The sequence below is a fragment of the Malus sylvestris genome, chromosome 7, assembly GCF_916048215.2.
Source record: "Malus sylvestris chromosome 7, drMalSylv7.2, whole genome shotgun sequence".
NCBI lineage: Eukaryota > Viridiplantae > Streptophyta > Magnoliopsida > Rosales > Rosaceae > Malus > Malus sylvestris.
Genome location: NC_062266.1, coordinates 2176293 through 2247298, shown reverse-complemented (window position 1 = coordinate 2247298; position 71006 = coordinate 2176293). Strand labels below are relative to the sequence as shown.

The window sequence follows — 71006 nt, the reverse complement described above, 5'->3', positions numbered from 1 at the left end:
CCCCCCATACAAACCCTAAAAACAGGTCCTTTATTCTCACTAGGAAACTAAAAATAATAATCAAATAAAATAGGAAACATAACCCTAAATTAAATGGTAAAATTCGCCTAAAATCTGAATAGCCACATTTTGGACCCATAAGTTGCTCCAAAACTGGCCAAATATAGCTGGATTTAATGTTTGAAATATTCTGAACACTTCTTCAGAAGGCAACGAACCCATCCGAGGTCATCTTGGGCTTCAAAAATGCAATTTAAGCCCAAAAACGTCATTTTCCAGCCCTGCATATCGCTCCTTTATTTTATCGCCAGAAAATAACCGCTTGGTGGAAAAATCCCAGATTTTGGTACAATCAAGCTAAGTGACTCATGAACGTCTTCCAACTGAAATTACTCCAAAATTCGTCTATTTGATCCTGTTTTGCTCCAGAGGAAGTTGAAAGTCCTATATTGTAAATACAATTCAAAGTATCAAAATTCTTCCAAAATATATTAAGATTAGGGTAAAATATATAATATAAAATTTACTCATCATTTAGTTTAATTTCAAAATAACCTCACAAAAAGCCATAATATAGCTTTAGACACAAATAAGTGAAATTGTGCCAAATTTAAGCACAAACACAATGCAGATGCATAAAATTTTATTTGAAAACTACAAAATAACTTGAAGGAGGTCAAGTATGATTAAATAAAGTAGAAAGAGCTTATTTTCTTTAGACAAAAAAATGGGAGAAAGCTACGTGATTTCATTTGCGATGCGACGCTGCGGCTGTATATACTATATAGTAGAGACATGAGTGGTCCTCCTCATACAGGTTTAGATTATACTTTGTCTGTATGCGTATACAAAGTCCCCATCAGATTAAAGAAAGGAACTTTAATATATGTATTGAAACTATATATATCTATAAGGATATGCGAATGTGATGCACATGTGCTACTTGATGAGGAAAAAAAAGGACAAGGTTTACATGGGCGGAACCATGAAGATATCAGAATGGTCCCGAGACCATTCTACCATTTTTTCCGCACAGAAAAAATTAGAGTTATTCCTCTAATTTCCAAAGACTTATTAAGGTTTTAGAGTCTCAACCAGAACTTTTTCCTTATTTTCGTTATTGAGTTCCATTTGAGGCTGGTGGCCCTTATCTAGTTAACCAATGGTAAGTTTTGACAGACTTAGGTGATCAGAAGAAGGAGAGACAGGAATTAGCGAGGCCGTGAGAGAGTGTTGGTTTTTATTTTTTATTTTTGCTTGATTTTTTTTTTATTTTTTTCTTTGAAGTCTCTTGATAATATTACTTTTACTTTTCTTTGTTCTTATTTTTATTTTGAATCTGAGTCATGATATTGAGCATGAGGTTGAGTTGAGAAAGATGATAACAAGAATGACATTATACTAAACTCAAATGATGGTGGTCGGTAGTTAGGACACGACATATATTTATTTTCTTAAATCACAACAGCGTTTTAAGGTGAGACTTTTGACCCCTCATAAGCCAAAATCCTGGCTCCGCATAACAATTGGACAATAACTAAGAAAATAAATGTGATCGAAGTTGCTGCAAACTAGTTAGGGATATATTCAACGTTTATACGTATATCCTAATGTTATAAACATTCAAAAGCTGCAGGAGCAGTTCTCTTTGGCTATGTATACGTCAATTGTGTAAGCAGAAGCTACATGTCTTAAACAAGGCCTTAAGTTTATGGGCATTGATACTAGGCATCACTCGCGTTCAGGTAGAAGGAGATTTACGGGTTCTCATCGAAAAAAGATTTTTCAATGTGTTCGGAATATAGAGAGGTATGCCATAAGTTATCATATGAGTAGAGGGAAGGTTTTTTTTCTTTTTCTTTTTTAAGTGTCCCTCTACTTGTATAATAACATATGTGTATGTACATGTGTTCTGTACACATTGAAAAGTCTCTTCTCATCAACATCATCCAAGATTTTAAAAGATGCTAGGCGCTAGGTGGGCGAGAGGCTGAGGCCTAGAGCCTATGCAGCTAGGCGGATGCCTAGACGAATTTAAATAAATTTATTATATGTTATATAAATAAATGTCTGCTTATATTTAAAAAAATACATAATTTCACTAGAATACATAAACTGCAAAATAGAATGACATATGAATTATAAAGTAAAAACATAATGAAAACATGGGAAAAAGCATATAATGCGTGGTCATCTAAATATTCAATAAGTCTCTTGAAATTTATTGAAAAATAAATAAACTGTGAAATGAAAGTTATTTATTTTCAATCTAAATAAAAGTCGCGACTAGACGGGTGTCTAAGCAAGTCTAGATGGTCTAGGCGGACGCATAGGCGATCTAGGCAGACACCTAAGCAAGTCTAGGCACCCTTTCTTATTTTCAAACGTCTATGGGTTAATCGGTGTGGTGACCAACTGCCTAATGCCTAGGTAAGGCCTAGGTGGCGCTATATGGGATTTTTATAACAGTGACATCATCAGTGACAAGGCGCAACTTCCTTAGAGAATAAAGTCAACTATTGAAGACATCATTCAACTCAGAGAACTAATTTTCAAAACGGATACTTTGGATGTGATCCCTAATCCTTAACATTCTTTGACTAAAATCTTAATGGTATTCAAAGTTTGATCAAAGTCCCTTAACTTTATACACCTCATTATATTACAATTAATATTTTTATTTTTATAGTTTTGACATTAATTGTTTGATATTTTATGAGATTTATAATCCTATAAATTTTAAATCTCTCATTATAATACTATTAAAAACGGTTACAATAAAAAAAAATTTTGATGCACAAAATCAGTGAAGACTTTGGTACAATAGAAAGTGTCAAGTTTGTGACATTCGCTAGATTGCTCTGGTCATTAGTGTGGATAAATATGTAAATAGATAGAGACAGAGAAGCAAACACAAGATGTACGTGGTTCACCCAGATTGGCTACGTCCACGGAGTAGATGAGTTCTCATTAATTGTGAAGGGTTTACACAAGTACATACGTTTACGCTCTCCTTTAGTGAGTACTAGTAAATGATTTAGTACAAATGACATTAGCAAATATTGTGGGAGAATGATCTCCTTTTATAGAAGAGAGTTTCTAGCTTTGTTCTGATATTGACACATGTCGTGTTGTGATTGGCTTCTGATGTTGACACGTGTCGTGCTATGATTGGCTTCTGATGTCGGCACGTGTCGCGCTATGATTGGCCTCCTAGTTGGAGGGAAACTCTTTTGGGTCCTTGACGGTATAACGATGACCGATGCTTGGTAGTTTCGGGATTGGTCAAGTAGTTTCGGGAAACTCTTTTGTAGGTAAAGCTTTCCAACAGATGGTGCCAAATGTTGATGCACAAAATCCGGCGGATCTTGGACCAACGTAAATCCAACTGTGAATCACACAAATGCACAAGAACACAAAGATATATCGTGGTTCACCTCAAGTTGGGCTACGTCCACACTGATGTCGTTAAATGTTGATGAAGGTTACAGTATGCATGGAGGCTATAGAGGCTTAGTATTTGCTCTCTGTATTATTCTCTGCCTCTCTGTATCTTTTTCTCTCCCTCAGTGAAGGTGAGGAGGATCCCTTTTATAGAATAAGGGTTTCCTCCTCTTACATAAATCATGGGCTCAGTAATGAAGCCCAAATATCGAGGCCCAATATATGGTACAACAAAATTCAAACATTTTGATTGAATAAATGGATAAAAACTATGTCACATCCCGGCCCGGACCCCGACCACATCCCGGACTCGACTCCACTATAGCACGATATTGTCCGCTTTAGGCCCCAACCACACCCTCACGGTTTTGTTTCTGGGAACTCACACAAGAACTTCTCAGTGGATCACCCATCATGTGATTGCTCTCGCACGCTACTCGCTTAACTTTGGAGTTCCTACGGAACTCGAAGCCAGTGAGCTCCCCAAATGCCTCGTGCTAGGTAGAGATGAGAATATACATATAAGGATCATTCCCCTGGGCAATGTGGGATCTTACAATCCACCCCCCTTAGGGGCCCAACGTCCTCGTCGGCACACCACGACCAAGGTTAGGCTCTGATACCAAATTGTCACATCTCAGCCCCGGCCCCGACCACATCTCAGGCTCGACTCCACCGTAGCACGATGTTGTCCTCTTTGGGCTTCGACCACGCCCTCACTGTTTTGTTTCTGGGAACTCACACGAGAACTTCCCAGTGGGTTACCCATCATGAGACTGCTCTCACGCGTTACTCGCTTAACTTCGGAGTTCCTACGAAACCCGAAGCCAGTGAGCTCCCAAAAGGCCTCGTGCTAGGTAGAGATGAGAATATACATATAAAGATCACTCTCCTGGGCGATGTAGGATCTTACAAACTATGTAAAAATAAGAAATATTAAATGGCAGAAGAATGTATTCAGTGTTAAAAAATTGGTACATTTTACAAAAAAAATTGGTATATTTCACATATAATAAAGTGGTACATTAATAAAGAAGAATGGTTGCATTATAAATAAATTAGGGTACAGATAAAAGATTAAAAAATTATGAGTACAAATGAATTTTTAAAAAATATAGGCACTAAAAGAAATTAATACATGGGTACAAAATAAAACTAAAAAGAAAATACTACAAATTTAAAAAAATGTTGCAAATTAAAAGTGGGTACAAACTAAAAATATAAATATATGATACATAGTTTAGGCATAAAACATAAATATACCATATGTAATTTTTCTATCATTGATTAAATATACAATGTCACATGACGGTATACACATGGGTAAAAACACAAAAAAAACTTTAAAAAATATGGGCACAAAAAGGAACTAATATATGAGTACAAATTAAAAATGAAAAGAAAATATTTTAACACTAAAAATAAAAATATATGATAAAAAATTTAGCTATAAATATAAATATACTAATTGTAACATTTTTAACACTAAAGGAATATATTTAAAAATAAAAATATTTTATTATTCAAATAATTAATGATGTTATTAATACCAAGGACCTTGATAAAAAATTGAAAATGAATAGGATTTTAATCAATGAAGTAGCAAAAAAAAAAAAAAATGAACCTAATTTCTCCTTTTCAAAAACATAATTCATGCATATTTTCCGCAAAGCAAACATAACAGTCAGTTAGTCATTGAATTTGGACTTCAGTATAATCATAAGTGTATATTTGGTTTTCACAATTTTTTCATTCCATTACAAGGTATATGTATTGTGATTGTATGTCTGTAAAGATTCGTAAAGGATCATCGCTGTAATTCAAGCTTTGTTCAGAAAAGAAAAAAAAATAGATTGATTGAATTTTTGTTAGATTGATATTTGGCTGAAGCTTTAGAAGTAAAAAGCATGATTCGAATTTTTAAACTGCAATGCAAAGGAGGCTTTCACAAGCTATCTCAATTTCTTCCACCCCTTGAAATCCGAGTTGCACTATTGGATTTTTATGTGCTTCAAATTGTTAAATTTATTAAGGTTTTTTTTTTTTTTTACTCAAAAAGAAAATAGCTGGTAGCTTCACCATGATAGTCTATTTTTTTTAGGGGGGGGGTTGGGCTTGGAAGACTCATAGAAGCATTTCAACATTTCTTGACTACCATCGAACTCAGGACGTGCTGTATAGCATACGGACTTGTAATTCATCCCCAAATACTGAGCCGCCCGTGATGATTGTTTATTAGTTAAAAATATTCGCCTTTGTAAAACCATAAGAAGTAAGAAATATGTTATGTGTTTGTTTCAACTAAAATTGTTGATTTTCATCACAAGACTATTAGATTTATCGAATAAAAGACACTTTTTTACTCTAAATTACTTAAAAAAGAAGGGACATGTTTGAACTAGAAACATAGTGAATTGAAAAAGAAAACCTAATCATCATGGCAACACTTGCGCAAGACTATTGGATTTGAAAATTGTGCTGTGAAAAAAGAAGAAAAAAGATATAACTTTGCATATAAATGGGCTTAATCCGGAAAAAAATTGGGTGCATTTTTCTCACTACTCTCAAGTTTGGTAATGTACATCACCTTATTTATCATCGTTAGCTGAAATTAAATTTCAAGGTTTGAATGCTGAATATTTGTTAGGCCCAAACCAAAACCAAAACTGTACAAACAAAACCGAACCAAAACCAAATTGTTTGGTTTCATTTCGGTTCACACTATAAAATCGAAAACAAGTAAATTTCGGTTTTGATTTTACCCTAAAACCGTACCTACCCTTGTTTTTGTGGTGCGAAATTGGTGGTGTGGGTTGTTGGTTGCCTTTGCTTTTCGGGCAGCTGCGAACTTGTGACAGGCCATCCATCCCCTAATCTTCTATGTTTTCTCTACTAGCCATTATTGGGCCTCTATTTGTTAGGCCTACGAGGAGTATTTTTCTTTTTGGGTTGAAACCTGTTGATGCACAAAACCGGAGGTCTTGGAACAACGTAAATTCGACCGTGAATCTGCAAGAAATGTAAATAATACAAGATGTATCGTGGTTCACCCCAAGGTTTGGGCTACGTCCACACTGATTGTATTTCTCTGAGAGTATTTGTGAGGGAGAGAGTGTGAGAGCTTTGCTCTAGATAGGAGAGACCTAGGGTTTATGAGGGTGAGGAGGCCCTTTTATAGAATAATGGCTCCTCCTCTTTTTACACATTTGGCCCTTCCTTTATTACATAATTACATTTGAGTCCCCCGAGTATTTATATGAGGTCTAAATACGAAGGCCCTAAATATGGTATAAACAGTAGTCCATCAAGTCTTCAATCAAGAGAGTCTTTTGGCTAGAGATTTGAAATTCAGTCCATGTGTGGGCCGAAGTAACTAGATGTTGACTTGAACTGATGTTCGATATGAGGCGGTGCTCAATCTGAAATGATGCTCAACTAGAAGTAGCACATGCTGCGAGGCTGCTTGGCTTGTGGCTTATGTTGCCTTGGTTGGCTCGGCTTGTGACGTTTGAAGGTGAGGGAGTCCCTTTTATAGAATAAGGGCTCGATCTTCAATACATGAATGATGGGCTAGAGTTGATACTCGCGGCGAGGCGGTTGCTCAGTAGGCGGCGATGCTCTCTAATGATGGTAAGGGAGTCCATTTTATAGAGTAAGGGCTCGCTCCTCAATACATAAGTGATGGGTTAGGAGTGATGCTGGCGGCGAGGCGGTTGCTCAGCTGGCGGCGATGCTCTCTAATGATGGTGAGGGAGTCCCTTTTATAGAGTAAAGGTTCGCTCCTCAATATATAAGTGATGGGTTATGAGTGATGCTCGCGGCGAGGCGGTTGCTCAATTGGTGGTGTTGCTCTTTAATGAAGGTGAGGGAGTCCCTTTTATAAAATAAGGGATCGCTCATCAGTACAAGAATAATGGGTGCTTTCTAATAAAAGTGAGGGAGTCCCTTTTATAGAATAAGGGTTCACTCCTCAGTACATAGATAATGAGCTAAGTCCCTCAAGTATTTTCATGAAGCCTAGTTAAGGCTCAATATATGGTACATAATGTAGTCCCCCAAGTCTTCGGTCAATAGAGTCTGTTAGCTGGAGACTTCAAATTGAATCCATGTATGGGCTGAAGTGGCGGTTGTTCGGAGACGGTATTTGTATACCCTGCACTAAAGCTTTGTATGTGAAGCTTTGCAAGTGAAGCTTTTAAGCTAGAGCTCTGTAAATGACGTTTTTGAAGCTATAGCTCTGTAAATGAAGCTTTTGAAGCTGATTGACATGAGTGATGTTCATGAATGTTTATGTTGATTGACATGAGTGATGCTCATGGATGTTGTCATGAGTGATGCTCATGAATGTTCACATGAGTGATGCTCATGAATGTTGACATGAATGATGATCATGAATGTTTATGTATGATTGTCATGAGTGATGCTCATGAATGTTTATATATGAATGACATGAGTAATGCTCATGTATAATTTAAAGTACTGGTTGTACTTTTGATCACCTGGTTGGTGGCATGAAGGAGAGTACGGGTTGTACATTTCATCACCTGGTTGGTGGCATGAATTGCTAGTTGCCAAATGATATTAGAGTACGGGTTGTACATTTCATCACCTGGTTGGTGGCATGAATGGCTAGTTGCCAAATGATATTTAGAGTACGGGTTGTACACTTCATCACCTGGTTGGTGGTAATAGCGACGGGTTGCCGAATAATTTTGGAGTACTGGGCGTACTTTTGATCACCTGGTTGGTGCTAATAGCGGTAGGTTGCCGAATAATTGTGGAGTACTAGGCGTACTTTTGATCATCTGGTTGGTGGTGATAGCGGCGGGTTGCCGAATAATTGTGGAGTACTAGGCGTACTTCTGATGATCTGGTTGGTGGTGATAGCGGCGGGTTGTGGACAGATTCTGATGATGCGGTCCAAGTTGATTCTAAACTCCAGGACTGGTGGACAGAGCTTCGCAATGTAGGCCATGGTGACAAGAAGAAGCTTGGTTAATCGCCCAACTGTAAGCCGACGCTTCATGCCTGAGGCAGACTCGGCGGATGAGGTCCCCAACAGCCTCATCAACGCCCTCTCCAAGTCCTTACCTCTGGGGTCTTCGTCCAGCACGTGCACAGTAAGGTTGATACCCATGCCGCAGAAGAGGGGCTTGATGGCGTGGCACATGCAGCATCTGCTTATACTGAAACTACCGTTTCTTCTTGCAAGGCTGCCAAACCTAAAACTTCGTCATGCTCATTCCTCCTGACTTTAAATCCGAAAAAAGCACGAAACCTTTAATTCGCAGAGACAGCCGAATCCCGGAGACGCGATTTTAGAGTACGAGTTGTACATTTCATCACCTGGTTGGTGGTAATAACGGCAGGTTGCCGAATAATTATGGAGTACTGGGAGTACTTTTGATCATATGGTTGGTGGTGATAGCAGCGGGTTGCCGAATAATTGTGGAGTACTGGGCGTACTTCTGATGACCTGGTTGGTGCTATTTTAGGCTTATGGGTCTTCACTCTCCACACAACATTCCAGCCCATTTATTTTGGGCTTTGCCCTTTTTTTAATTTTTTTTAATTTTTTATTTTTTACCCTCTGATGAGGTTTATACAAATATCTCTGAAAGATACGAAAAATAAATTACATCATTCAAAAATAAGGAAAGTAAACCACATCATTCTGGTGGGGTGTTTATTCCTTGCTTTTGCTTGTGTTTTTCTGCTGCACTCTCTTTGTCTCTTCATATGGCAAACAGAAGGAATCATAATAATACGAAGATCTTTTGCTTTTCTTCTTTTCTCTCTATTGCGTCTCTATCTTTTGCTTTTGTGCCGTAGCTCACTTGATTGTTTTTCTTTCTGCTTTCTTCTTTTGCTTTTCTTTCTCTTTTCCATTTACTGCATGTACCACCCACTTGCTTTCTTTTGCTTTTCTCTAACGTGACAAATGCTTGACAACTGATATTTCCGTGGTAATAATTGCAGCCAAAGTGACAGCTGCATCCCCTTCTCCACCTGTTTCATGCTCTTCTCGCCGCTGATCTGCAGGACCCTCTCGTCCTCCACCTCCACTTTCAGCCCCTCCCTTTTAATCACGTACCATGACCATCTCCGTCAAATAGAGAATAGAAAACTTACGTGCCATGACCATCTCCGCCAAATGGAGAAGCGTAGTCCAGAGAAGCCAAAGAGATATAAGGGACGTTGGCGACGACGGAGCTAATGGTGTCGAGCTCGTCACGTGAGCTGCAGTAGACCACAATAGGCAACCCCAGACGCCGACCTGCCAGCCCAATAAGTCCATTAAGGTCTCCATCTTGAACTGGTGTCTGTCGATGGCGAGGTAGAAGTGGCGCTGCGGGCTGAAATGGGAAGAAGGGGAGTAAAACGGAGGAGACGGGGTTTCAAAAAGCTGCATCCACTGCCATGGCCGAGGCATCGTAAAATATGCAGAAGGACTTGGCGGCGGTGATATAGGCTACGTCCAAGGATATGAGATTGAAGAACATATTCTGATGCACAAAATCAAGCTTCGTCGATCCGACCCAAGAGAAAATGTAGGCCATGGTGGACAGATTCTGATGATGCGGTCCAAGTTGATTTTGAACTCCAAGACTGGTGAACAGAGCTTCGCAATGTAGGCTATGGTGACAAGAAGAATGAACCATGGTGGCTTGGTTAACTGCCCAACTGTAAGCCGATGCTTCATGCCTGAGGCAGACTCGGCGGAGGAGGTCCCCAGCAGCCTCATCAACGCCCTCTCCAAATCCTTACCTCTGGGGTCTTCGTCCAGCACATGCACAGTAGGGTTGATGCCCGTGTCGCAGAAGAGGGGCTTGATGGTGTGGCACATGCAACAACTGCTTATACTGAAACTACCGTTTCTTCTTGCAGGGCTGCCAAACCTGAGACTTTGTCATGCTCATTCCTCCTGACTTTGAATCCAAAAAAAGCATGGAACCTTTAATTTGCAGAGACAGCCGAATCCCGAAGACGCGATTTGGAGGTTCAAATCGGGAAAGAAGAAGAAGATTTGGAGGTAAAAGCGAAAGAAAAATGGACTAATGAATAAAAATGAGGCAGCATGACGGGATTGGATAGAGACCCAGCTTCTGAACGCCATGTGAGATTGAGCTGCCGAGGAGCTTCGAGTAGCAGGTTGAGCATTTTGGCAGAACGACCCAAATCGTTGCAGCAGCACAATGCGCCACATGTTGAAGATCCCATGACCCAGCTGTCTCTCTGAGCTACTTTTTTTTTACTGGTTTTCTCGGCTGCCAAACATTGACTGGAAATAATGTTTGATTTGTTGTTTTATGGGTTTTTTTTGGGGGGGGGGGGGGGAAAGCTTAGGTTGTTGGGTTTTTGCAGATTTTTACATATTTTGCAGATTCACGATGGAGGTGAAAAAATTGAAGAGAACCGACATAGTTTTTCGTGTCGTTTCCCACAGACGGCGCCAAATGTTGATGCACAAAACCGGAGGTCTTGGAACAACGTAAATCCGACCGTGAATCTGCAAGATATGTAAATAACACAAGACGTATCGTGGTTCACCCCAAGGTTTGGGCTACGTCCACACTGATTGTATTTCTCTGAGAGTATTTGTGAGGGAGAGAGTGTGAGAGCTTTGCTCTAGATAGGAGAGACCTAGGGTTTGTGAGGATGAGGAGGTCCTTTTATAGAATAAGGGCTCCTCCCCTTTTTACATATTTGGCACTTCCTTTATTACATAATTACATTTGAGTCCCCCGAGTATTTATATGAGGTCTAAATACGAAGGCCCTAAATATGGTATAAACAAAACCCTTTTATGTTTTTATCACAAATGGTATCTGAAATTGACCTATATTATTAAGATGGTCACTAAAATTGAAAATCAATCAATGTAGTCCTTGAAAATGAGTGTTGCAAATCAATGTGGTATTTCCTTCACAATACCATTAAAAATTTTGTTATGTGCTGATATGACACATAACTGGGTCCCATAAACAAATTAAATATTATCTATTTGGATTTAAAATATCTAAAAATTAAAAACATATTTTTTATAAAATTAAAAACTTAAAAAAGAAAAAAGAGAAAAGAAAAGTAACTAAAAAAGAAAAAAGAGAAAAGAAAAGTAACTTAAAAACTATGTATTTTATCTGCTCAGCTTCTTCCCTTCCAACCGTAGCCAAATACACCAACCGCTTTGCAAACCCTCAATCTCCATTTTTCTCAACAACGAGTTTCTGGTCATCACCTTCATTGACATCGTCGCCATGATTTCAGGGTCGTTGTACAACCAAAATTTTCAGTTCTCGGAAAGAAAAAAAAACAAAATTTGACATTTGAACCCAGAAAAATTCAAAGATTAAAACTGTTTGTACCATACTTAGGGCATCCGTATTTAGATCTCGTATAAATACTCGGTGGACTCAAATGTAATTATGTAATAAATGAAGGGGCAAACATGTAAAAAGGGGAGGAGCCCTTAGTCTATAAAAAGGTCTCCTCACCCTCACAATATAGGGGCTCACTCTTATATTCAGAGCTCTTATCCTCACATACAAAGCTCTATCTCCCTCACAATCCTTTCACAAACAGAGAAATACAATATCAGTGTGGACGTAGCCCAAACATTGGGGTGAACCACGATACATCTTATGTTCTTTACTTTCTTGCAGATTCACGATCTGATTTACGTTGTTCCAAGACCCCTCCGGTTTTGTGCATCAACATTTGGCGCTGTCTGTGGGAAACGACACGAAAAGCTATGTCGGTTCTCTTTCATTTTTTCACCTCCACCGTGAATCTGCAAAATCACAAAAACCCAAGAAACCAAATCTCTCTCTTTCTCCTCTCTCGGTTAGTCATACACAGAAACCTAAACAAAAAGAAATCCAAAAAAAAAGTCACAGTCTCTTTCTCCTCTCTCAATCAATCGAACACGGAAACCGACCCAAAATATATCCTCCCACAACCCTGAAAGCGCAGCAAATCTCGCTTCATTTCTAGAAACTTCATCACGACAATAAGAGAGATACTTCATATCCAGAAACAGCTCGCCGAAGCTTTCTCCCTCAGGAACGAGGACGTCCGCTCCATCCTCCACGTCACCGTCTCCTTAAGCCGCTCCGAGGTGGCGAAGTTGTTGATTGCTCGCCAAAGCTTTCTTTCTCTCTTCTCTCTCTCTGCGTCTCACTCTCAGATCTCCATTTCTGATGGGAAAAAAGGCAAGTTAGACGGGCTGGGTCAGGGTCAAGGACCCAGGAGTGGGTCAAATACGCACGGCGATGGGATGTGGATGACACCATCGTCTTCGATTCCTGGGCAGTACGGCATCCCAGGTGGAATTGGTTATTAGGGCCTTCGATTCCTGGACAGTACAGCATCCCTGACGCTCCTGGGTCCCACCATGAATGCCAAGGTGACACTTGAGCTCTCAGAGAAGATTCCCCACCTGCAATGGCCTCAAGACTGTGCTCGAAGCTGACGCTTCCTATCTTTGTGTGGCCTTCAAGAGCAATGCTCAACTCGGCGTCATTTTGAACGTTACCAAAGATACGTTTATCCTCCTCCACGCCAAGCCCCCGCAAGCTGTGGTCATGGCTCTAGACGGCACAGGTAAAAATGGGCAAGGATCCAGCCACTGTAAAAACGATTGCAATGACCATGTCTATGATTTTAATCTCGAGCTTCATCAGCATTGTGAAGATCCAGAATAAAGGTGTGAAGCTTGGGACTATGTCGCCGATGGATCAGGTTCTGTGGAGGACCCACCTGCTTAAAGCTTCATTGATGGGGTGGTAGCCATGTGAAATCATCTTCTGAAAAAGCCACAGAACAGAACAAAGCGGCAGCTGTCAATGCACCACTACATTGCACCAATCAAGTGAGCTACTGCAAGTGAGAGGCGCAGTGAACAGAGAGAAAGCAAAAGCAAAAAGAAAAAAGAAAAAGAAAAAAAAAGCAGAAATAAAAGCGAAAGCAAAGTAGAAAAAACCGAGAAAAAGCAGAAAGCAAAAGATAGGCTTTCCTCTGCTAGAGCACATGGGGACACTGCAAAAGCAAGGAATAAACACCCCACTAGAATGATGTGATTTACTTTTCTTATTTTTGAATGATGTGATTTATTTTTCTTATCTTTCGGAGACATCTGTATAACCCCATCAGAGGGTAATAAAAAAAATGGCAAGCCCAAAATAATGGGCTGGAATGTTATGTGGAGGGCGAAGGTCGATATGCCCAAAAGAGTCAGGCCATCTATTATTTATCACCAACCAAAATTATTCGGCAGTCTGCTGCTATTATCACCAACCAGGTGATCAAAATTATTCATGAGCATCACTCATGTCAATCATACATAAACATTCATGAACATCATTCATGTCAACATTCATGAGCATCACTCATGTCAACATTCATGAGCATCACTCATGTCAATCAGCTTCAAAAGCTTCATTTACAGAGCTCCAGCTTCAAAAGCTTCACTTGCAAAAACTTCACCTACAAAGCTTCAGTGCAGGGTATACAAATACCACCTCCGAACAACCGCCACTTCGGCCTATACATGGATTAAATTTGAAGTCTCCAGGCAATAGCCTCTATTAACTGAAGGCTTGGGGGACTACACTATGTACCATATATTGGGCCTCATAAAAATACTTGGGAGACTTAGCCCATTATTTATGTATTGAGGAGCGAACCCTTATTTTATAAAAGAGACTCCTTCACTTTCATTAGAAAACACCCATTATTCATGTATTGAGGAGCAAGCCCTTATTATATAAAAGGGACTCCCTCACCATCATTAGAGAGCATCGCCGCCTATTGAGTAACTGCCTCGCCGCGAGCATCAACTCTAGCCCATCATTTATGTATTGAGGAGTGAGCCCTTATTCTATAAAAGGGACTCCCTCACCTTCAACGCCACAAGCCGAGCCAACCAAGGCAATATAAGTCACAAGCCGAGCAGTCTCCCAACATGTGCTATTTCTAGTTGAGCATCATTTTAGATTGGGCACCGCCTCATATCGAGTATCAGTTATAGACGACATCTAGTTACTTCGGCCTACACATGGACTGAATTTCAAGTCTCCAGCCAAAAGACTCTCTTGACTGAAGACTTGGGGGACTACTGTTTGTACCATACTTAAGGCCTCTGTATTTAGATCTCGTATAAATACTCGGGGAACTCAAATGTAATTATGTAATAAATGAAGGGACAAATATGTAAAAATGGGAGAAGCCCTTAGTTTATAAAAGGGCCTCCTTACCCTCACAATAGCGGGGCTCACTCTCATATTCAGAGCTCTCATCCTTACATACAAAGCTCTCTCTCCCTCACAATCCTCTCACAAACAGAGAAATACAATATCAGTGTGGACGTAGCCCGAACATTGGGGTGAACCACGATACATCTTATGTTCTTTACTTTCTTGTAGATTCACGGTCGGATTTACGTTGTTCCAAGACCCCTCCGGTTTTGTGCATCAACAAAAACGATCCAAAAACTCAAAGGGTAAATTCCAAAATCCAAAGCTGTTATGACGACTCCAAACTAGATAGGCAAAGCCCCATTACTCAAAATCTTAATGCAATCGCACTCCCAATCACTTTTTGCATATCTGCCCCAATCAGCATTGCCAGCTCCACCATCACCCACAATACATCCTTGCCCTTAGGTACTCTTCCTTACATAACTCTGCGAAGTGTCGCCCAGTCGCCACCCCTAGTCGAGCCGACAGCAGCTGCGCCAACAGCCCTATCGTCGTTGCCCACTTTATCATTTTTTTTTCTAAGTTTTTTATTTTACAATATAAAAATCAATTTTCATTTTTTAAATTCACATGGACAATATTTAATTAGATTGTGGGACCAAGTTATGTGCCACTTAAGTACATAACAGATTTTTTTATGAAATTGGGAAGGAATGACCACATTGATTTGCGACACCTATTTTCAGGGACTATATTGATTGATTTTCAATTTCAGAGATCATCTTGATGGTATAGTCAATTTCAGGGACCATTTGTGATAAAATCACTTTCTTTCATGTTCTGTTTTGTTGTAGGATGATATAATTATTTATGCTTTGTTTGATAAGTGGCGCTCTTTTTGTTGCCAGTTCTTTCTAAGGATATGTAAGTTGTACTATGGGAGTCTCCATAGACTTCCCGTCACCTCATGTTTTTGGCATAATATTTTGTATTATTGGTAAGAGAATTAACATTAAACTGTAAGGTGACAAATAATGTATGGTGTGGATAGATTTGTCAGTGTACCGAGAAACACCAAGTGTCATAATACAAGTGGTTGGATACTTAGAAAAACAATTTCAACCACTTATATTATGACGCTTGTTATGGTATACATGACTGTGTTTCCAACACATTGAAAACTTCTTCACAAAGAATCCCACTTTGAAGGAGTTTCTTAGCATTTCTCAAAAAAAAAAAAAAAAATTGTCATTTCCGGCTGGATTGAATGATTATTCATTGAGCATTGAGCATTGATCGAGCAACGCTAGCTCAATCAAATATCTTAATGCATTTTGTGCCATAAATTTTAACAATATTAAAGATTAAAATAGTAATTTTAACAAGGAAAATAAAATCAATCAAAGTAGTACTACTTGTAACATTTATAATATTATGCATACATGAATAATGGTCCCCTTGTTGTGTTACCACAAGCTTTTGTTTTTGTTTTTGGTCTGTTTTGAGTGGTAAAAGTATAAAAATATAATAGGAAAATTTCATGAAAAGGGTTTGGACTAAATTTATTTTAACCAAAAACCATGTTATAACTTTATTTAATTGAAAAAACTTAAATTTTAATGAAAAACCCTTAAACTTTCATAAAAATGACAAAAAACTTAAATTTTAATGAAAAAGACATAATTTTAATATTAAAAAAAAAAAACTGATGTGCGAGACCCGCGCGTCATCACACATACTGTTTATGAAACTTGCTACACTATTTATAAAACTTAATGGTACTACACTGTTTATAAAACTTACTACATTGTTTATCAAACTTAATAGTACTACATTGTTTTTGAAACTTAATGGTACTATATTGTTTATGAAATTTACTATACTGTTTATGAAACTTACTACATTATTTATGAAACTACACTGTTTCTAAAACTTAACGGTACTGCATTGTTTATGAAACTTAACGGTACTACATTGTTTATGAAACTTAACACGCGCTGGGCACACATGTTTATATTTTTTGTTTTTTTTCCTTTTTATGCTTATCATTAAATTAATTTATTAGATGGTTTTTTATTAAAATGTAAAGTTTTGAATATGTTTTCATTAATTTTCCTTAAATAATATACTGAAAGAATGAAAAGAAAATGATAAATTAACCTTTTTAACCTTGTATTCATAATCTATAATTAATTTGTTTGTAAGTGAGATGTCTTAGAATTGAATTTCATAGATGATGGGTTTGAAATTAATTTATTTCATCCACCTTTTAGTATATCGTGATATTAGAACATTTAAGAAATGGTAATTGAAATGTTAATGGAATAAAATAAGATGAAAAGGAAAGGTCGGAAGATGAAGTTAAATTACAGAAAGGGGACAGAGTTAAGAAAACAAGAGGAATGGGACAATGTTAATGTCCCCTTCTGTTGTCCATGAAATGTCTCACTCGAGGTTTATGAGGCAAATAGTTGTTATCGCTAAGCTACAATATTATGTATGATATTATGGAGCAAATAGTTGCATGAATGATTCATATGGGTCCTTCGCATATCAACGAGATCTAGGAAGATAGTGAGATGTAGCACTTTCGTGGATGCACCTGAGTGACTAGGTGGTACTTTACTTTATACTAAATTTTTTTTATGAATTGTTTGATAATCCTTTTGTTTTTATTTTTTATTTTTTATTAAAAATTAAATACAGTTACTATATAAGATTTCAATTATCCAAAAAGCGAAAAGTAAAAACCAAGAAAAACAAGAAAAGCACCTTTGCGGCTTTGCCTCTTAACTAAGTAATGATTATGAATGGCTCCTCTCGGTTTTTTTTGGGTCAAAAACATGAAAACTCATTGAATGAGAAATGCCTAATACAATTACATCAAACTAATTCAATAAAGTGGCGATAGCCAAAGCCTATTCAGCAAAAAGACAGAAAATAGAAAAGAAATCCTAATCCTTAACCCGCAAAAGCTGACATTTGCTACCGCCACCATCTCACCATCGACCACAATGGTAGCCGTCCTAAGAAAACCAACTCTACATTGAGGAAGGTATCGCAGTGCAAAGCAATTCAACCCGCAATAAGGAAAAATTCCAAACCAAATTTCACCACAAAAAACTGCTACACGGAAAAGAATCAACAAATCTAAAACACCGGGAAACGGCAAAGATCGCTAAAAAAATTACAAAAAAAAGCTGAGAAATAAAGATGTGACTTCTCAAACGGATAACTAGGGACGTAGGAAGAGCAATACAAAGACGGACTTGGATTGTCTGCCATCCTCATCCCATACTCTTTTCATGCCCTCCTATGTTATGTGGTCATAGTTAAACCACGTCAATATTTTATATTGATTTTTTTATAGAAATAATAAGACAAAAAATAATAGAAATATAAAATGTTGACGTGACTTAACCGTGACCACAGAAATAGAAAAGCATAGAAAATATATAGGATGGGGAGGGCATACAATCCTCTTACAAAGACATGACTAGAAAGAACGGGAAAAAAGAGAGAAATCATTAAAAAAGGGAAGTTTCCTCGACCTAAACCAAAGGAAGGAGTCCCGCGATGCTGAAATGGGGCTTTAGATTTGGTGCTGTAAATGAAAGGCTCCTCCTAAGAGTGGACCACAATGATGGGCAACTCTACAATATTGAGTAAGATCATTTTTAGCAAGATTTATTTTTAAGAATCATCTCTTTAAAAAAAATAAGCAAAACGGAAAATGATTAGATCATTTTATTATCGTCTCAATATGATCACATAATGTTCGTCGGAATATTATTTTTTATTTTATTTTAAATTTAGTACTATTATTGTCATTTGGTACTACAGTCTGATGATATTTCTCTTCACTTGAAAGTGAGGGGTCTTAGGTTCGAATCTCGTGGATGATGAATTTGATATCAAATTAGGTTGTTCATTGTGTGATTTAACTGAACTCCCCCTCCCCATAGTGAAAAAATGTTGAAGTACTAAAAAAAGTACTATTATTAGGGGAGAGAGTTCGAAATTATAATAATTTAGAAAAGAATGGAGTTTCGAATCTAGGATGTATGGATAAAAACTCAACTCACTACGATACTAGACTACATGATACCGGAAACATTATGTTCATCAACTTTTTTGTTTAAAATTATATGATAAAATGTTTTCCTATTTGGTGGTTGTTTTCAAAAGGTATACGTTCTTTTCATCAAATTGAATTGATGATTGAGGTTACACGAATAGTTTTGAGTTTAATTTACATATCAAATCTAAATTAAATGCTATATTTTTTAGTTTAATACTAGTTGAACTAATTTGTTTGTAAAGACAGAAATACCCAACTCAACCATCAAAACCATATTAAGTCATCACATTCCGAATGGTAACATGCATCCGTAACATAATACTGGTTAAAAAACATAATACTAAAAAAAAGGGAACTTTAACGAAAAGCACCCGGTACTGTTCACTTTAACGAAAAACCACATTTTTACACTAAAAAGTCAATCATGGTACTATTCATTTGACCCTTTATTTTGTCCTTATCATTAAAACTCAAAGTTTTTAAGTCTTTTTCATTAGTTTTTCTAAAAAAAAAAACAAAAGAAATCACTACGTTTATCAATTAGGGCACATGATTTAGTTCACGAATTTTAGGCTCTGCCCAAAACTCGAGATCTACTTACTAGGCTCTTCTTCAGGACATTCTAATTTCCTAAACTCTAAAATACCTACTAAAACCATAAGGGTGCGTTTGTTGTACCGGACTATCTCGAACTGGACTAGCTTCATGAGCTAAACTGGACTGGCTTGGACTAGACTAAACTGGACTAACTTTGGGATTTGCAATTAGCAATTCGAATCTGGATTTCATGATTCTAAGATTGGTTTTGCACTTCCACCGAATCTGGAATTTTTTTTATTCCATCGAATTTGTGCAGATGTGCAGAAGACTAAGATGAAGATGTGGTTGCAGATGGAAGTGGGCGTCGACCATGGTTGTCCACCTGCCAAGTTCTCTATCTTTATCTACCGGCAAGGACCCAGGCGAGCTCGGAGGTGAACGGACGACGACGAGAGTAGAGAGAGCAGAAAGGAGAGAAAGCGCAACTTGATCTTGGGTTCTTCGAGATTCAAAACGGGAAGACGAAGAGTTGGAGATTCTGGGCTCTCTGCAATTTGAAACGAATGGACGAAGAGTTGGTGATTCTGGGTTCTGGGTTTTGGGTTTTGGGTTCTTCACGATTCGAAACAAGCAGATGAAGAGTTGGCAATTCTAGGTTCTCCACGATTCGAAATGAGTTGACTTGATTATGGATTCTAGGTTCTCCGCAGTTTTGGGTTGGTGGGTGTAGGCGATGTTGGCGAAGCAAGCAGACGAGGTCTTAGCAATCCCATGGTATTCAAGGGGTCTCGCTAAGACCTTCTAGTGAAGGAGATAGTCCACACGAGTTCCGCTTTATCCCATTAAACTCAGTCCCTGTAAGTAACAAACACGGAACTACACTAACGTATAGTCTAGTCCAATTCAGTAAGGGTTAACGAGCTCAAACAAACGCACGCTAAGAGTTAACCCAAGAACCCAACAATTTTTTTTTAAAATCTTAAAAGAAATAAGCTTGCGTTCGAGAAAATAATCTCATTTAGTAATAGTCTGTCATGCAATAAAGCTTCTATCTACCCTAAATATTTTGTTGAACTTACTATACTTTTCCTTAAACTAAGTGTTTATCCTTGAAAAATACAATTTATTTGGTATTGATCTGAATTCTCTAAAGAAAAAGTCCCTCCTTTTAAGTTTTCATGTAGTTAATAATTAATCAATACATAATGTAGAAAGCATTCACAATGTACTATTCAATCAGATAAAATGTTGAACCCTAATATTGTGTATTAATGATAAGTGGGATCGACAGGAGATATCTGATAAAGAGTGGAGTCCTTGCATCCTTTCCCTCTCCAATCAAAGTGGAAATCTGACAAAAATGGGCCCTTGTTAAAGATGTCATTTTCTCTCCATCATTATTTGACAAGAAAATTTTGAATACCTGTTGTATGCAAGTGATCGGGCGGTCGATGCACGTCCACATACACAACTGTTAATTTTCTGCACTACTGTTGAGCAGTTGCAGAGCTGATTTGGCTTCACGGGAAGAGAGGCCATGCACACACACCGAGGTTTGTTGTTACTTTTAAAAGGACTGTGTGGTCGGAAATTTTTGTCCAAGCGAATTGACCAGAAAAAATATATATAAAAAAAAAAAGGAGAATACCAAAAATCAACTAATTAACACCAGTGCTATGTTTGCTAAAGAATCTTCGATGCTTAAGACGACAAGAGGTTTAGGCAAAACTGAAAAGTTCATAGAGTTCTCAATTACCAGGTTTAGTGAGTGGCTATTTATATAGCAGAAGTTCAACAGTGTTTACTATGCAAGCCGACGTGTGGATGCGGTGTCCTCTGCCCGTGGAGAAATATTTTCTTGGTGGATGCCTAGGAGACATCCAAAGGTCTTTTACTTTATCCTGAACTATACATGTAGGAGGTAGTCTTTAAGATGGAGTTGTGTAGGGAAGAGTGAGACCATAAGGACACTATAAGGAGCCTTGCACTGGTTGTTTGGGTGCCCTACTGGTTGAGCTGAGATATGGTAGTTGGCCACTCCTCTCGGGAGAGGAGTGGTGTCTTGCTTGTGAGCCAAGTGTTCTGATAGAGTTCTTGGCAAGTGATGTCTTGGGCCTGATTATTGTTGTGGGCTTTCGACGTCTTCATTGCGCTGATCTGCTTAGCCCATTAGGGTTGAGATTGTGGTATGCTCATGTTATCGAGGGTCACTCCGTAATCTGAGACTTTTATATTGTTTAACAATTGAAGCGTGTGGGCATTTCGCTAACTGCCTATAAAGTAGTGTAAAACGATCTTATTTATTAACTACTTGAAAACAATTAGCCAAATTAGAAACTATTGAAGGTCTCGGGACTGACTAGGGTACATTACGTTAAGCACTTAATACGATCATCTATTGATGGTCAGATATAATTGTTTTTTTTAGTACAATGATATATTTTATATTAAGAGAAGATGGAGTTCGGTTGAGCTACATAATGGGTAACCTAATTTGGTATCGAATTCGCTATATACGAGATTCGAACCTAAAACCTCTCACTTACAAATGAAAAAGAATACCACCAGATCGTAATACTGAGTGACTTATTGATGGTCAGATATAACTGTTAGATATCATTCTTTTATATCTGTCAGTTAATCGGTAATTGTACTCAATACTTGGTTATATTATAACCAAGTCCCAAAGTCAGAGTGAACTTCACAATTTAGCCTCTTTGATCCACCCCGTTCTTTGAAATTCCTCAAACCTTCACCTCGCATATATTTGAAGGTCAATTGAAAAAACAGGAAAACTAATGAAAATAGCTTAAAATTTTTTAATTTTAACACAACAACAACAACAACAACAAAGCCTTTTCCCACTAAGTGGGGTCGGCTATATGAATCCTAGAACGCCATTGCGCTCGGTTTTGTGTCATGTCCTCTGTTAGATCCAAGTACTCTAAGTCTTTTCTTAGAGTCTCTTCCAAAGTTTTCCTAGGTCTTCCTCTACCCCTTCGGCCCTGAACCTCTGTCCCGTAGTCACATCTTCGAACCGGAGCGTCAGTAGGCCTTTTTTGCACATGTCCAAATCACCGGAACCGATTTTCTCTCATCTTTCCTTCAATTTCGGCTACTCCTACTTTACCTCGGATATCCTCATTCCCAATCTTATCATTTCTCGTGTGCCCACACATCCCACGAAGCATCCTCATCTCTGCTACACCCATTTTGTGTACGTGTTGATGCTTCACCGCCCAACATTCTGTGCCATACAACATCGCTGGCCTTATTGTCGTCCTATAAAATTTTCCCTTGAGCTTCAGTAGCCTACGACGGTCACACACCACGCCGGATGCACTCTTACACTTCATCCATCCAGCTTGTATTCTATGGTTGAGATCTCCATCTAATTCTCCGTTCTCTTGCAAGATAGATCCTAGGTAGCGAAAACGGTCGCTTTTTGTGATCTTCGCTAGATTGCTCCGGTCATTAGTGTGGATAAGTATATAAATGGATAGAGATAGGAAAGCAAACACAAGATGTACATGATAAAATAAAGGATAAAATAAAGGATAAAGTGGATAATACCATGATTGACTTTTTAGTGTAAAAATATGGTTTTTCGTTAAAGTAAACAGTACCATGAGTTTTTCGTTAAAGTTCCCTTAAAAAAATCGGAACAGGAGCAAAATAATAAACAGATGAAGAATCATGTGCGAAGGTTGACTGACAAAAATATCAACTCAACAAATGGTAGATACCCTTGGTGGTTATGGTCTTCTTGTTCAATCCACTGTATTTTGGATTCAAACCTCACATTTCTCCTTAGTGTAGATTAGTGTGAAATATCGTTTATGCTAAAAAAAGAATATTAACTGAGCAAATCAATACTATATATAATAGGGTTGTGATGAACCTTAACAAAAAAGAGAGAGTCTCTCATGTAACCGAAGACATTATGTAACAAACATTTATTCGACCGATGCTGCACTTTTTAAATACATGGCAAACATTTATTAGATGATTGATTTTATTAAAACCATGTCTTAATTGCAAGAGAATATTTCTACGGAATGGACACCATAAGATCAATTTTGATAACATCTTTCTTTTTTGGATTAAATCATAGGAAAACTAATGAAAAGGGCTTGAAAACTTTGAGTTTTAATGATAAGGACAAAATAAAGGGTAAAGTGAATAGTACCAGGATTGACTTTTTAGTGTAAAAATGTGGTTTTTCGTTAAAGTGAACAGTACCAGGTGCTTTTCGTTAAAGTTCCCTTAAATCATTGACAATGGGCTTTATACGCTACACACTGTAATAGTGTGCACCCTCAACGCCCTTTTTTGTGAAAACCTGGCTTTCTAAGATGGGGTCTGCTCATAGTTCAAAAGTTTAACAATTCCAGGGAAGCAAAATGAAATATTCAGACGACCAGAGACTGAAACGATGAAAACACAGTCGAGAAAAGTTGACAGAGAAAGGAAGCTAGGAAAAGAAAACTTAGCATCTTCATCATGTTGTCGAACATCATATAGATTGGTGGCAGAACAACAATCAAGTCCCAATATACGGTCTGAGAAAGGACTTCTCATTTCTAATTAAACTCCATCCACAAAAATTTTATAAGCATGCATCAAGAAACGAAGAGAAGTCATGATTTGAGTTATTCACAACAAATATTATGAACATAAACTCACATGTCTTCTACACAAAGTATTACACGCTAAAATATGATAGGACACGTTTACTTACATTTTCGGGAAATTATTCTGGTATAGGATAAAACCCTTGTTACGAGTCCCTTGTTAATGATATCTTGTTGAAATTGGGAATCAAACACATATTTACAACATGACACAATATTTTCATTCCTAATCTTTTAGATAATGAAGGATAGTATGTTAGGAATGAGAATGACATCTGTTGAAAATGAGTCACACATTAATGGGAGGAGGGACCTTGCATGGACTTATTAGAGGTTAGGCTACTCCCCATATTGCCAATTGGTTTTATGGTGAAACCTCAACTTTCTTTATGGTATCAGAGTAGGTTGTCCCACGTGTGAAGCCAAATTGCCACATGTGCTCCCGTCACCCCGTTGTGTTGTCCACATATTAGGCTCGAAAATTTGCCACACGTGAGGGGAACGAGTTATACATTGATAGGAGGAAGGCCTTGCATAGACTTATAAGAGGTTGTGCTACTTTATATATTGTCAATTGGTTTTATGGTGGAACCTCAATTTTCTTTATATACGGGCCATCTTTGTATTCCATACCTAATAAGCAAACATGCTCTTATCGTCATATGTAGTTTACGGATTTTTACTCTGGTATACAAGGAACTTACATGCTATAGTTGCTTCAGTAAATTACTCAGCTTATGTTGACGCCTCATTTGTATTTGCTCGGCAATCAATTACTGCAGGCTGACAATTTCTTCCTGATGACACCATCGTTTTTTCCCTTGCACCGATACCCGCCTGGACGGATGACCCAACAGGTGGACAGGAGCATGGTAAATCGGTTTGACAATGAAGTCCCATTGCCCCAACACTAGACTGCAGATTACACTGGCTTTCCTTGAAATAAGTATTACTGTTCAATTGTTTTTGGAAGGGGAAAGCACCCAACTCATTATCAATCATTCGTCTAAGTTCCAGCACAAGGCCTTTCAGCCTTAAAAACTCAGCTTCAAGAGTTGCCTGTGCCTGTATTTTCCCAACAAGTTGCTGGTTCAACACCTGCAATTTCCTGATTTCCTCTTCTAAATACGCTGCGTGCGCCTTCTTTTTGTCCCTGTACTTTCGAACGGCTTCTCTATTGCCCAGAGGCCTTCTTCTTCGTGGTTTCGGGATGGAACGCTCTTTATTCTTACTATCATCATCGTCATCTTCGGACGAAAGAACTTGAGTGTGTGTGTGGTAGCAAGTATGTGTATGGGCAGCATCAGGGCCAGGCGGGTTGCAAGTGTGAGTGTGAGTGCATGTCTGCGTGTTCAGAATTTCATCAAAAAATGTATCTACAGAAGTTGAACCTGGAAAATTGCTAAAGCAATTGGGATTTGGAAGAAAAGCATGGTCTGAAGCAACCACCTCCCCATCATCCATGTTTTCTTTGATTCCTTGAAATAAGAACTACTTCAAGCTAAACAACACAAGAAATATGTATCTGCAAAATAAACAATTGGGCCAATTCCCATTTTATTGGTATACAAATTATAATAACTTGAAGCATAATTAAACCAAACTTAGTTCTTACTCAAAAGTATGAGGTTTTGACTGCAGGTACGGATCCGGAATTCAAAATTGAAGTGAGATGAACTTTGAAGACAAATTTCATTAGCGAAAGGAATTTATCAAAATTTCGGCGGAGTCTCCTTTAGCTGCATCCAAATAAAATACAATTCAAGAATATATACAAGCAACAGATCCCTCTGAAAAATATTCAGTTAACTTATTTGAACATATAAGCATAAAATCAACCATGAGCTGAAACCAGAAGTAGAAAGTAATTGATAAATTCGATTCCACAGGTGGTGAGGAGAACAACTTCAAGTGGGGCAATAATATATGATGGAACAGAACAGAATATAAAAAGCAGACTTTCGTTGCAGAATATATGAAAAGCAAGAAGACGAGGCAGAAAACTGTGGAATTCTTTGTGAAAGCAGTATGATTTAGTTACCTGATTTTTGCCTAGGATTCTGTGAACATGATCGTTTAGAAGTCAAACACTCCAGCACTTTTGTTGGAGGATAAAATGTCAAACATCTACAGTACTAACTGGTGCAGTTTTATTCCCGGTCTTCAGATACTACACATGACATATTTTATATTTTTATATGTGCCAGTGTCACAGTGTATTACGTTTTTTTCAGATCGGGAGCTAATTTCCACACTCATTTTAAATTCTCACACATTTATCTTTATTTAGGTTTAAACAACATTTCCCTTTCAGTTTCTTCCTTTAAATTGGGTTTATTCTCGTACTTTGTGGCCATAAAATGGCCTGTTTTAAACTTCTTTGGTAACAGTTTTTAATTTACAAATAAAATGAAAACTGAAAGTTGTTTGGCAACTGATATAGATTTCCTTTATTTGTGGAACTTGTAAATAAAATTCTTTTTGCTGTCGACTTGTGAATTAGAGGTCATAAAATGAAAGGGAATGTGACAAAACGGTCGTCGTATTTTTTGGAGGAGAAGAATTTTGGGTTGGTAGGATGGTCCGAAGGTTCCAAGGCTCGGACGAGATCTGCAGCCGAGAGTAAGAGTAGAGTCGTCGAGTCCAAGTCGGGAGATTCAAACTGAATTGCCTCGGATGGTCCAAAGACTCGGCAGATTGGAGATGGACAGATAAGTGAGCTTGGCAGCCGCAGACGCTCTTCTGGAAATGAGTAATAATACTGTTGTTCTATATTGTTGTTGGAGTCGTCGAATTCATGATGGTATCATACCACATCATGAGTTTTCCAAAAAGAAAATTGGTGCTAATTACCGATGTCAATTTCAATCAATGTTTTAAAAGGCGAAGGCGCAGCTGAGATGTTTTATGGATAGTCCCGCCTAGACAAAAGCCTTGAGACTTGAGATGAAGCCTTCTGCGACCTAGATAATTAAGGACCTATATGAGTTATAAAAAATAGGGCACTGCTATGGTTTATAAAGAAAAGGGTTAAAGAAAAGGGAGACTGTTGTGGATTATATTAAAAAAAAAAAAAAGGACTTGTGGATTATTTAAAGTATAGAGCCGAAACGATGTCGTTTTGGACTAAATTATCCAAAAAAAAAAATTAAAAACTTGACCAAAACAACATTGTTTTAGCCCATGTCTTAAAAAAATGAAAATAAAAAAAACCTTTTTCGCAATCATCTTCAAAGATGCTGCTGCTGCAATTGAAGGGGGGGAAAAAGTGCAAAGCCTAGGGGCCCAACCTTTGACTTCGAGGGGTCCCAAAAAATTTCAAGGATTTTGACCGCCTCAGAACGCCCTAAGGTGCGCCTCAATAACATGTAGGCGAGTTTTCGCCTACTCCCATTGGGCAGACCTCACCCCGGCCCCCCATCCAAAGCCCTCTAGACGCGCCTTGGGGTGCGTTTTTTATAACAGTGATTTCAGTACAAATGAGAATACTGATTTGATGCCAACACCCATGCTAATCCCAATCTAGATTATCCGATACTCCTAAATACCATAAGAAAGTCCGTGATGACAAATGAGTCTTCCCTTCTAGTAGGAAAAGTATGTTTTGAAACGTTTGTAGAAGTTTTTCTTTTTGTACTCGTCATGAGGTTTTTCATAAGTTTGTCAAATAGTGATCGATTGTAAAGAAGAATGACTTCTTACATTTAATGAGTCTAAGTAGAGTTCGTATTTAAAAAATTGGAGCCAAATAACAAACAGTACTTGACCTGAATTCAATGAATGTGAGACGGGAGGTGCTTTGAGCAAGAAGATGCTTTGTATTTACATCTTGGCTGTAACAAGGTCACAGCTACGGGCAGCGAATGTAAGCCGCTCGTCCTTCGTCAGTCGTAGTGCTGCTGCAATTTTTTACAAAGCGGGGTGATTATATGAACTTGTAAGTGTGGAAATAGTGCTAAAATATGAACGTAAATTTGTCAGGAAATGAGAAGCATACCTGAGAAAACTTCTGTGTTTCTCATTATCTTAATGCCATTAACTCATATGCACATAGGGGATGTTTTCAATCTTGGACCAATCCTCTCCTTTGTCTCGTTCACACCGATGCAGCAGAAGAGGGCAGCGATGAATTGATAGGTGACAAAGCGTTGCTGGCAGCCCCTTCACTGGCAAATATTGGAGCTTATCACACTCCCTGATAACCAATTTGTGAAGCGAGGAGAGATTTTCAAGCACCTCCGATATGGATCCAAGATCTGGGAGTCTTTGGATGATGAGGGATGTTATATTGTTGGGAAGAAGGTACTCGTTTGAGAAGGATACAAGGCCAGGAAATCCACCGACGGTGAGATCATGAAGAGAGTGGAGTTTGTGAAGCTTCCATTCATGTATGGGATTGAGCTTTTCACAATCTGTAACTGTGAGTAATCTTAAACTGGTGGGCAGACCTTGCTTTGGCAAGGAGATGAGATTAGAACAACCAGATATCTCAAGTTTTTGCAAACGTTTAAGTTTGTAAATGAACTCCGGTAGGGACTTGAGCTCCTCACATTCAGAAATTATAACTGATTTTATGTTTGCTGGCAACCCGCCTTTCGGAAAACTCTCAAGAAAGGGGCATCCAGTTACTTGCAAGATTTCCAGATTCAGGAGGTTGAGAAGGCTGGATGGCAAGGTCCAGAGTTTAGAGCAGTCGCTGATCTCAAGGCGTTCAAGTGTTCTGGGTAGCTCACCCCTTGGGAATGACATGAGAGAGGGACAGTTGTCTATCTCCAAAAACTGAAGCGTCATGTTGTCTTTGCACGTCAAACCCTCCGGCAATGATTGCAGGCTTCTGCAATAGCAAACTTTTACATGTTTGAGGGTGGGAGGCAAGTTTCCTTCCTCAAGAAATGATGTCAAAGAAGAACATTTACGTATCTCCAAGTACTCAAGGCTATTGTTGTTGCTCATCACCTCCTTCTGAAGGCTCTTCAAACCAGCACAATCACTGATTACAAGACGCTTAAGCATGGACGGCAACCCTGTATCTGGAAATGATTCAAGCGTTGGACACCATTCAATTCTCAACTCTGTAAGACACTTCAGTTTGTAGAGCTCATGTGGAAACTTCACCAGGCTTGGAGAATGTTTCAAACTCAAATATTTAAGCACAGGCGGGAGCTTATCCGCTTCATCTGGCAAGGCAATGAAATTAGGACAATTGGAGATGGTCAAGCGTCCAAGGGATGCAAGACCTGCCAGTCCCAATCTCTCAATTGACAAGAATTCAAGTTCGAGAAAGCTATCAATACTCAACTCTTCAAGTTTTGTGAAATGTTGCACCAAGCCCTCAGGCAGAGACTTGACATGTGAAACATTATTCAAGTGCAGAGAGGTTAGTGAGCTTAGTTCCATCATGCATCCAAGTAGTTCAACACTAGAATCTAACACAGACAATGTAATAAGGCCCATTAGCCTTGGAAGTGCAGCCAAATTTTTACAACCATCTATCTCTAGATATTCCAATGAAGGAATCGTAACAGGAAGTTCATCAAGCTCACTACAACCTACGAGAACAAGCTGTCGAAGGCTTGGGAATTCTGCAGGTTCCAAGTTTCCAAGTCCAGAAAGACGAGAAAAAGTAGTTAAAGCTGCACAGTTCTTGATGCGCAACTTTTTCAGGGAGGAAAATCCATGCGAGAACTTTCTTAACTTCGGACATCTGAATATGGAAAGCTCACAAAGGCCAGGAAATCCATCGAGTCTTCCATCTTCTATAGATGACCATTCCTCCCACTCTTTCATGTTCTCAAATCTCAAAGTCTCCAACGACGGAAATGGAATTCGATAATCATCACCATCCCCAAAAAATTCAAGTCCAACATGATTTATTCCATCCATTCCTTCAATTACAAGGTCTTTAAGAGAAGGTAGTTGGCCAAGGGATGGTAAAGATGTGCACTTTGTGCAACCGTAAAGATGCAGATATACCATGTTACTGAACATAGGATCAGTCATCCAACTTGGAAATTCGGTACCACCATAGTACTTGATGGTGAGTTTCTTCAGGTTTTCATGAGGCTGTAATGCATCGAGTACATCCGTCTCAATTTTTTCAGTTCGTGAACTATCACCATTGCTGCTCCAATCCAGAACTAGCTCATCAAGATAATTTTTTGCCTCCAATTTGGCCTGAATTGCATCTCGAACGCTGCCCACCTCATGCAAACCAGAAATGGAAAGGGAACCTCGAAGATGTGACAAATCCTTGAACTCAGCTATCCCTGATCCGGTGGCTTTCCCCACAACAAAATCTGACAGCATTTGAAGGTTAGTCAATCTTCCCATTCCCAGAGGCATACTTTTCAGGTTAGTTCCAATAAGGTTGAGATGCCGTAAATTCTTAAGGTTTCCCATATCTGTAGGCAGTGTGGTAAGGGATACACATCTAAATAATATCAACGTCTGCAGATTGTATAGGCTGCTTGTTGACTTAGGTAGCTCTTCTATTTCACAATGAGATAGATTAAGGTAACGAAGACTTTTCAAATTGCCAATTGAATCTGGCAACTTAGCTATGAGATAACCACTAAAGGATAACACCCGCAAGAATCTCATTTTTGGCATCATATCACGAGGAACCTTGTCAGTTATGCTGCCAAGACTGAACCCATGCAACGGATGTAATGGTAGAAATGTTCGCAAACACTCAACTTTGCTGAATGGCTCAAATTTCTGAAAAACATCTTCAGGATTGCGAATGTATGACAAGTGACGAGTTTTTGTGGGCAGCTCACTATTACTCTCTGCATTTTCCTCCAACCTGAAAAATGTTTTTCCAGAAACAGATTGCGCTAGATCATGGATGAGGTCATGCATCACAAATCGTTTCGCGTCATTGAGGTAATGTTGGATGAAGGACCTAGATAGTAATTCCGAAACATATCTTCCAGCTACATCTTCTATTCTTTTATTTCCATCTGGCTCCACAAAACCCTCGGCCATCCATAGCATGACTAACATCTCTATCTCATATTCATAGTCCTTAGGAAACATTGAGCAATAAGCAAAGCATCGCTTCAAATTCCCAGGGAGGTAATGGTAGCTTAACCTTAGCACTGGTAGAATGTTGTTGTCCGGAAGTTCCCACATCTTGCTTTTCAAGATATCATTCCAGAAATTCTCATCCATTTCAGGTTCAGCACGCAGAAGACCCCCAAGTGCCTTCACAGCCAAAGGCAACCCTTTACACTTCTCTACAATTTTCTTGCCAATCACTTTGAAGTTTCCATAGGCATCTAAACTTCTGTTATTAAACACAATTTGTTCAAATAATGACTGGCAATCATTTTCCGACAATGCCTTCAAATTGTAAGGTACAACAGTGCCCACACCCACAGTTGATGCAACACTTTCAGAGCGTGTTGTTATTATAATTCTACTCCCTGGAGCGCCAACCTTGAAAGGTATCATTAATGCATCCCAACCTTCATCATTCCGGACATCAATCCAGACGTCATCCAAAACGACCAAAAATTTCTTCTTGTCCAACAATTTTTTCAGATTTTCTTGAAGTAATTCCAGATTGTTTGTGCTTGAAGTACTCTTGGTCGCCGACTCAACAAGTGTTTTAATTATCCTGCAGACATTAAATACATCAGACACACAGGTCCAAGCTTTCAAGTTAAAATGCTGACCCACGACCTCATCATTATACACAATTTGAGCTAGTGTTGTCTTTCCCATGCCTCCCATGCCTACAATTGGAACTATGGAAATCCCATCATCATTTTCCTTACCCAAATCCAGCAACTTGACTATTTCCTCCTTATCAAACTCTCTGCCATAAACATGAGATTCATTAACCATTGGAGTTGTCGGCAATCTATCAATCCCAGACGACATCCCTCCAGCATCTTCTCTCAAACGAAGAATATCTTTTTGCTTTGCAATTTCATCTAATCTTTTTATGATCTTTTCCAACTTTGGCTCTACACGTTCCTTAAATGGATTCAGAGCATTACCAACGTCTTTCATCTTAAAGTCCAGGCTTTCCTTGACTGTTTCATTTGCATTCAAAGAGTCACAGACATAGTTCAATGCCTGATTATTGTATTGCGATTCAAGCGCATCGTTAGCAAGCTCATCCACAATGTCCTCAGCATCATAGGCCGCAACCCTGACCTCTTCAATCCAAGCTTTGACATATAAGTCTTTGACTTGCTTCTCCTCAGCATGATTGAGAACTGCATGAATTATGTGCAAATTTGTCTTGAGCTTTGTTAAGAGCGAGCCGTCCAGTTTCCACTTGAGGAAAAAATCAATTACATCTTGATTGGCCAACTTGTTAAGCAGCAGGCTTACAGAAGCAGATTCAAAGGCTCTTCTCAAAGGCATGGTTGCAGTTTATGTTTCTGAGGAAATGAGAGATAGAAAGAGGGAAGGGGAGTAAGTCAAATGAGATACAGAAAGACATAAATGTATAGAGAAAGAAAGCTGTCAACTTGTTGCTTTGTAGAATTGTAGTATATGCCATATATTGCTTAAGCTAACTAGCAATTTAACCTTTAATTCGGACAATTTCGTCAACCAAGCCCGAGATTTTTCATTTTTTATTTTGAAAAAAGGCATAAAATGTACTTGATTTATCTGCCAGAAAGGAGAAAAAATTATTGCACTTCAATATTTCAGAAGAAAATTGTTGGTTGAAGACAAGTGGTGGTGTATTCATTACTGGGGGAAACTTTCTTGAGCTATTTGGACAACATTAGAATAACCAAGGATGTGACAAAGTAAATAACAGAGAAGAGAGCAATGCTCGTCCTCACGCCCCAAGCCGATCCCAAAAATGCACGCTCAATCGCCGTAGCATTGTATTCCCAATTTCCCAAGTACCCTCGAGTAAGCATGTTCATGGTCTCTTGCTGTATAGCAAGCATGTTGCCCAATAAGTTTTCTTAAATTTATAAATTACCACTGCACTTTCTAGCAACTACAGTTGGAACCCTCTATTTTTAGAAAATCATCAAACTGCCGCAAAAGTAAATTCAAATTTATAAAATGGCTCTGTGCACTGCAGAAAACAGTACAGCAGCAGCAGGGACATTTTTTCCAGATTTTTTACTTGTTCTTCATGCAAAAAACTACCCATTACATAAATTCCAAATTCACTATCAAGTAACTAACCAAAAATTAATTTCGAATTTTTAACTCAATTGGTAAAAATCTCCAACTAAAAGAACAATTCCTCATTGGAATTGTACATAACGGATTAGAAACTTACCCAAAAGTATCAATCGAGTCCCCAATTCGTCAAATTAGCTTCCCGAGCTCATAAGCAACTCAAACAACACTTCAAGTTACAAAATTATCTCAATTAGATTAAATCTCTGAATTGAGGATATTTCTAAAACGGACCAAAACAAAAACAAACAAACAAACAAACAAAAAAATACCTTGATATTTAGAGCTCGTTTCGTGGATCTCGTGGTTGAAAACGGCATCAAATTTGGGCTTGTATTTTGAGAATTATAAAGAAAATAAGATCTTGGAGGAGGAGAGGAGAACAGAGACTTCGTCTCTTTGCTGCTTATGGTCTTCACGAAGAAGAAGAATGGATCTCTTCTCTCCCTAACTAACTCACCAGGTCAACTTTTCATTTTTCAATTCTTTTGGGAAAAATTAAGGGAGTATTAACGAAAAACTCACGGGACGGTTTATTTTAATAAAAAATTACACTTTTACACTAAAAAGTCAAATCTGCTACTATTCATTTTAGCATTTATTTTGTCCTTATCGTTAAAACCTAAAGTTTTCAAGCCATTGTCATTAGTTTTCCTAAAAATTAATGAAAAACTCATCGCATCATGCAGAAACAGTCTGAATACTTCAAGAAGAAATAGTGACAACCATGAAAAAAAATAAAGTTTTAACGAAATATTGCTATATTTACTATTTATTTATAACATATTTTTGTCATTTTGGTTAAAATTTAAAATTTCCAAATATTTTCCATAAGTTTTTCTTTGGAAAAAAAAAAATTCTGTAAATAATTGTACTCTTGTAACTCTTTGAAAAGTTATTTGTAATCTTGCAATCTCGTATCTGTATAAACTAAGGCCTTCCTTCATTCACAAAAAACACACGAGAAAAACATAAACTCCTCAACCCTCACACCGAGCAAGTATTCAAAGCTTTCTTCCACACTTTGTAAACTTTCATCTCTGTAACCTTCCATATTTTTGTAATCCATATTATATTAATTAAAGAGCAAGTGTACATATTCAAGTAAGCAATTCTCCAAGCTTAAGTAAGCTCTCTCTTTTCTTATAGAGTGTTTGTTTAATTAGACTTCCAGTCCAAAACAGGAAAACATTATTGTAGTTTAGTGTTGACTTGCTAACTTACGATCATACTTTGCTTGAGTAGTCTGTTACAGTTGAATGATTGTCATATAAATAACTAGACATTAATTATGAATACCTATGAGTTCTCAATACCTCTGATTCAGCCATGTGGCCTTATACCTGCATTGTGAATGGTTTTCATGCCAAAATATGTTAAGATTCATGTACATGATTTTATGTTTATTTATTATAATGGTCATCTAACTAGACATAAAACCTTGCACATGAATATACCTAACCATTATCAAACACGATGAACTACCAAGCACATGAATCGAGTCCCCAATACAAAGTGATGTCGCGATTGAAGATAAGCCATTATCAAACACGAGGAACTACCAAGCATGTGAACCCGGACGACAAGATGAGTCAACTACATATTCAAATGTTATTTATGGAACCGAATACATGGTTATACCATCCATGTTTGAAGAAGTTTGTGCTCCTCATGTTAAAGATTATATGTGATTATCTAGCTTTGTGATTCCTAGTGTCAGTGTCAATTTAAAGACGAATTCGCAGTTGAGTTTCTTTCAAGTGGAGAAGTCTAATGTAAGATAAGATATAGGTCAATTTCATCGAAGAAAGATGAGAAAAAAATGTTTCAAATTCTAGAATAGAAGAAATAAAGCAGAGAAATATTGAATTCAATCTATGACTACAGAAAATGCAATAAGAAATCTTCTGGAATCAAAATTGGACGTGTAATACATTGTTTTAAAGAGAATTGCAAGAAGAACAAGACTCATGGTTACCATGACCTCATCATGTTTAACGCAAAAAAATGATGTTTTTCAGCCTCCTAAACAACGTTTAATGTTTGTAATAAAATAAAACTTCCGGTTTTCCGTTTGATTTATGTCATTTCACTTCCTCAAATACCCATGAACTTTCCAGGGCTGAGTTTTAAGTCTCTATTGGAGCCTTTTGGCTTTTATTGTAATGTGGATTCAAGAATTAGTCAAATAAACCTTTTTGTTTTCTCCTAATTCTGATGGATTCGAGAATATTGTTTTTTTGGGGTTTACGTTTGTGTCTTCGTTAGCTTGTGTTAAAAGATAATGCACAGCAGCAAATGCAGGAAATATAGCAAAGGTAAGAGAAGCTAAACTTGCTCAATCCCTCGATAATCCAGAAGGTGAATTATCAATGAATACATAAAAGGAATGTTTTAATGATATAGGAAATCTTAATGAAACAGGAAACAACTCCAAGAAATCAGGAGATATCATCTGTCATGTGTTGCGTCAAAGGAGGTTGTTGTGGCGAGTTGAGCTGAGCTAGTCAAAGTGAGTGAAAGGAGATATATGTTAATTTATGTGTAAAATGACGTTTTTGTGTTTATAATTTTCTCACATGAATATAACATGAGCAGAATAAATAAAATATCATATAAAAAATCTAACGGCATGAATGATTTTGGCTAATTATGAAAGTCTAGAGGTAATTTGCTAAAATTAATTCAGAAAGAAATTATCACACCTCACAAGTTCGATTCGAGTGAGAAATCAACAAATAGGTCTTTTTCAAACTTAAGTGCATTAAACGTGTCAAACAACACAAAGAAGAGGAAATAATATATCCATTTGCGTAAAGAAATAGCTCGCTTAGGCGCACTCTGCTGCGACCCACAATACGTGTTAGCACTGTACCCGAACCGGCAGCGTATGATATATTGCCCTTCGATTTTGCTAAGCGATTGGACCCACTGAAACATGATTGATTGGCGCTTGGAATCCGATTGTAGGTATTGGAATCTATTTCAGTTGCAGAGGAACATTGCTTTTGAAGAATCTGGTTGAACCAATGATATTGATGTTACTGTCTTCTCTACACTTGTCTTTTTCTCAATTTTTTTATTGAATGAATTGTAGCAATTATCTCTCAACTTTAATCAAATTAGAGCAATGATCTCTCAATTAAAAATTCATTACCATTGGTCACTCAACTCATCAAAATGTATGTTATGGTCCCTTTCATCAATTTCGTCAAAGTTCTGTCAAAATGAGTTATGATGGAAAGATCATTGCTACAATTGAAGTCCCTCAACTCATCAAAACGTATAACTATGGTCATTTTCGTCAACTTCGTTAGAATTTTGTCAAAACGAGTTATGTTGGAAGGATTATTGCTACAATTGGGTTAAAATTGAGAGATCATTGCTCGAATTAGGTTAAAGTTGAGAGATCATTGCTCAAATTAGGTTAAAGTTGAGAGACAATTTCTCCAGTTAGATTAAAGTTGAGGACCAATTGTAATGAATTTTTAGTTGAGGGACCATAGCTGCACGTTTTGATGAGTTGAGTAACTAATGGTAATGAATTTTTCGTTGAACAACCATTGCTCCAATTAAGTTAAAGTTAAGTATATATTGCTACAGTTTACTCTTTCTTATTGCTTCCTTTGTTTTTTTTTCTCTGCTTTTTCTACCCAAACCTTTTTGTAAAATCCAATCTTGTTTTTCTTTGTTGGACCGCTAACCTGTTTACTAAGAAAATAAAAGCGCTCCAACGTTAATCAGTTAGTAATTTAATATAAAGTTAATTATGCTTTTGTGAGCACTTTATAATATTTCTTTTCATAATTTGACCGTTCTTTGTTTTAGATCCTCATTCAAAATCACTTTTAAAAAAATAATCTTAATTAGAAATCCTCGAGCTATTCGATTATTATCGTGAACATTTCATTGTGTTTTCGACAACACTTGGTTTGTCAATTATTTTGCCACAATCAGATATTAAAACACTTTTTGATTTGAAACATGGAAAAATGTTATGGAACAAGCACAAATACATAATTAGCTTCAAATTAAGTTACTAACTAGTTGAACGCTTCGTGTTTAGGAGAAGGTTATAAAACAAATGTACAAGTAATTTCATCACAAGGTACTAAACTTCTCTTGTGTTTTTAGGTCGGTAGAGGGGTGTGGGGTTTAGTTGATTAACGGACAATTAATTATTCAACACAATTTTTGTAAGTCACTCTCTTTCCTTGTCTCGAAAGGAAGAAGAAGCGTTTAAGCAACTCCCTCTCCCTCTCTCTCTCTCTCTCTCTCTCTCTCTCTCTCTCTCTCTCTAGATTCTGGCAGAATCTCCTAAATACTTGGAGAAGACTGACTGAGCATCCCACGAATGCCATCGCAACTGTTATGACACTTCTCTGCTGAATTTAAAGGTAACCCAACAGAGAAAAAGAAGAAGAATTTCTATTAAGTTATTTATCTTATACTGTTTTTAGGTGTTAATTTATAAGTTAATGATTGATAAATTGATTAGAAATTCTGTTCATATCAGATTTGGTTGATGTTTGCAGAATATATTTAGTGGATATGGAAATACTCTCGTACAGTTCTGCACCGTGCTGTGATGCTGTAAATTTAAGGGGAAAATTAGTAGAGAAGAGCTCAAATTTATGTCGATTCGGGCTCCCAGATGTTAGTAAAAAAGGAGTTTGTGGTGTTCAATTTGATCCCAGAAGCGAGCTTTTGAGGTGTTACAGTTTAGATCGGTCTTTCTTGAAGCAACTAAGATACCGGGGAGGTTTTAGGTCATTGAACACCAGTGAAAACTTCAAGCATGTTGGTCCGGTTTTATCAAGTGGAAGCTCGAATGGCTTTGTAATTGGCGCGGATGAGGATGCAAATGTTTCAGAAACGGCGGAATCCGTTACTAAGGTTTCGATTCCTGGTCTACCGGATGAATCCAAAGGCGAATTTGGTGCCCCAGTGAGTAGTTGTTTTTGGGAATGGAAGCCCAAGTTCAATGTGCATTATGAGAAAGCCGGATGTGAGAACTTGGGATCCCCTCCGGTGCTGTTTCTTCCTGGTTTTGGGGTTGGCTCTTTTCACTATGAGAAGCAACTGAAAGATTTGGGGCGTGATTTTAGAGTGTGGGCAATTGATTTCCTCGGCCAGGGTAGGTCATTGCCCTTTGAAGACCCTGCCCCTCGTATTAGTGAAGAAGGTTTGTCAGACGGGCAAGATTTAGCGTGGGGTTTTGGAGAAAAACCCGAACCATGGGCAAGCGAGCTTGTCTACTCTATTGACTTATGGCAGGATCAAGTTCGTTACTTCATAGAAGAGGTAACACTATAGCTCATGGCACCTCTGTTTGTTAAAGTTTGGGAAGCATTTTTGATGACTTGGTCTATTTCCTTTCTTCTCTTTCCATTGTTGTTTATGCTAATTTGAGCATCTTACATGGCTCCTTTGCTTGAGTTTGTATGACTTCTACTTTTTTGCGGCGAAATAACATCTAATTTTAGTTTTTTTTTTTTTTTTTTCCATATGAGAAGTAGCTTTCTTCATCACTTCCCGGACTGTTGTTACTCATGAGCAATATAAATGCAACCATTCTTCTTTGCAGGTAATCGGTGAACCTGTCTATATTGTGGGGAACTCGCTAGGAGGATTCGTTGCTTTGTATTTTGCCGCATGTAACCCTCAGTTGGTGAAAGGTGTTACCTTGCTGAATGCAACTCCTTTCTGGGGATTTTTACCTAATCCCGTAAGATCTCCAACACTAGCAAAAATATTCCCGTCTGCAGGATCATTTCCTTTACCTGCCAGTGTGAGAAAGATCACAGAAATACTGTAAGTTTTTAAAGCTGGCAAAATTCTTGGGGGTATGTTTTATGATTCAGGTCGTAAGTTAGTATATAAACTGCTCTAATTTGCTTCATTGGTTTCAGTTGGCAAAAAATAAGTGATCCTCAGAGTATTGCAGAGATACTCAAACAAGTTTATGCAGATCATTCTACAAACGTTGACAAAGTATTTTCCCGTATACTTGAGACGTCAGAGCATCCAGCTGCTGCTGCATCATTGGCCTCGATTATGCTTGCTCCTCAGGGAAAATTATCCTTTAAGGAGGCTTTGGCCAGGTAGACAATACAAGGGTTTAACTTATATGCATGAAGACAATTTTGTATGTGCTTTCGTTTTTCTGGTGCAAGTTAATTGAGAAGCACCAGTACATTTTTTTCTGTAGATGTCAAATGAACAACATACCAATTTGTCTTATGTATGGAAAAGAAGATCCATGGGTGAAGCCTATTTGGGGCCTTCAGGTGAAGCAACAGGTGCCTGAAGCTCCATATTACGAGATTAGTCCCGCTGGTCACTGCCCTCATGATGAAGTTCCGGAGGTAAGCAGTTAACTAATTAGCACGAAATATCCTTGTTCGTGCATTGAATACTTGCTATTTCAGGAATAGTTGGAATATATTATCGCTGTTATATATTTTTTCATTTGGATACACATTAAAAGTTTGCGTATTTTAGATCAGTAATGTAGGAAGAGAATGTACATAAACCATATTCGCCATCAGCTTTTCGTTGGAGCACTTTCGATTGGATTTTTGGATTTCCTGCTTGATGATTTCCTTTCTTGTTTTGTGTTCTTAGAAGACTAATTGTCATTGTCCTGTAGGTTGTGAATTACTTGTTACGCGGGTGGATCAAAAACCTAGAGACTGAGGGTTCAGTTGCATTACCTTTGCTTGATGCCCCTGAAGGTATGCCGAACAACCTTGCCAAGGACTTGGAATTTCTCAGAGATGGATCGGAAAAGTCAGTAAACGTGCGGTTCTTCGCATCCAGGTTCTCACTTTGGGACATGATAAGTTCTTATATCAGATTCATGAACCTGCAACGAAGATAATGTAGATATAGAAATCTGACAAATATATTCTTTTGTTAATATACATATTCCACGTATATAAAGTTGTCATATGTTTTACTTGTCTCTTCCAATCTACTCACTCCATCCAACGACCTTTCATGCTTCCCACCCTTTATAGAGCATCTGGGTAAAACTAGCTTCTTAAAACTGATTTGTAAAGAACAAAAATTCTATCCAGGGCACGCTGGCTGTGGGTGTGGGCCGCAACCCGTATTGATAGCGTATTGACAACGTATCTTTATGTGGATACTGTATCGTCATTAATTGTACTATCATTATACTGCCAATATGGTGGGGATAGGTTATGTGCAACTTATGCGAACAATCATGTGCGTAGGAGAGCATTTCTCTAGTAAAGAAATGGTGCTCAAGAGCTCTTAAATTGCTGTAAGAATTGGGTCGTAACATTTCACCGTGCAAAACACCGCGCTTTTGCACCCTTTGGAGACTAACTTGGCAGTGCCATAGCAGTGGCACAGCAGATTTGCAGTGACAGACTGTGAACCATACCTTCAAGAAATTGATCATCTCTCCCTCCATTTGCTATCTCTCTCTTCTTTTTTTGTTTGTAACCTTTTGGATATTTATAGGCAGGCAATATTTCAATCTTTTTTCCATTTTCTTCTTCTTCTTTTTTTAATTTTTTTTATTTATTTTCGAACCAAATTAAACATTAACATTATTTTAAAAAATATATATCAATTTTGTCACGCCACATATTATTATCCCGAATTACATTAAAATTCTTGTCTTGTACTTTTTCTCAATTTTTATTTTTTAACCAAGTTAATATGGACTGTTAGATTCATTTAATTTTCAAGACAGTGTACCAGATTGTGCCATGTGGACAAAATGGTCACTTTCCTTTTCTTTTTTTGTTTAAACAAAAAAAATGGCTGAAGTAATGAGGACAGTTGGAAATCCAACAGCCCAGATTCTATCACGTTTTAGACAACTTGCAACGCAAGCCTCACGATGCTTTTTTGTCACATGACGGGCCACCCACGAGCATTGTACGCGTCTGACTTAGAATTTTTTTTTGCACATGGCCGAACTCATGCTGGCATCAGATCAAACTCGGGCAAAGAGTCTGGCTAAAATCGCCACCTGGGCTGGTCAGGCAATTGTAAGCCCATGAACTGCCTGACTTTTTGGACTGGGGTGGAGATGGTAGAAATTGAGTAAGAGAAGACTTGCTCGAGAGTAACCCCACCCCATTTTGGCAAGAATTGACCCATCAATTAAAGAAATTTTTTATTGTTACCGGAACACGAGTAGTACACCTTATATTTCGATCTCACTAAAAAATCACTCCATTAATTAGACAAAGACAATTATTCCCTTAATAAATACTAATTTGCCTAGGGGATCAACAAAACTCAAATTTCAACCATCTTTTGTTTGGGTCAATATAATATGCTTATATACAATAACGACACCGCACAAACAGTTGCAGAACACGACACCAACAAAACCCAATTTTCAACCAACTTTGGTCCTGGAAATTTCATATAATCGAAGTCACGTATATTTCATCACACCAAACTCTCGTCTCTCCCATTCAATCCATCCAGAAAACCAAAACACAGAGTCGAAATCTCGATTTTACTTTAATGGGGTACCTTTCCTGCAGAGCTCAATCAGCCATCTCCGTCGCCAATTCCCAAACCTCATCGTCCAAAACCACCGCCACCGCCACCCCGGAAAACCCCATCAAGATCCAACACTTCGACTACAGTGATCTTGTCGCCGCCACCAATGGCTTCTCCGACCAGAAGCTTTTAGGCAAAGGCAGCCATGGCTACGTCTACAAAGCTGTGCTCCGCGGCCGTCTTGTTGCCGTCAAAAGACCCTCGAGAGCTCACAGCCAGAGACTCCGACCCACCTCGTCTTCTGGGCCGGAGACCGCCAACGAGGTCGACAACGAGCTCGAGATCTTGTCCAAGATTCAGAGTCCGAGGCTGGTCAATCTTTTGGGGTTTTCGAATGATTCGAAAGAAAGGCTTTTGGTGGTGGAGTTCATGAGCAACGGTACGCTGTACGATGTTTTGCATTCGAGTACAAATCGGCCTCCGAATTGGGGTCGTAGGATTAGATTAGCTTTGCAAACATCTAAGGCAATTGACATTTTACATTCATCGAACCCACCTGTAATTCATAGAGATATTAAGTCTGCTAATGTTTTGATTGATCGTAGTTACAATGCCCGGTTGGGGGATTTTGGATTGGCTCTGAGGTACTGCCAGTTCGACGAGTATAGGCTCCGGTCCACCCCGCCGGCGGGGACGATGGGGTACTTGGACCCTTGCTATGTGACCCCTGACAATTTGAGTACTAAAACTGATGTTTTTAGTTTTGGGATTTTGTTGTTGGAGATTATAAGTGGTAGGAAGGCTATTGATGTTGGGCATTCTCCGCCTTCGATCGTTGATTGGGCTATCCCGCTTATAAAGCGAGGGAAGCTGATAACGGTTTATGATCCGCGAATTGTACCTCCTAAAGACCCTGTTGTGAGGAAGCAATTAGCTGTGATTGCAGCCAAGTGTGTGAGGTCTTGTAGGGAGCGTAGGCCATCGATGAAGGAGGTCGTGGTTTGGCTTACTGGGTTGAGTAAACTGGTTCCCCTGCATTCGTGGAATGGTTTTAACAATCCATGTACAATGGTAGAGACCATGGGGCGCCCGGTTGAGTCAAGGAATGCACATTTGACTTCGAAGCTAGAGGGTGTTGGAGAAGAGAATTTGGAAGCCCTAGAAGCTAAATTGACTAGGCAAGCGTTGAGGAATTCGCGGCGAGTTTATTCAGATTTGGGGTTTAGCACCAATTTGATGGAGCTTATGGCAGGTACTGATGGGGAGTCAGAGTTCCATGGTAACGCAGATGGAGATGACTCCAGTTCAAAATCGGCGAATCTGGTTTCTAGATTTGGTAGTGCAAGATATATTGGTAGGAGTAATCAATCAACTCCTGGTAATGGGAAAGGAGTCCCTGATTTGATGCAAAATCATTCTTTTGGGAAAAAGTCATTTACATGTTCAAGGAGAGATGATGCAATGCCTCATATGAGCGGCAATTCTCGTGCAGCTGCTGGTATACAGCTTGCTGCATAAATTTGATTTATGTGAATAGAACGAAGGCATGTAAGCTTTCTTGCTTGCAAATTTTACATTGATGCAGATTTGTTGCTCTCTTATTTGTTCTTGGTTTTGCTTCCTCACGTCTTGTGAATCGTTAATTTGTTAATGTGTTGTTAATTGATCTCCCCAATTGTAAGTTGTTTGATCATTTTTATTTTTTGTCTTGTAATTTGTTTAATGTCGACGAATGATATGAAGATTTTTGTAGTCTGAAAGTTCACATATGTCAAATGCCAAGTGATACCGCTTTTGATCTTTGTAGTTCTGCATCTTTGTTACCGCATTGTTCAAATTTCCAGGATCCTTAGGATTTGCCGAGTCAAGAGTAATGTTTTGAAGAACTGTGGCTCGGTGCACTGCATATGCCTTCAAGTTTTGTAATGTCTGTTTTTGGTTCAAGTGTGTGTGCATCCCACGAGATTTATGTTTAGTTGTGAGCCTCATAGATGTCTATGCGACTTTGTTTTTTTGTTAGGCTTTGATTGGTGTCCACGTATTCGATAATTCACTGGATTCAATGCGTGTCAAAGGAAGCAATGGATACTTTTGTGGAAGCAAAATTTTTGTTCAAGTTGAAAGTTGAAGATGTACAAGTCACGAAGAAAACGTCTCTTCTAGTCCACACGAAATTGTAGAATGGTATCAATCTACAAGTTTTATTTTTATTTTTATTTTTGACCAAAATTTCCCATGCTTCGAAAATTACTCTCAATTTTTTTTCCATATTTTAGTACGTATTCTTGCAACAGAAGCCATGAAAGTGTATAGTGCATCATGATGAAAAGCTTTATGTTATTTTGGCAGAAACGTGCCCTTTTGCTCATCTTTATTGTATTGATTGTTTCCCCGCATCATTGCAATCTCAAACTAATTAAATTATAAACATTTTTACTCATCACTAATCATCATCAATCGGACTCCTCATTTGAAAGTGCTTTTAAAATCGCTAAAAGTGGTTTGATGAAAATATTTTTGGAATCAATCTTTAATAAACTGCAAATGAACCCTAGAAAAAAAACACTTGAAGTGCTTCATGGAAGAAGCACATAATTGATGTTTCTTGCTCGAAGCACTTCAAGTGTTTGTGGAACCCAAGTCATTTTAAAGCATTTCCAAACGAGTCTTAAATAATTATTTTTATCTGAGTTTCTCCAATCTCTCATTTTTTTTCTTAATCTTTGACCCGAAGTAAATACCCATTTGAAAGCACGATTTAAGTTGGATTTTTCCACAATACAAATTCACGTTGCGTAAAAAACGCAGATGTAGCTGGTAGATGCACGACTTAATTCTTCTCTTTGAAGGTATAGATTAATCATGCTTTATTGACTCGTACTTGGATTAAATGAGAAATCGCAAGCACTCGATGATGATACCGTGTACATGTAACATGGTAGACAATTTGTTGCTTCTAGATGGGTTTGACATTAGGTCGACAAGGTAGAATTATTTTCAACCAAGAATATATCGAAGGGCTCAACTTAGATCATATCACTTTGAATTCTTGTTTGACTCTCTTACAGTATCACACTGTTGCTTTGTTTACCCATCATGAAAATGCCTAGTCTTGTCAGTTAATTTAATCTGTAACAGTCCCTTTACTTTTACTGTTCAATTTCCTAATTTCTACCCCTTTATTGACACCGATCTCATATACTAAATAGCTAGTTTACTAATACGTAATCGGATTAAGAAAAATTAAATTAAGGGGGAGTTGAAATGCAGGTAAAGTAAGAATTTGACTTCTCTGTCTGAGTAATCCCATTCTGAGATTAGGTGGACGCTTCTGATGCCCTAAATGCTAGTAAATGCTCCAATGCGTCGTGAAGAGTGCGATTTTGTTTCTTCCCACTCTAATCTCGTGTGGTAAATACACCATAAGTGCTGATAAATCAAATTATTATTGACTCTTCGTAGATAAGTCTCATGTAAATAAATCAAATACATACACGCTTATTACATTAATTACTATGGCTATTATTATTCTTCTTTATCTCACAGCATTTTGAGTTCGAACACTCTTTTCCTATGTCTAACATAAAATAAAGTAAAAATATCGTTAGTAATAAAGAAGAGAATGGTCAAAAGAAACTCTTCATTTTGTTGTGAGAAGCTTGTTTTATGACGCATTTTCCGGGAACACGAGTGTTCTGCGGGTCCAAGAAAAGGAGTGGACAGGTGCAAAAACACTAAGTTTAAGAGCACTCGCATGGATTTGTAGCAGCAGCCAAACATTCTCTTTATGTTGTAGGCATGTAGCTGTGGCTATATATACTGTTTGTTTCCCTTTGGACTGGATAAAACAATCAAGTACAAGACAAACTGAATTTTGAAAGATATCAAAAGATTCCGGAGCACTGCTAGCTTGCTCTCCAAACATGGTTTCAAACTGAATTGTGTTTTCAGCTGTTTGGCAGCAAGTAGAAACAAGCATATTAGGTATCCCTTTGTCAAGGCTTTACAGCTACTTCTTGGCCTCTACTTTTTTTAAATTCTGAAACTCGATAGGCCTTATATCACTGTAGCCTAGCGTGTGGTGCGGTTTGATTTTTTGGCTCAAATTCATTGTTCGGTGATGCAATTCACACATCAATTTTTATTTCTTACACATCTCTTGTCAACAAATGTTATTTGATATTCTTCAATTCTTTCGATTCGAAGGCTGAAAATTGAGAGAGGTGCGTAGAAAGTAAAAAAGAGTTTCGATAGCAAGCCACTTATTTATAAAGAACTAGGTTCATGTTGTAGTCACTAGTGTAATAATCCATGAGTTTTCCTTCGAAATAAAAGTAAGGAGGTGGGTTTCGATTACAAATTGCTAATGTGTTTAATTGTTTGAAAAAGAAAACACAAGTGGAGTCCACAAGATACCAAGAAATAGAATGACAGCAAAAGTAAATATAATTCTTGACATATCATATGCGTTTATTAACACCTAAGTAATGTAAAAGTAAATCTCACGTTGAAAATATGGATTTTATTCTCAATTTCAACCAAGAATCATCACCAAAAGGGGACAAATGAAAACAAAACTTGATTAATTCGAAGTGGTGGATGATTTGGGGACTAAATTGTAAGTGGTGGATAAGTTCGAGGGCTAACTTGTAGGTGCTCCTAAACTTATCCACCACTTACAATTTAGTCCTCCAACTTAGTTTTTTGTTCTTGGGGTGCTTCAACTCGACCACATCCGGTCCTGCCAGTTTGGTATGGAAATGTGAATATCACATCTACAATGTCTAATACCAATGTACCATATATATTGATACAATGCCAGTCTATCCATACAAATTTGCAAAATGCACATTTATAACTTATCTTCCTCCTCGTAATAAACTCGAAAATAGCATTTACTTAATACATTCAGCATCTAACAATCCGACATGCAACCAAAATGAGAATATCATATATGACCGTTAGACAGCGGAAATCTCTAAAGAGACCAAGTGCACTTACGCTGACATGAATAATAAGAGGCCCCTTCAAATTCATGTGCCCAAACCATACCGAAATCTCAGATTGCAAAAACAGTAACACATAAATGATACATAACCAGTCATTTTCAACAAAATTGAAGTCGGGATTCTAATTTTGTGTTCATATAACAAAAACACAAAGGTGGTACAATTTCATGCCTATGACAAAATGGTACCCAGATCACTAGGAAAAGCTCAAAGCAGCTGAGTAAACGTTCTATGAATTTATGTAAAATGTCGAAAGTGAAAGAAAAAAAAAAAAATCAATGCTATTTCTAAGCACTACAAAAGTAAAACCGAAAGAGTCACCAAGAAGTCCTTTAATGTGCGGAGAGACTATCTTCACTATTTGCGTTGAAACCCACTATTTGCCTTCCAAGGTAGAATTAATCGAAAGCTAGTCAAATTCCGAAGCCAAAATCTAGATATGCACTTCTTGAATGCATGAAAACAAACCGTCCCGCACTCTTGCAGATCAGGCCATGAAAGATTTCTGGGAACCAAACAATCCGAAACTTGCGTAATAACAGGCTTATAGTCTCACATTTTGCCTTGTCTTGATCATCCTCTTTAGAGTTGCGAGCCAAAAGTTGCACTCATCCCATTCACTAGTGGTAAGAAGCACCTGATATAAAGCAGAAACCAAAGGAGCCCCCATTTAAGCTCATCCATTTATGCAATGCAAAAAAAAATAAAAAATAAAAACAAGTTTGAAGTTTTAAAAAACGTACCTGGATTTGCAGGGCAGTACCGAAATCACCATTATCCAATGCCTGGCAAAGCTGAACAAGCTTATCAGCAGCATTTCTAGATATGTCCCCACTGTTGAGTTTGGCAAACAATGCACCTATCTTCCTTGAATTGTCTTCTATTTCACGCTTCTTACCGGGATTTGCACGTGCACCTCCCAACGCCTCCGATGTCTCATTGAAAAGTCTTGTTAATGTTGCGATTACCGATTTTTGATGGGCTGTACCACATTATCCACAAAAAAAGCAAAGATTGTCACACAACCACAGGTTGGAAATTCTATGCGATAAATAGGGAACCACAAATGAATGAGAATATCTTAGACTACACGCACACAAGGAAATAGAATTAGCAGTCTCCCAACTGTTGTACTTGTTTAAATACACAATTAACACTAACGTCTAGATGTCAAAATGTCTCATAGACCATATATCCCAGTTCAAGATTCGGCCATTCCATGATACTAACTGCAATACAAACACTCAACTAACTGCGTTCTCTACAAATATTTCATTCCCTCTACTTCTTTGGGCCAACAATTGCATGCCAGACAAGAGGACAGCTCAAATAATGTGGAGAGCCCATCATTCAGGTCAGGTCGATGTTAATGTTAAAGTAGGGAAACAGCCTACACTATATAATACCTAACAAACATAGAACCTAGGTAGAACTCAATTTTGGACCCTCTATTACATGGTGTTCAGGAACTATAACAAAACTGGAGGCTTCTCTCATCTATAATTGGAGTCAACTGTACAAAACCTCTTCCTTTACCAATCTGAAATTGGACGATATTTTCATTCCTAGTCATACTTTTGTCATGTATCTCCTAATTACCTCCACTCATAATACTTCTTGTCTTCATCGTCCAAATGAATATCAATGCAATTTGTCCATAACCACTCTTGCTTGCAGTGATCACAGTGGTCCAAAATTCTCATGTCCTTTTTATCAGTTTTTCAAATTTCCAATCATGAGAACTGATGATATCATCTAGACCTCAATAACTTAAAGTTTGAATCTGCATCTTATTATTTAACAAATACTGCAAATCAAATATTGACAATCCTACCAGCGTATTACTGTTTAATTGCATGTATATCTTTGATAGTCCACCAATTCTATCTAAATTCCTCTGATTTTAAGTTTGAAATTGAGGGAGCTACGACAAGGAGAAAATTACGACATGAAGTTTGTCAAAATCGGAAAAGTTAAACAGATATAAAAAGCAAGGCAATTCAGGAGAGAAGTTAGCAAATTTCCACAAGATAAAAGGAAATCTCAAATTACCAGGAACATTGGATGTATCAACTGTCTGTATGGTGGGTGGTGGAGCTGCTGCTGCCACGGGGGTTCGAGCTGGAGCTTGGTGAGTAGGACTAGGTGGCTGCAGTGAACCCACATGAGGCCCCTGAACAACTCCTGGATTAGTAACAGGCATAAATCCTCTTGGAGGAACAGAGGCAGCTACAACATGTGGTTGATTTACAGGAACTGGAGGGACTTGTGATTGAAGAGGAGCAGTTGAACCAGGCCCCGGTTGCATAGATTGGAAAGTCTGAAACACCAACCAAAAAAAAAAACGTTAGAAAAACAATCATGGTCATGGTTTCTGATATTTAATTTGACATCCAACGAAGATATACGGACAGGATACAACTGAGAACCCAATGTTGGCTGCTGATATTGATCCACATTTTTCAGCACAGGAGGAGTTGAAGGAATGAAAGGCCTTACTGCAGGCTGAGAGGAAACAGGTGGTGCAGAAAATTTCTCCTACAAGTACACCATGAAAAGTCCAATGAACCAGACCCTTGAACATTGAAAAATGTGAGAAGTGACCAGTAACCTCTTAATAACAAAAAGTTCATTACAACTAGGATTTCAGAGCCAAATGCCATTAACAGCTAAATTTCAGATAATCATTAAATAACACGCACATTTTTGAAGACTGTAACGAACAATTTTATAATTTTGTAGCATCCTGCAATTTACCAAATAAAAAAAATCCTAATAAACCTTAACCAGCAAGAATACACATTGGCTCTACTTCAAAGAAAGGAATTTCAGTGCACTGATTCCAAGAATATTTTTCCATGGTATTAGTACGTTCTAGCATATTCAGAAAGTAAACAAACTAATAACTCTTTAATAAAGAGCCTAATAAACAACAAATTACCTGTGGAACCTGAGGTGGTTGGTTAGGAAGAAACATATGGGGCTGGGATGCAGGCTGATACGAGGCGGGAGGGCTGTATCCTCCTCTTCCATACGAAGGATTCACAGGTTCTTGGTAGCTCTCACCATAAGGACTTACAGGAACACCTGATTGCAAATGTGATGGCACTGTTTCCTAACCATTTAGAGAGAGAAAATAAAAGTCAATCCACATCGAGAAAACAGATTTGGCAACAAACGACAGAAAAAAAATAATAATGAAACGGCAATGAAAAACTTCATGAACACCTGATAATATGGAGGAGAGGACCCGACAAAACTAGATTGGTCAGCCGTGTATACAGGCCCACTTGTTGCAGGTTGGTTTCCAAATGTTTCATTCTTGGTAACTTTCTCTGGTGCAATAACACAACAAATAACATGGGAAGAAAATAAATAATGTAGGTAACAAGAAAGAAGCTTTTGTAATTTTAAGAGCTGTAACCCTCGAATTTTGTGTATTGAACTAATTAAAATATCGACCACTCAGTAATAACTTTGATCAGATTAATTGCCATTGATCGAAATCTCCAGCATACAAAAATGCATATATTAAAATGTTACTTCAGTAACTTTTCAAGAAGCACATACCAGGTTCGGTTGAAAGAGAAATACGATCTCTTAAGATAACAAGCTCAGGTGACAACTCATCAGAACCTAAGAGTTTTAGGTACTCCAATGCTGTTGTTAGAAGGCCTTGACTAGCTAAAATTTCAGCGTATTTCTCAACAAGTTTGCACAAGGATGCACTAAACCGCTTCTGCCCAGATGCCAAGGCAAGGACAATTGTCTTTTCCATTAATTCCTAAACCAAATAACACAACGTATTTAACCTTGTTCTCTCTGAAAAAAAAACATATTTAACCTCATGGCCAAGAAGAACATGACTGGCCGGGTCTAAATGAAAATTTACCTGGAGAAGGTCAACATAGGATCTCCCCTCATGCTCAGTTGTCAGACTTCTTGACCAAATCTCTACGGTTTTATCAATATTTCCCGCACATATATAACAAATAGTTGCCGCCAGAGTATTACCAGCAGCTACAAGTTTGGAAGCAAGTGTATCACAAAGCACAGTCCACTCATCTCTGGACGCAAACTGTCCATTCATGACACATTGAAAAACATAAATCAATTAGTAATTATAAAAATTTCAAAGTTGACTTGCTCATGATTTGCTCTTATGATACAGCTATTAAGAGCACAGTTTAGGCTAAGTCAGAAACATTAATGAGTCAAGTAACCAAAAACACTTCATTTACAATGCATTACTTATCAAAATATGTAAACAATGACACAATGTACCACGGCATTAACATTTTGAGGAGCTGGGAAACTTACACTACACAGAAGAGCAAGTGTTTCTTTCCAGAATTTTAGTGGTCTGGTGTTGACAAGACTCAAGAGATCGTTGCTCACCATTGCAGAAACAATCTGATTGTAGGAATTAGCCATGTTAAACACAATTATGACACAACTTAAAGACACGGTATAATCAATCTTTCACATCTTTACATCTACATTCATATATTATCAAAATATGAAACAGAAAGTGTTTCGAAGCCTTTTAAGAAAATCGATTGTAAATACCTTAAGGTAAGGCAAATGGCTCATCTTAAGATACTGATCCCGCGTGCTCTCCCACAACGAAGCACCACCAGCATGAGCAATAACTAAAGCATCAGCCATTTTATTTACTGAAATGCATTTTGCAACAGCACCCTTATAATCTCCTACAACTAAAGCATGTTGAACAGATTCATCAAACGATGGATCAGCAATCTCCTCCTGTCCATCAGTCTCTTGTTCCATCTGTTCCGTAACAGGAACTGCATCCCCCTCAGAAAATTTGCCACCAGAGGTTGACACAGGAGTATCAGCTTTAGGACTAGGAAGATTATTAAAGAAGTCTTCTCCATTATCAGATGGAAAGGTGGCTTCCTTATCATTCCCAAGACCCACTTTATCAGTTATTGTATCCTCAAGCCCAAGTGCGTTGACTTCCTGTGATAGATCTTCTGGAACATCTTCTTTTGTTTCCTCGGGCATACTGAAACCAAGATGAGTGATCAGCTTCGTCCTTGCAGTCCCATCATCTTCAAACATAACCCTTAATAAGCCCCATGTTTCCTGGTCATCCTCAGATCTGCCGAATAGAATCATGCAAACAGAAGCAGAAGAGAATTAATATTCAAGAGATATTAACTCTCTCGAAGCTCATAAAAAAAAGTTATTTCTAGTAAGTGGCATACTCAGCCTCCTGTGATTTCTTCTCACATAAGGCTCGAAGTAAAGGCCTTTCCCCATTTTGTATTGCAGCTTCAAATTCAGATGAGCGATTCACCAAACTGTGTTCAGTCACCAAGCTGTGTATATAAACCTGGACACAAGGGAGGAAAATGAACTCTAAAATGCATCACAGCAGAAGACACAGGGAGTATGCCATTAAAGCGTACCTCCGAACCAGCAGAACCATGCTGAAAGGACACAATCTTGCCTCCAAAGCCAAAAGATGCGCCAACTGGGCGCTTATACCATTTCGGAGCTCTCAGAGGTCCTGAAAAGAAAGAATAACAAATGAAAATTTGAAACACCCCAGATCTACTGTTCTGTACAAATTAAACCTATTCCAACCTAAAACCTGCCAAACTTTATTGCTTGCTGTTCTTTGTAGAAAAAGAAACAACAAGAAAAAAAAGCCAATGAAGTGCTGTTGTTAACAGAGGTCAGCCAACCCAAAAATAAAATATTAAAATTGTCAATGCAATGATTAGGAAAGTTCGGTATCCAAAATTTTACACTCATAAATCTTGTTACCCATTTTCAAAAACTCTTTAAGTCTTAACTACAAACTAACTAAAAACTGCCCACTTTTTAAAAACTCAAAAAGTTAGGCTCAAGAGTTTTCAATCCAGCCACTCTCCCTCTCGAATCCTCTCTCCTCTCAGTCCCTTCTCCATCGCTTTCTGCTCTTTGATTATCATTGGATCTGCAAACAAAGTTTCATACTCTTGCAGTCAGCATTTCTAGTTGCTTTTTCAATTTTCTTGTTCCACCTCTTTCTTTGAAATAATCTTTTTTATTATTTTCCCCTTCTTTCTCCTTTTTTCCTTCTTTTCTGTGAACTGTCGTCAGTTTCACTCTCTTTGCTAATGAGTCATACAATGAAGCTCTGGGAGAGAGTCATTGAGCATAGATTGAGGCAAGAGACACGGGTTTCGGACAACCAATTCGGGTTCATGCCAGGGCGCTCAACCATGGAGGCAATCTATCTCTTACGAAGATTGATGGAAAGATATAGAGATGGGAAAAAGGATTTACACATGGTCTTTATAGATTTGGAAAAAGCGTATGATAGGGTCCCAAGAGACATTCTTTGGAGGATTTTAGAGAAGAAAGGAGTACGAGTAGCATATATCCAAGCTATACAGGATATGTATGAAGGAGCAAAGACTGCCGTAAGAACTCATGAAGGACAAACCGAAAGCTTTCCCATAACTGTAGGATTACATCAAGGCTCATCCTTAAGTCCTTACCTTTTTGCGTTGGTAATGGATGAGTTAACAGGACATATTCAAGATGATATTCCTTGGTGTATGCTTTTCGCAGACGATATAGTGTTGATAGATGAAACTCAAGAAGGGGTAAATGCAAAGCTTAACCTTTGGAGAGAAGTGTTGGAATCTAAAGGTCTTCGCCTAAGCCGATCAAAGACAGAATATATGGAGTGCAAGTTCAGTGCAAATTGAGGCCAAAACGAGTTAGGGGTGAGGATCGGAGATCAAGAAATACCAAAGAGCGACCGTTTTCGTTACCTAGGATCTATCTTGCAAAAGAACGGAGAATTAGATGGAGATCTCAACCATAGAATACAAGCTGGATGAATGAAGTGGAAGAGTGCATCCGGCGTGTTGTGTGACCGCCGTATGCCACTGAAGCTCAAGGGAAAATTTTATAGGACGGCAATAAGGCCGGCGATGCTGTATGGCACAGAATGTTGGGCGGTGAAGCATCAACACGTACACAAAATGGGTGTAGCGGAGATGATGATGCTTCGTTGGATGTGTGGGCACACGAGAAAGGATAAGATTAGGAATGAGGATATCCGGGGTAAAGTAGGAGTAGCCGAAATTGAAGGAAAGATGAGAGAAAATCGGTTACGGTGGTTTGGACATGTGCAAAGAAGGCCTACTGACGTTCCGATTAGAAGATGCGACTATGGGACAGAGGTTCAGGGCCGAAGGGGTAGAGGAAGACCCAGGAAAACTTTGAGAGAGACCCTAAGAAAAGACTTAGAGTACTTGGATCTAACGGAGGACATGACACAGGACAGATCACAATGGCGTTCTAAGATTCATATAGCCGATCCCACTCAGTGACTTGGATTTTCCAAGTCTCCAACCGAGAAGTTGTCCTCGCTCGGGAAATTAAGGGAACACTACCTCAACCTACATGCTCCACTCACAAAGCTCCAACATACAAGCTTCAACAAAAGAAAATTCAAAGAACTTAGCGAAGAAGGCTTTGGTGATTTAACACAATACGTTGAAATGAAGGAAAGCTTATTTATTAATATCCCCGATAAATTACAAATATGTACATATACTTGAGTCAAAATAAACAAACAAGAGGGAGCCTTCACAAAGGTTGCTTAGGAGAAGTCTCGGCAGTCGGTAGAGCCCCAGAAAGAGAAGGCACCGGAGGGGGATCATTCGGAGCCTCAGTACTGGACAGAACCCTAGAAGGAGGAGGCATCAGAGGTTGATCATTAGGAGCTTCATTACGCGGTACAGCCCCAGAAGACGAAGGCAATAAATGCCTTTGGAACAAACCCACAAATCTCTGATGATCAAGTAAAACCTGACCATCAGATTCCTTCATCTGGTCAAGCTTCCTCTTCATGTTTGTAGCATAGTCATGTGCGAGCCGGTGCAACTGTTTATTCTCATGCTTGAGCCCTCTAATATCCTGTTTGAGACTCATCACTTCAGCCGCCAATGATTCAACTTGGCGGGTTCGAGCAAATAGGCGTTGGGCCATATTAGACACAGAACCTGCACACTGAACACTAAGAGCCAGAGAATCCTTAACAGCCAACTCATCAGACCGTTTGGAAAGTAGTCTGTTATCTTTGGGAGTGAGAAGGTTCTTAGCCACTACCGCAGCGGTCATATCATTCTTCATCACGGAATCCCCGACGGTAAGAGGACCAGTAGGGGAGACGAAGGATGGGCGCCATATGTTGTCTGGAGAAGGCGGGGCTGCCTCTTCAACAAGGTTCAAGTCAAAACGACGGTCGGAGGGGCCAGACATTTTCAAAGGTGTAGAAGAGAGAAGAGGTCAGACAAATCAAGATCTTAGAAGTGCAAGAATGGAGCTTCTACTGATGGATATTCAAGTGTGCTTTGGAACTTAATGTCAGCCTCTATAAAAATCTGCACTCGACGAAGCTTCAGAAATCGAAGAGGCGTTTGCTTTCTCAAAAGCTAGGCTGCTCAGAGACCACGAGGGTCGATCTCAGAAATCGAAGAGGCGTTTGCTTTCTCAAAAGCTGGGCTGCTCAAAGACCACGAAGGCCGATCTCAGAAATCGAAGAGGTTTGCTTTCTCAAAAGTTGGGCTGCTCAGAGACCACGAGGGCCGATCTCAGAAATCGAAGAGGTTTGCTTTCTCAAAAGCTGGGCCGATCTCAGAAATCGAAGAGGTTTGCTTTCTCAAAAGCTAGGCTGCTCAGAGACCACGAGGGCCGATCTCAGAAATCGAAGAGGTTTGCTTTCTCAAAAGCTGGGCTGTTCAGAGACCACGAGGGTCGATCTCAGAAATCGAAGAGGCACCTACTTTTCCAGCCTTGTCAACACCTGTCACACGCACACTCAGCTTTGCGGAAATTATGGGCATTCTGTCGAAGATTTATGGCGAAGTAGAAAGCACATGAATCGTACTGTTCAATCACCCACTTCCCACACGCAACAGTAGCTCATGGGTACCACATATAACTTTGCCAAAGTTCTCTGACAAAGTTGAGACTACTTTTCCAGCCTTGTCAGCACCTGTCACACGCACACTCAGCTTTGCGAAAATTATGGGCATTCTGTCGAAGATTTCTGGCGAAGTAGAAAGCACATGAATCGTACTGTTCAATCACCCACTTCCCACACGCAACAGTAGCTCATGGGTACCACATATAACTTTGCCAAAGTTCTCTGACAAAGTCGAGACACGTGAAGCTTGCAACTCTCACTACATCGCTCTGACCAAGAAGGGTAAAAGAATTGCAAAGAAACAACACTAACAAAGTTTAGACACAAATTTTGACGGCCTAGCTACCATATTATTACCCACAAGGGTAAAGGAACAGTACCACTGCTGGATAATTAGAAAGTCCCGGTGTGTCAACCTCTGTGCTTCATGGCAAGGTAGACTAGCAAACATGCCCAACCTTTACTCACATTCGAGAAAACACTCCCAACAAGATTGCTTGCCCCAAAATCGAAGAGGCATCGCCCTCCGAATCTCGAGAGCCAGACTTCCAACATGATTACTTTCTCAAAAATCGAAGAGAGGGTAAAGGAACAGTACCACTGCTGGATAATTTGAAAGTCCCTGTGTGTCATCCTCTGTGCTTCGTGGCAAGGTAGACTAGCAAACATGCCCAACCTTTACTCACATTCGAGAAAACACCCCCAACAAGATTGCTTGCTCCAAAATCGAAGAGGCACCGCCCTCCGAATCTCGAGAACCAGACTCCTAACATGATTACTTTCTCAAAAATCGAAGAGAGGGTAAAGGAACAGTACCACTGCTGGATAATTGGAAAGTCCCTGTGTGTCAACCTCTGTGCTTCGTGGCAAGGTAGACTAGCAAACATGCCCAACCTTTACTCATATTCGAGAAAACACTCCCAACTCCCAACATGATTACTTTCTCAAAAATCGAAGACACCGCTCTCCGAATCTCGAGAGCCAGACCCCCAGCATGATTGCTTTCTCAAAAATCGAAGAGGCATCGTTCTCCGAATCTCGAGAGCCAGATCCCCGACAGGATTGCTTGTTCGAAAACCGAAGAGGCACCACTTTCCCAACTTCAAGAGCCGGATCTCCTTGGATAAAGCTTGTCTGTAATCTTCACACGCAACATCAGCTTTCCAGATACCACAGACCACTTTTTCAAAGTGCTCTGACAGAGTTAAAACTTGTGAAGCTGGCAGCTCCCACTACCGTGCTATGACCAAGCAGGGTAAAGGAATAGCATTATTACTTGATGTTAGGGAGACTCCTATATATGTTGACCTCCATCCCCAACGGACAGGCAGACCTGCAAAAATGCTCAACCCTTCCTCTTATCTGAGAGGGCACTCCCAACGAAGCCTTTCGAAATATTCAGTTTTCTTTCCCCCCGATAATACCTCTGTAAACAAGCTATACTAGAGTAAGAATATCTCATATCATCAGGGTTAAAAGCAAGAGTATCCCATATCATGCTTTTTCCTGTCTTTTCCTTTGGCCTTGTTCTTACCTGCAAGACAAGGAGAAAGAGAGCAATCAGTCAACACTTGGAATCAAGCTTCCAGCCAGGAACTGACTGCCTGGAACCCCTTACCCTGGCATTGCTCTCGAGTACTCATCTTCAACATCTTATGCTTCCAGGGAAGATACCGCATCTGCCTGAGGAACAGATAGGGCAAGTGAGAAGGATACAAGGAAGCATGTGGAGACAAGCGTAACAGCACACGTGCCGATACATCCACTACTCTGTCAAAAGCAAAAGTATCCCATATCAGCAGGGTGGAACGTACTCTAGATTTGATGGACTTGTTTTGACCCTCAAATTCTTCAGTCGGCCTTATACTTTGGAGGAAACCAAAAAACCCTCCAGCCCAGTTCAAGAATAAGCCTGTGGAAAGTTACTTTTTCAAAAGCAAAAGCATCCCATATCATCTCTTCTCATTTTTCTTCTCTTTATCCTTCATGCTGCCTGCAAGATAGGGAGAATGTGAACAATCAGCCGGAGCTCTGATTGCTTACCTTGTCTGTTACCTCTTTCAGCAGATCCCCTAGCTCGGCGACTTGGGGGACTCCTACTACATGGTTTGTATCGCGCTTGACCAAACCTGAAACTACAAGTAAGCTTCAAGTGACATTGATACATTACCTTGTGCATCTCCACCAGTTACAGATACCACCCCTGGATGGAGGAAGAGTACTTCCAGAGAAGATTCCACATCTACCTATGAGACAGATAAGGAAAGTCAAGCCGATACCACACTCCGGGACTTAGAAGTTTCGTGGTTACGAGATCATTCTCCCACAATATTTCCTAATGTCATTTGTACTAAATTATTCACTTGTACTCCCTAAAGGAGAGCTTGAACCTATGTACTTGTGTAAACCCTTCACAATTAATGAGAACTCCTCTATTCCGTGGACGTAGCCAATCTGGGTGAATCACGTACATCTTGTGTTTGCTTTCCTATCTCTATCCATTTATATACTTATCCACACTAATGACCGGAGCAATCTAGCGAAGATCACAAAAAGTGACCGTTTTCGCTACCTAGGATCTATCTTGCAAGAGAACGGAGAATTAGATGGAGATCTCAACCATAGAATACAAGCTGGATGGATGAAGTGTAAGAGTGTATCCGACGTGTTGTGTGATCGTCGTAGGCCACTGAAGCTCAAGGAAAAATTTTATAGGACGGCAATAAGGCCAACGATGTTGTATGACACAGAATGTTGGGCGGTGAAGCATCAACACGTACACAAAATGGGTGTAGCGGAGATGAGGATGCTTCGTGGGATGTATGGGCACACGAGAAAGGATAAGATTGGGAATGAGGATATCCAAGGTAAAGTAGGAGTAGCCAAAATTGAAGGAAATATGAGAGAAAATCGGTTCCGGTGGTTTGGACATGTGCAAAGAAGGCCTACTGACGCTCCGGTTCGAAAATGTGACTACGGGACAGCAGTTCAGGGCCGAAGGGGTAGAGGAAGACCTAGGAAAACTTTGGAAGAGACCCTAAGAAAAGACTTGATTACTTGGATCTAACGGAGGACATGACACAAAACCGAGCGCAATGGCGTTCTAGGATTCATATAGCCGACCCCACTTAGTGGGAAAAGGCTTTGTTGTTGTTGTTGTTGTTGTTGTATTTAAGATTTTAAATAGGTTTTTTTCGCTAAAGATTTACAAACAAAAGGTTTCAAGTTCCATACCAAACGACCTTTTTAATTAACAAAATCTAGTATTTGAAAACTTTTGTTTTTAAATAAGGATCATAGTTTTTTCAAGTTTTTTAAATAAGACACGAAAAGGCCCTTAATTTTTTTTTTTAAATAAGCTACTATGCAATGGCTAATTAATTGTGCATTACCTGCACCAAAAGCACTTTCCCCAACTCCATATCTGCTGCAACCCTGTGAGAATAAAAAAAATAAAAGAATAGAAGAGATTTAAAACATGGTAAGTTCATGAAGTAACATAGACACAAGTGCGGGCACATAGATTTTTGCAGTTCATAAAATAACAGTAAATTCCAATATGATAAGAACCTCACTATACCTCAATATTGTAAATTCCAATTTTTCCATCAAATGAAGATGCCGAAATCACTCCAGGTACTTTTGGATACCAATGCACATCAAAATTCCAATTGGTGCCTGCCGGCAATTCACATACAATCTGAACCAATAAATAACAAAAAACAACCCTACAGTCAGACAAATGATAGTGCACTTCAACTGAAACCAAAAATACAGAAGAGGATAGTGCACCTCACTGAAACCAAAAGTACAGAAGAGATTAAAGTGTAGGAAAGGTGTAGAACAAAAATATTGGCCTCCTTGAAGAGCGGGTAAAAACCATACCTCTGCAGAAACTGTGTCCCAGCAAATAGTTCGATTATCCTTGGCACATGTAAGCAGATAAGAGCTGTCATTCGGACACCAAGACATTGCAATTACACCTGGGATAAGATGTGTATGTAGCAGAATCATAAGCATATCCAAATAACTTCTGATCAAAATAATATCAGTAATAGCACTTTCGAGTTCCAAAAATAATTGAATGCAAGTTTAACCACATGGATCACGAGTTGACACAACAATTCCTAAAAGCAGAAATTGAAACATAATGGGGAAACTCATGTACTATTTAAGAAAGCCTCAAAGCCTTAACCTAAAAAAGCCACTAATCAAGTACAATCATGCACATAAGGCATGATATCCTAGTGGCCATTGAAAATCTTGGCGCTCTATCGCACCCCCACTTTCACAATTAGTGACCGTGAATGGATCTTGTTTACTAAAGTAAAAGACAACCCAAGTAGACTAGCAGTTTGAGGCTTTGATTAAATGAACAATATGTGGCAAGCCCTTAATTTCATAAATCCTTCCAGGTTCATAAGACTCATTATCCACTTCATATTTGAATGCAATTTGATTTCAAACCACATCGGGAAGGGCTATACAAAAATCTCATAGCATATCATGTTGTAGAGAAGGATATTTTAACAGCTCTTCTCTGACCTGTTCCTATGCCCAGTAATTTTTTTTTTTTTTTGGAGAAGAAACGATAACAATTTATTAAAACAATAACATGAATTACAAAATAGTGGATAAGAATCCACCATCTAGCAAAACTAGCTAAGACCTCTCAAGTATCTCTATTTACAAGTAACAGAACCTCAACCAAAATCATTTTACGGCTGCTAACATATCCCACACTATATTAGAAAGAGAATAATCTCTGAACTCATTCGAAACTGATGCCCAGAGGGCTGCCCAGTATCTTACTCTACCCCATAGTTCTGCTACCGCACTCCATTATAATGGAAATTAGCACTAGAGTAAAAATAGCTTTATGAAACCAAAAGCAAAAACTGCTCCCAAACAAAAAGAAAGGAAACAAAGAATCATTAATAGGCATTCTAGGATTCATACGGCCGACCCCACTTAGTGGGAAAAGGCTTTGTTGTTGTTGTTGTTACCTTTTGTGTGCCCCACAAACTCTTTAACTGGTGACATTATATTACGCATATCCCACAGCTGCATGAACATAAATGTTAAAATGTTAAAATGTTTGACCACTAAACAAATAGAATATTACTTCAATATCATTACCCTCAGAGACGGTGAACCATCTTCATCTGAAGCAACAACTAGCTGAGTGGCAATATCAGGATTCCACTGCAAAACGGAGCACCGTCTTCTAACTGAATCTGTAAAACTGCAGGTCAACCAATGTCAAGTTAGGTAATGGAAATGACCAATCCCGATAATCGTTGAGATTTTAACATAATAGATTCACAGTAGAATATAATCAAATCACCTTATCACTGGCTTTTGCTTTTTCAGGTCCCATATCACTGAAAAATTCAAAATATTAAATTCTCACACAAAAAAAAAACAACTAGACAACAAGTACCTAAAGAGAAAAGTATATTTCTCACCAGTTGTCCCATTTAATGAAGTGGATGCTAATATATGTTGGACCTTGCTATTCCAAGATAAAAATGAAACCTCACCCTGGGCAGCAGAACCACTACCCTGCATAAAGATATCACACTTTGGATCAGATGATGTCCAGATTGCTTTAATATATTCATGACTATAACAAAATCAAGAGAGAAAAATCATTTCATGCAAAGACGGAGACAGAAAGCGATCTAATTATAGACTCTCTCATAAAATAAGGAATACGGTCAAAATCAACATAGGCGTCCGCAGGTGATGAGAATAATTTGAAGAAAGGGACTTCTCATCCTTTCCAATTGTCCACCTCTCTATGTTTATTATGATTGTATATTGATTACTACATCTACAATTGATTACTAAATCCAAATTGCTTCTCATTCATTGTGATGCATACTGTAAAATCTAGTAGTGTTATTCCTTTTGCTACCTTTGGGTAACAAAACTATAAACATCTTTAATGATGTCTAACTATTGTACTCTACAAGTGCATTTCAGGTAGACTGTAAGGTGAAGTATGACAACCAAATCAAAGGCTCTAAGGCCAGAATAAACTAAAAATCTGTGTGGCCAAATAGAACCACACCAAAAATTGAGGATAAAGAATATAACACCGACTACAGAGAACGAGTTTGCAATACTTCAGATAAACTGACAACTAATTAGCACAAACCTTGAGAGGTGGAAAGTGAGATGGTTCTGCGGGATTGGTCAAGTCCCAGATGCAAATTTCACCATCATCAGCCCCAGAAGCAAGCAAATTGGGTGCAATTGCATTAAATTCAAGACCACGAACCTGGAATAAAATAACAAGACTCAAGGTTTAGAGTTTGAAAAAAAAATACCCTACGTAGTGATCAGATGTCCTAGCATTGTAAGAATCACCAAAAAGACATGCATCTGAAAATGAAGAATACTTACAGGGCCCTTATGTCTTGTGAGATGTCCAACTGAAGCACTTACACCTGCCTCGGGACTAAGTAAGGATATGAAAGAATAAAAAATAAGGCCTTTCCAAAGCACACCAAAAAATGCTTTCTGAAATACAAAAATAATTCCACAAAACCAGAGGGCATGTAGTTCCACGCATAATTTTGTAAAGGAAAGATCAAATCTAACTAAAATTAGCAGGAGGCTCAGATTTTGCACTACGAACAAATACACTGAAAATATAAGCCAAATGCAAAATTTTCAAGTAAACATACACATTACCAAAGAACCTAAACCACAAAATAACATAATGAACTGAAAATGTTCAAACGCGTTCTGTCAGAGAATACGCCCAAGATTTCATCTTCACGATAGAATTCATGAAATCCCAATTCACATTATCTACATATTCAGACTTCCAGCAACCAAGAAAATTCCAACATATCATTTCACTCCCAAAAAATGAAAAAAAAAAAGGAACTGGGCATATAATCACAGCTTAAGATAAGATCTAATCACTCACACTACAACAATAAACCGCAATATCAGCTACCCTTAACCCCATTTCCATTCACCCCAAAAAGAACACTCACTCAGATCAAAGTCAAGCACCAAGAAACTACAGAATTAGCAAAACTTTCCACTTTCCCACATTGTTCCAACACCCAAACGAAAACCCACATTCCAAATCCACACAGATAATCCGAACTTTACAAGCAAAACTCAATTCATTTCGATTCAATTCAATCCCAATCGAAACGAAAAGCAAACGGCAAATTCAAATCCAATTACCGGATCAGAGTCTGAGGGTTCCAGATATCAATAGTGCCATCAACGAGTCCACCAGCAATGAGGCCAAGGCCGAATTCTTGAGACCCCGATCCAGTGGGCTTCGCCCACGACAACCTGTTGAATCTCTCAGAGCTCGTCGACTCGCCCACTACCGGGAGATCACGATCTTCTGACTGTAAATCAAGCTTGAAGATCTCAATGTTGGCGGAGGAGCTGAAGGACAGATCCACTGCTCCGGCCATCGTCCCTGCCGCCATGTACGGCGCGTCCGGAGCAAGCGCCACGCAGGCCGATCGATTCACCCCCTTTACGCACGCCATGGCTCGAAAACTGAGCGAACCCCAACCCCAACTCAATCTTTATTGGAATCGGAAGAATTGGGGGAACGGATCTGAGAGAAGAATTGGGGCAATTTTGTATCTCCGTCTGCGAATTTCTCGAATTTTTAGGGTTTGGTTTTGAATGTGATCTCTGTGTGTGCACTTTGGCTTCCGAGTTGAGGCCTCTCTCTCTCTCTCCTCTCTCCGTCTTTCATATTTGGCAATTGGGATACTTGATCCTCTGCGGTCGGGTGTACCGTGGGTGCTTCGGTGTTTGCGCTGTGGATGGTTGTACATTGTGATCTGCTGCGTTTTGTAGGGAAATGATTTAGGAGGTAAGGGGAATGTGTGGATGTAGAGGATGATTTTGGAGGAATTACACTGTTTTTTGTAAGCACTTCCACTTAGATGATGACAAGTGTAATGCTAGGCATTCTCCGATTTTGTTCTCTTTTTGGGGACCAAGGGTGATTTTGGGCCATAAGTAGAGCCTGTTTGGACAAAGTTTTGGGCCTATATTTTGCGGGTGATGAATAATAGCCGGCCCAAAACTATCGGCGCTGTTTTTGTTTTGGAGGAATGACCTCAATAATTTCAAGTCATTTGTGGTTGGATATCCCTAGCTTACAAGATATATACACAAACTCGAACATAAAACGTCTCATAAGTGAAAAAGAATATACTTAGACAGTAGAAAATTTAGAAATCATTGCTACTCTTTTTACCAACTGATGATTACACGAAAATTAAATAGTGTATGTATACACTATTTTGCTTAATCGTGTTTTTTTTCTCCAAAAAGGAGGATAACTGGTGACGCATCTTGACTATTCACTTCTTTTGAGTTCGAAAAAGACCAGTTAGAATTACCATGATCAAATAGATTCACAGCTTAAAAAGTATCAAATCCAAATTCAATGGTGTATTTTTAACTCTACATTATATTGCCATACCTCTTTTTACAAGATAAGAAGACGAAACCACTTTTAGGTTTAGCATCATCTCATGAATGAAATTTGATGACAAGAAACATATCTTATAATATATCATCCTTCATAGTCTATGCCGTTGAATTTTTCGAAATTTGTATAATACACTACATTTGATAGCTATTGTGTTCTACTGAAAAAAACAAAAAACCAAAAAGAGAATTGTCAAAACAAATGAATAAAAATACACATATAAAAAAAATAGAGGGTTTGTTCAGAACTACTTTTAAAAACACATCCAAACGAGCTCATAATTGCCAAAAGAAAAAAAAAATCTCTATGAAAATTGCCAACTAACCAAGCTACCCTTAACATCAGCATGCATATGTTGATAATTTAAAAGAAGCCTCAACAACTTGATTATTTAGTATCATTGTTATTGTCTTTTGCCATTGTCGTTTTGGTTGAGTTCAACAGGCGGAGTATGCCTATCAACTGGAAGCTTTATTCTGCCCAAGGAACCTGCAGGAACAAGCTTGAGATTCTCACAGTTGCACATCTCAACCATGAATCCGTCTGGATCGTTGAAGAAGAGTTGGTCGATTGTGGTTCCGTTTTCGTCATCCTCGACTGCTCTTTTTATGTACTTTATATCCAGCTTCTTCAACTTCCGCTCCATTGCTTCCATGTCTTCACACTGCAATTAATTCAAACTAATTGACTAAAGTCCAAACTAAATTCATCTAAATTTGTCTTCTCAAATTAAAAGCTCTACAAATCGTCAAGTATATCAATTAGTACAACGATATGGTGGTATTTCCACTCACAAATGGAATCTCTTAGATTCAACTTATGTAAATGAAAAGTTCAAACCAAATTACTATGACTGGCCGATTGTATAGTTTGACCACACTCCCAAGGCTTAGAGTAAATTTACACTATGTTTGGATGATGAAATTTAAGATTATTAAGAAATTTCAAAATAACAGAAATTGAAATGACAAGATTTTATTTTCTAGAATTTGTAAATTTTCTTGTTTGGTTAACCTAAAAAAACAATGAAATTAAATACGAAATTTGTTATTTTTAAACTCTCAATCATAGAAATTGGAAAATGACACATATTTACATGGAATTTGAACTTGGGAATTGGAGGTTCCAAATTCCAAGTTTTTTTTCTACACGGAAATTCTAAATTTCTATGTTTGTAAATCCAAACAAGAGAATTGATGCATGTTAATTTATAAATTCTGACTTTTACTAAAATTTCAAATTTATTTCCCTCATCCAAGAGATTGTGTTTAAAAAATTAAAAAATCGACCTGTACATGTAGAAATTAATTAATTTTTCCAATAAGAAAAACTGAATAACTTGAATTAAATTATTTTGGAACCTGGAAAGAGATATGGTTGTCCATGGGATCCAAGTGATCCTGATTAGGTGGAAGCCTCTCCTCATCCTCAGACTGCACCAAGTGAACCCCAACTCCATAATTAAACAACCAAGCCCCATCAAAATCAAAAGCTGGTGGCCTCTCAATCTTAACAAACCCTAACACTTTGGTATAGAAATCCACCGACTCCTCCACATTTCTGCACAGCCTCGATACGTGGTTCAACGCCATTAGAGGAAGTGAATCGTCTTCCTCCTTCTGCTCATCTTTTTCCTTGCTGTGTTTCTGTTGTTCCTCGTGGTCGGTTTTGCTTTCCTGATCATTCTTTATCTCACTGGGTTTTTCCAGCTTCCTCTCCATCTGTGACATTTTCTCTTAATATTTCCTTCTTTTCTTTTTTCTTTTTTTTTTTTTTTTTTGCTTTATTGCTACCGGCCGGTGTTTGGGGTTTAGGTTTAGCGGTGTTATCTATTTTCTGAATTGGAGGAGAGAAATCTGTGTATTTGTATAGAGGATTGACCAATATTGACACGTAGCGTTAACTGCATGGGAAGGGAATTACGTGTACCTTGTCTGTAGGAGACGGCTGGCTTTTGAGTATGTCGCACAAGGAAATGGATCTTCTCCGGATCCCTTTTTTTAAATCCACAAAATCAACAAATCTAGATATTTGAAATTTGATCAAATGACTACTAACTTTAGCCGTTGGATTAAATTTCAAATGTCCAGCTTAATTGATGTGGTGTGCTATCCACACACCTCTTTTTACTTCTCACACACCCCTTGTTAATTTATATCTATTGATCTTTTTCAATTCATCCGATCTAACGGCTGAAAACCAAAAAGGTGTGGGAGAAGTAAAAAAATGTGTCTGGATATCACACCCCTAATTGATTATGTGAATTTAGAGGAAGGAATCCGGAAATGATCCTTTACGTAACACAAAGCCTTGTCAACTCTTGTGGATATCCGTGCATCGAAGAGGCTGCTATATACTAAAATATAGAATGAGGATCCGCTCCGGATCCTATTTGTGAGGATCCCATGAATCCTCAAATCATGTCCGTTCATCGTATATTGTGTGATCAGTTTTCTTCATGTATTGTTCATGTTTAATTTTAAATAAAAGTATTTAAAATAATTTTTAGTCGCACAATGTACGATGAAATGGATACGATTTGAGGATCTCTAAGATCCTCACAAAGAGGATCTCTAAGATCCTCACAAAGAGGATCAGAGAGGATTCTCATTTTAAACTGTTTGCATCATTAAAAATAATTTATAAGGTGAGTTGTGTTAAAAAATCGGTGGCTGACCTAACCCTATATTGAATCCATAAACTTCCCTGTATAAGCTTCTGAAATGCCAGCATTTCATGTATTTTTTTAAGACAAGGCTGTATTTGCAGATTTTCTTCCTCTCATTTTCGTAAGTGTTGTTTATTTATGTTAAGAATTTGGAAGTATTGCTGCCACAATATGGAATACGAAGTACGAACGGTGAATTAAGCTTATCAACTAGGAAGAAATCTTACCGAGCTCGCGCCAGGATTTTTTATGGTAAATTGATCGAAAGTGTGACGCGAAAATATCTTTTTGGACAACAGACAAATAAATTCATTAAATAAGAAAGGCTCTACAATAAAACAAACTAGCCCAATAAAGTGGGGATAGCCAAAGCACATTCAACAAAAAAATAGACATAACAAAAACCAAGAGCCGCAACCAGCAAAGGCCGACCGCCGCCGATGCCATTGCCTCGCCAGCGACCACAAAGGTAATCGCATAAAGAAAACAAACTTCGCGTTGAATTCGACGAAGTAGTCACACCACAAAACAACCAGCAACAAGGAAAAACCCCCAACCCAAATTTGCCACCAAAACTACCATACTAGAAAAGAGCCAACATATCTAAACCACTATAACAAGCCCCTGCAAGTAGAACCAACACCCAAACAAAAGGGATGGGGATGGGGCTAAGGGCTAGTTTGGTATTGTTTTGCTTTAAAAAAAAACTGTTGTAAGAATAAGCAGCTGTACTGTGAGAATAAGTGGCTGTGAAATAAATCAGCAAAGCGTTTGGTAAACTTTTTTGTAAAAGTGTTTTTGGAAAAAAAAAAAAAAAAGCAGTCTGATAGTGGATCTTTTCATTAAAGGAGCACTGTAGCTCCGTGTGCTTTGAAAAAAAGTCAGTTTTTCAAAGCTGCAAATATCAGCTTCAGCTTTTTCCTTTGATTTCAGCTTATTCTCACAACAGCTTCCAAAATAAGCCATTTTTTTTCAGTTTACCAAACACCTAAAACCCTCATAGCTTTTTTTCATGGGTGTTTTTTTTTAAGCACCTCAATCCCAAACCACCCCTAAGGCGGCATGTAAAACATCCGCGATTTGGGCAAAGCTGCAGCACGCTTGGCCCTGGATTTCCGACATGCCAGTCAGGTACAGAGACGTGAACTGAAGGTTGAGATATGCGGAAGAGGTTGTGAGAGGGATGGCAAGTGGGAAGAAGGAGGAAACACTACTAGAATTATGGCTATAAGCCACCCTTTCATTTGGTGGCTATTGTCAAGTGTTGCCACTTACATTGGTGGCAAACCTATATGGCCACCAATCACCCACTAAACTAGAAGTGTGGCTTATGTAGAGGACTCCATTGTAACAATGGCCACCAATATTGCATTGGTGGGTATGTGAATAGTACACCATTTTTATATTTTATAATTAATTGTAAAATTCAAAATATGTCATTGTCTCTCTTATTGGTGGCATGATTTGAGACTAACATTGGTGGCTTTCATACTCATACACCCACCAATCCTATGTGTCTCTATTAGGATGAGTGGCTTTTAAAGTATAGGCACCAACAATGGTGAATCTATAGCATTCCAAATGACCTTTATGTTCGAATTGTATTACATGGTTGTTAAATCATAGCTCTGTACTACATTAAAACTCATCTTCTTAATATAAACTTCACAACTATATTAAATTTGCAAAAGGCATCACATTGACAACCAACCACACTTTATATCCCATACGGAATCAATAACAAGGTTTGTCCCTTTTCAAGGAAGCATATTACATTCAAGTTTGTTGTCCAACACATCCAACTACCCAAGGGTGAGGAGATTACATGTTATAAAACCAACAGTACATATGCACATCCACCAACAGCAACTGAACTAACAAAATCCACCCAATTGGATCTATGCCTTCCCTACGGCATTTGTACTATTTACATCAAGCAAAAATCACAGGAATGATCACAATTAGCTTATCACTTACTGAACCCAGTGACATTCACCATGCATGGACGATAGACCATCTCATCCGCTGTGCCGTTATTGTGCAGCACAACAAAGCCGTCATCTTCAACTTCTCCACTTGCCTGGATCTCCAAACTAGTCCCTTGTTCAGTTCTAGTCACACAAGCTTGACTCACATCAACTCGTTTTGGTTCCACAATGCCTGCATCAACAGCCCTCATCGGCGCGGACATCATTGCAGCCCTCAGTTCACGCTTCATGTTCTCCACTTCCAACTGCATCCGTCTGTTATGTACCACCATTGAATCAGTTTGCTCTTTCCTCAATTGTGCAACCACATTTGCCTGCTCAATCCTTTGCCTTTCCTCTCTCTCACTTGCCTCCATCTTAAGTCTCTCAATTTCAATATTAGCAGCTTTTATTTGTTCCTCATATGCTGCTGTAATTGCTTCAACTTCTCTACAAATCCGTCTTTTCTCAGTTCTAATGCTCGGCACGTCAGACCACACAACCCCTGTCCCAAATCCTCTTACACGGTTGTATCTCTCAGGCCCCAATACATCAGCGTACACATTATGGCAAACCTGTTCAGTTATGATCTCATTCCTATCTGCGTACAGTTTCAACTTTGTATTGAATTCATCCTGTAAGTAGTTGGGAAGATTAATCACATATACATATGAACTCTATATCGATTTCATAGCCTTCTAAATCAAATACATTCCAACCATGTTTCTCAACACTACTAGTTCTATTAGTGATTGTTCTGTTGTTCAAACAAACACTATACCAATAAACTCATATGCACCCTTATCTCTTTCATTACTTCACTGTATTCACTAATGCAAGCGGTTGATGCCTTATGTTCTTTGTCTCATTGAGTTTGCGTATCAAATATTACAAACCACCTGATTGTTCACATTCCACAAACCTTTTATATATATGGCCTCCTATAGGACACCATGGCATACTAACAATTTTTGATGGCATACTTACAAACCGGAAACATATATATCACCTACATCGAATATCAAAATTGTATCAGCTGCTAATTGATGGCATACTTACAATTATTGCAGCTGACCGAGCATCCACTGGTTCCCCATTTTTCCGAGTATGTGTTAGTGTAAAAAATGTAATGCAGTCCGGTTTGCTTCCATTCACTTGTTCCTGTTAACATAAAATGTCAAACAACCAATAGACCAGAAATTTCATGAGATTGTTTTCATCCAGCACCTTCATTCCATGTGCACTAAACTGTACTTAAGTTACCATAACACAAAACTGAAGGAAAATCCTTACATGTTCATGTTTGATTTGCGCAAAAGACTTGGTTCCAGTCGTGTGATATATTTGTAGTGCATTCCTGTTCTTTCTAGATGCCGTAGCACGCTTCTACATATGTCAATTGTATCATGCATTAGCGGGGCTATGTGAAAACAAAATTCATCCTAATTTCCAATACATACAATCCATACATTTATCATTCACATAAATTCGCAACTAAATCAAGCATATATGGTGTATAAACAAGCAAGAACATTTGATCACTGTGTGTGTTACCTGAGCATCTCCGGTGTCCCATAGTTGTACTAACAATTTCCATTGCCCTTGGTTGACCCGGCCATCTTGACAATGGAACCTCTCCGCTGATGGTGAGTGCAGGCATGGAGTATAGTATGCCTTCTTGAGCTTTGCCTTGTAATCCTTCCATCTATCATTCATCTTCATCTCACAAACCCGCCGAATTTTTTGCTCCAATTCTAATGTGATTTCATCTGTCCAATCAAGAGTCCCCTGCCCATTTAGATATATATGTTGTTGTTAATTATGCACCATTACTTAATATATGAAATATGAAACAAAACATTTACTTTGTAATACCCCTGCAGTAGGTTTGAAATTTTTTTTAATAATCGTACATTTTAGCCTTACATGACACAGTTAAAAGAAGGCTCATTACACATCACCAATCTACAAGGATGCTGCCTTTTAGTGCTGCATTATGTGCAGTGGACCCTATTGTAATCGTATATGGTGCCTATTACGACATAATTGGTGCGTCTTATTTCAAATATATCACATTCAAGCATAATTTGTTCTAGTTCTACTTTCTAACTGACCACCTGCAGAATATTTGACATAACCAATTACGAGTATTAACTGGTGTATGGATAACAGTAGTTAAGGTCAATTAGTTTTGGAATGAAGGCATACTGTGACACGCCCCGATCCCGATATTCCTCGAATACCAGGATAGGCACGTGCTGGCCGACACCCAAGGGTGACGAAAGCCATTTATTGATGCAATTGCTGAAAATAAAGGATAACTAAGACTTATAAATATAAAAGAATAAGCA

The 71006-nt window shown here is 38.5% G+C and overlaps 6 protein-coding genes across 11 annotated transcripts; 2 read left to right on the top strand and 4 right to left on the bottom strand.

Annotated features, from left to right (window-relative positions):
- Positions 1–24171: 24171 nt before the first annotated feature.
- LOC126628439 (basic leucine zipper 19-like) lies at positions 24172–27315 on the bottom strand. 2 transcript variants are annotated; one of them, XM_050298118.1, is made up of 3 exons: positions 25513–27315; positions 25347–25422; positions 24172–25241 (listed from the first exon to the last, which is right to left on the bottom strand). In XM_050298118.1, exons 2-3 carry the CDS (start codon positions 25359–25361, stop codon positions 24633–24635), a joined length of 624 nt encoding a protein of 207 aa, XP_050154075.1. In that variant the 5' UTR covers positions 25362–25422; positions 25513–27315; the 3' UTR covers positions 24172–24632. The 2 variants fall into 2 exon arrangements, with proteins under 2 accessions (XP_050154075.1, XP_050154074.1); XM_050298117.1 differs by having other exon boundaries at positions 24172–25422.
- Positions 27316–27545: 230 nt separating this feature from the next.
- On the bottom strand, positions 27546–33558 carry LOC126628430 (putative disease resistance RPP13-like protein 1). Of its 3 annotated transcripts, none has more exons than XM_050298108.1 (4): positions 33335–33558; positions 33163–33231; positions 27895–32293; positions 27546–27796 (listed from the first exon to the last, which is right to left on the bottom strand). In XM_050298108.1, the coding sequence occupies exon 3, from the start codon at positions 32274–32276 to the stop codon at positions 27933–27935; it is 4344 nt and encodes a 1447-aa protein (XP_050154065.1). In that variant the 5' UTR covers positions 32277–32293; positions 33163–33231; positions 33335–33558; the 3' UTR covers positions 27546–27796; positions 27895–27932. The 3 variants fall into 3 exon arrangements, with proteins under 3 accessions (XP_050154065.1, XP_050154067.1, XP_050154066.1); XM_050298110.1 differs by having other exon boundaries at positions 27546–27793; XM_050298109.1 differs by having other exon boundaries at positions 33163–33206; positions 33336–33558.
- Positions 33559–37286: 3728 nt separating this feature from the next.
- Positions 37287–40029, top strand: LOC126628429 (pheophytinase, chloroplastic-like). 2 transcript variants are annotated; one of them, XM_050298107.1, is made up of 6 exons: positions 37287–37459; positions 37579–38366; positions 38650–38876; positions 38975–39166; positions 39274–39430; positions 39715–40029. In XM_050298107.1, the coding sequence occupies exons 2-6, from the start codon at positions 37614–37616 to the stop codon at positions 39943–39945; spliced, it is 1560 nt and encodes a 519-aa protein (XP_050154064.1). In that variant the 5' UTR covers positions 37287–37459; positions 37579–37613; the 3' UTR covers positions 39946–40029. The 2 variants fall into 2 exon arrangements, with proteins under 2 accessions (XP_050154064.1, XP_050154063.1); XM_050298106.1 differs by having other exon boundaries at positions 37288–37459; positions 37598–38366.
- A 1260-nt stretch (positions 40030–41289) lies between these two features.
- On the top strand, positions 41290–43926 carry LOC126628428 (serine/threonine-protein kinase-like protein At3g51990). 2 transcript variants are annotated; one of them, XM_050298105.1, is made up of 2 exons: positions 41290–43106; positions 43579–43926. In XM_050298105.1, the coding sequence occupies exon 1, from the start codon at positions 41580–41582 to the stop codon at positions 43074–43076; it is 1497 nt and encodes a 498-aa protein (XP_050154062.1). In that variant the 5' UTR covers positions 41290–41579; the 3' UTR covers positions 43077–43106; positions 43579–43926. The 2 variants fall into 2 exon arrangements, with proteins under 2 accessions (XP_050154062.1, XP_050154061.1); XM_050298104.1 differs by having other exon boundaries at positions 41291–43102.
- A 2664-nt stretch (positions 43927–46590) lies between these two features.
- LOC126628422 (protein transport protein SEC31 homolog B-like) lies at positions 46591–63283 on the bottom strand. Its single transcript, XM_050298100.1, has 22 exons — positions 62739–63283; positions 61938–61992; positions 61690–61812; positions 60995–61091; positions 60874–60910; positions 60666–60771; positions 60533–60590; positions 59412–59509; positions 59107–59226; positions 58919–58961; positions 52003–52103; positions 51799–51926; positions 51137–51692; positions 50888–50980; positions 50460–50645; positions 50138–50351; positions 49796–49902; positions 49509–49682; positions 48980–49105; positions 48620–48887; positions 47311–47549; positions 46591–47204 (listed from the first exon to the last, which is right to left on the bottom strand). The coding sequence occupies exons 1-22, from the start codon at positions 63056–63058 to the stop codon at positions 47112–47114; spliced, it is 3342 nt and encodes a 1113-aa protein (XP_050154057.1). The 5' UTR covers positions 63059–63283; the 3' UTR covers positions 46591–47111.
- An 815-nt stretch (positions 63284–64098) lies between these two features.
- On the bottom strand, positions 64099–65944 carry LOC126628424 (glyoxylase I 4-like). The gene is made up of 2 exons (XM_050298102.1): positions 65382–65944; positions 64099–64684 (listed from the first exon to the last, which is right to left on the bottom strand). Exons 1-2 carry the CDS (start codon positions 65748–65750, stop codon positions 64424–64426), a joined length of 630 nt encoding a protein of 209 aa, XP_050154059.1. The 5' UTR covers positions 65751–65944; the 3' UTR covers positions 64099–64423.
- Positions 65945–71006: the final 5062 nt, after the last annotated feature.

What these genes read in the sequence shown, in the direction of transcription:
- LOC126628430 (XM_050298108.1), bottom strand. Translation starts at nt 32,276, where the DNA reads ATGCCTTTGAGAAGAGCCTTTGAATCTGCTTCTGTAAGCCTGCTGCTT.
- LOC126628439 (XM_050298117.1), bottom strand. Translation starts at nt 25,361, where the DNA reads ATGGATGATGGGGAGGTGGTTGCTTCAGACCATGCTTTTCTTCCAAAT.
- LOC126628424 (XM_050298102.1), bottom strand. Translation starts at nt 65,750, where the DNA reads ATGTCACAGATGGAGAGGAAGCTGGAAAAACCCAGTGAGATAAAGAAT. An exon ending in ACAACCATATCTCTTTCCAG is followed by an intron (nt 64,685 to 65,381) that starts GTTCCAAAATAA and finishes AATTAATTGCAG; the next exon opens with TGTGAAGACATGGAAGCAAT.
- LOC126628428 (XM_050298105.1), top strand. Translation starts at nt 41,580, where the DNA reads ATGGGGTACCTTTCCTGCAGAGCTCAATCAGCCATCTCCGTCGCCAAT.
- LOC126628422 (XM_050298100.1), bottom strand. Translation starts at nt 63,058, where the DNA reads ATGGCGTGCGTAAAGGGGGTGAATCGATCGGCCTGCGTGGCGCTTGCT. An exon ending in CCTATGTTGACCTTCTCCAG is followed by an intron (nt 50,352 to 50,459) that starts GTAAATTTTCAT and finishes TATTTGGTTTAG; the next exon opens with GAATTAATGGAAAAGACAAT. An exon ending in TTCTCTTTCAACCGAACCTG is followed by an intron (nt 49,903 to 50,137) that starts GTATGTGCTTCT and finishes TTATTGCACCAG; the next exon opens with AGAAAGTTACCAAGAATGAA.
- LOC126628429 (XM_050298107.1), top strand. Translation starts at nt 37,614, where the DNA reads ATGGAAATACTCTCGTACAGTTCTGCACCGTGCTGTGATGCTGTAAAT. An exon ending in TTTAAGGAGGCTTTGGCCAG is followed by an intron (nt 39,167 to 39,273) that starts GTAGACAATACA and finishes TTTTTTCTGTAG; the next exon opens with ATGTCAAATGAACAACATAC. An exon ending in CTCATGATGAAGTTCCGGAG is followed by an intron (nt 39,431 to 39,714) that starts GTAAGCAGTTAA and finishes ATTGTCCTGTAG; the next exon opens with GTTGTGAATTACTTGTTACG.